Here is a 58,067-nt window from a genome sequence, read left to right as displayed (position 1 = left end):
GACTCACTGAAAGCTGGTCGTGACCCACGAGTTGACCACCCCTGAAGTATTGGGGCTGTTTGAAAAGCGTGCAGTCACTGTAGGTTAAAGTGCGCATGGTCGACGTGGAGCCGCTGAGTTGATGAGAGGAAGCTGCACTTTAGCCTCTGGCACACAATAAAACTTTATATCATCTTTAATGCATGCTTTTACACGACGTGTGACCTCTGTTACTCCCTGACCTTTATATCAAGGTGTGACGTGTTCCACAATCAGAGGATTATTTTTAATCGGAGCCACGAATGTGTTGGTGTTTGTCATGTGACTCGTTATACCTGCACCCGTGATAACCGTGAGCAATGGGATTGTAAATTCCTCTGAATGATAACGACAAACTGTGATAACTTTCCAGAATGAAGGTCTAACGGAGCGCTTCATCATCAGTGAGGTTTCAGTGGTGGACGGGCACAGGATGAAAGAAACGGAGGAATTAGTGAGCGTAAACATGGGCTGAGGATTTAGAGACTCTCCGGCACCAGACCACCGCTTAGAAAACAATCCCAGCTGCAGCGGCAGCTTGTCTAACATCTACACTGTTTACCTGCTAATAATAGACAAACAGCAGCACACTGCCAACAGCGCCCCTCCTCCGTGCTGCAGGAGGCGTGGCCAGCAGGTGGAGACGCCGCCTCTGCCCTTGATGTTGAACTTTGCTCAGTTACCAAAGCGGAGAGGAGCGCCTTCAGCTGAAGGTCGTTGACCTGCAGTAGTATTAATAATAATCTTCATCTTCTTCCTTATGTGCCTTGCATGGCAGCTCTGTCTGTAAAACCAATGACCAATCTCGTATTAACCAATCAAATCCATTTTCCGTTTGAAAATTTCCCCACTTCCTTTTCAGAGTTGACCTATTTCTACTCTGTTTTTGCTTCTCCGCTGTAATTGCACCGGAAAATCATGCCAATTTTTGCACAATATTTGACGACTGGCCTTTTGCAAAACTTCAAACCTCAGTTGCAATTGTGTACTATTGTCCCAAAACATGTGGGTGAGGGTTTATATAGATATTTTCATTTCGGAAAGTGAAGTCTGCTATCGGTGTCATTCCACGTCTTTTCATCAAATGGCCAGAGGTGGCAAAAGTACTACTCTTCAGTACTCAAGTAAAAGTATTTTACTTGAATAAAAATGACTGGTAAAAGTATTGAAGTTGCTCCCCTTACTTGAGTAGTACATACTACTAAATGTACTTAAGTAAAACACGTCCCTTCAATAACTAGACGGTTTTTAAACCAAAACAAATTCCATTTTTTTTTTTTTAAGAACTTGTAGAAAACTGGTGCATGGAAATAAATTAAATCTGTTACCTTTGATCACCTGGAGAATTTAGCACTCATTATAGATTAAATTTGCAAGTCAAATGTTTTAAGAAGAAAAAAAATGTAAATGCTCAATTAAAACCAGAGCAGCTTTGAGAAACCAACCTCAAACTACCAACATTTTTCATTTAGCTTCAAGAGAATCACGTTCTCCCGGTTTCTGGAATGAAGACGTGCCCTTTTTGGTCTGAAAATGAGTCGCAAGCAGCGTCGCGGTTGTTGGTTTGCGTCTTTTTACGTCATGAAGTCATCTTCGAAGGTCTTAAAAGTAACAAGCTAGTTTTTAAAATGTAGAGGAGTAGAAAGTGATATATATATTTTTTTTTTTTTAAGTAAGGAGTAAAAGTAAAAAGTTGCCAAAAAATAAATAAATACTCAAGTAAAGTATAGATACCAGAAAAACTACTTAAAGCCACACCATGGACTTAGTGACCTAAAGAGTTGATGCATTTGAGTTATTTTAAATGATTCCTCAGGCCAACATACGTGCTTGAAAGTATCAATGCTCTGAGCATTTGAACTACCGCCCATGTAAGTTTGGAGAAGATGGACCGTCGTTGGCCAGGTCATGTGACCTGGAGAATGCCTGGATAACATATCACTTTACGACAGTCACGTGACTACAGGCTCTGGTATACTCATGGAGTTAAAGCTTTTGCTACTATTTTTCACTAAGTGGTGCTTATTGGTCACTCCATCACTTTATGACCAGGGAACTGTGTGTTTGGGTGTGTGTGGGTGGAAGCGGTGACAGAGGAGGTCTGATCAATTCTTTTCCTTCTCCATCCAGCCATGCGTTTACAGCACTTATCATAGACAGTTTAAATGATCAACTTACGAGTTCACTCAGAATGTAGAAGTTAACCGCTTTCATTTTGCCCCGATAAATTGAGGATGTGTAGTACAGCCCTTCGCTGCAGCCGTCTGCACTGTAGCGGGAGGGAGCGGGAAGGAGCTGCCGCCGCCGCTCTACAGACAGTGAAGGACGGGAGAGTTGTCGCTTAAAAAGTTTAAATTTTTCAACTTTGAGCTACGAGGTCGCGCTTGACCTAGTCGCTCAAATCACACAAGTCACGTCGCTTAAGGTTGCGTCATTTACATTGATTTGAATGTAATCTAATCGCTTCAGTCACTTCAGTCACGTCCGATGTGAACGCACCTTCAAGCATTTCGCGCAAGCGGCAGATTCCTACTTACATAAAAACTTAAATTTTCTTTAATAGTGAGTCGATGATCTTTCTTCAACCAATAGGACAACTGCTATCTGCTGTCCCAACTGACTGTTTGTTGATTTTTGCGACAGTGCTGCGGTGCTTGTGGCCACTAGGGGCACTTGTCGTGAAAGTTACAGGTCTAGCGCCCCTAGTGGCCAAAAGTTACATGGTGTTGCTTTAAGTACAGTAACGAAGTATTTGTACTTCGCTACTTGTTACTCTGCAAATGGCCTACGCACTACGGTCTGAAAAAATGTTGCTTTTCCCAATTGTTCCTTGATTAATCAATAGGCACACTGTAAATGTTTTGTTTGATCGGATGTATACTTGATACGGCCACATAGGAAACTGAAATGTAGTACAGCTTCAGCTGCTCTCTGAGAATATACAAAAAAGATCTGCTATACCTTCTGGACATGCCAGCTCCTCAAAATTGGAAATAAAAGTTTCTGTGTTTGGGCCTTCAGTAAACAACTTAGCATACGCCTCAGCTCCCTGTATTTTGATCAGCTTTGAGCGATGTACATAGACTAATGATTAGCAATAATAATAATGCATTGGATTTTAAGGATTTCATAGACACTCTAAGTCAGGGGTCACCAACGCGGTGCCCGCGGGCACCAGGTCGCCCGTAAGGACCAGATGAGTCGCCCGCTGGCCTGTTCTAAAAATAGCTCAAATAGCAGCACTTACCAGTGAGCTTTTATATATATAGATTTATTTATTTAGCTATTCTTGTTTAAATCACACCTACATGTAACTTAGAAATGACAATACATATATATAAACACTTAAAATGTAAAGTGTTTTTTGTGTTTAATACATACTTGCCAACCCTCCCGATTTTCTCCTGATTTCTGCCCGACATTGTCCGGGCGGACCATCCTTCACTGAGCGTCGTTTCCAGCCGGACAATAATAACGATTACAGCGCATAAGAAGAGGAAGAAGACTCTTCTTCCTCTTCTTATGCGGTGTAATTATATTATTGTAATAATAATATTGTTGTAATAATAATAACGATTACACCGCATAAGAAGTGCGGGATTACGTCGAAAGCACTTAACAAATTTTGACAAAATTTTAACCAAAGATAGCCCTCAGATCCCATTAAATTTTGGTGGATAATACATTAATTGTGGTGAAATGGCCTAAAAGTTGAAGTCCAAAATAAAAATGAAGAAGTCGCATTAAGAAAATGGTTTCATATCCCAAAGAAGAGACTGTCACCCAAGAACCAATGAATATATTTGACCATATGGGCCGACCATGGCTCAGTGGTAGAGTGGGTTGTCCAATAACCGAAGGGTTGGGGGTTCGAATAGCTAAGTCACCGTTGAATAGCCGTCGTTCTGTCCTTGGGCCAGGCTCTTGGGCAATTGCCTAGTATGAATGTGGTGTGTTCTGTCAGTCTGCCCCAGTGCAGCTGTGGCTACACTTGTAGCTGACCACCACTGTGTGTGGAGTGAAAGATTAATGCCACGTAAAGCACTTAGAGCAGGGTGCTTTACGTGGGTGAAAATATGACCTCCTTGCTGGCGGTAACAAGTGAAAGCAAATAGAAACAAACACCGTTTCAGTTGTCCTTATAACTTCCGTTTTCTGTGGCACTGATTGGCCTCCATAGGAAGAAGGGGATTGGCCTGAAAACCTTGATGGTGCCCCCACTCTCCATTTTAGGCTGCCGGATTCAACAAATCAAGCTCAATGTTTCACTTCAAATAATCCAAAGTGTCGGCAGCCGGGTGTGTGTGTGTGTGTGTGTGTGTGTGTGTGTGTGTGTGTCGTGAGGGCGACGGTGAATAAAACGAGAGAATAAGGTTTGCTTTCTCTGCGTTCTGCGCCCTTAGCACATTGGTTTCTCTGTGCCCAAAGCAGAACGAAGCCTCAGCAGAGCACACATTTATTTTTACGATATTTAAACAAACAAATAACAAAAATAAATCAATGAAACCCCCAAACCTGACCGCACTGTGTTTGAGAGCCTCTCTGCCCTGACAGCAAGAGGGAGACCACCAATTTCTGCCGTCAATATTTGAGGAGCTAATTTGGAGAGTTTGTCCTCTCCTTTGGGGAGAGAGAGGGATTTAGTGAAAGCTGCCTGTTTTTCTACACATCAGCCATGTGTTCGAGTCGTGTCCCAGGACGGATCCACATCCTTATCCGTCACTCTACTCGTGGTCAGCTGTAATAATGCAGCTTTGATTAAGGGCTTAACATGACCCAACGTGTCCAAACAAGGACTGCAACCTTTTATTAATGTTCTGTTTCATTTTGCCTTTAAAACCATCATAAAGGTCACCATGGAAAAGATCTTCACATTGACACAATTGGCTAAACTTGCAAATTCATTGACACCAAATCTTTTTTTTTTTCTCCAAACTATTCCCTCGATTTGTTAATATTTTCACTGACATTTATTTGTTTGTTTATTTGACTGTTGGCAAGATTACAGACTTTATAGAATTTCAACCAAAAGATAGATCTTTGGCCATGGAATGGTCCATTCATTTTTGAAGGAGATCCTGATCAATATGCTGATTTTGAATCAGTTTGATTAATCAAATAATTCCTATCTCTCTTTTGCAAAATTTAAAAAAAAAACATATCTAGGTTCGTAATTGACCGATCTTCATGAAATATGACTCAGGTAACATGCTCATTCATGGTTAGGGTTAGAGTTGACAATATCTGGCAAAGAGGACATTTGGCTGCCTCAGTGTGTTGGTGCCAACTGCCAAGTTGCACTGTTTTAAACTGTACTTTGCGAAGAAAAAACATCCTGAAACCTACACCAGAAGGCTCTTGGTGTAGGTTTGCAATCTTTGAGTGCAAACATTTATCTTTTTGGATCTCCTTTAGCCGATATCGGATTGATACATTGACAGTAAATGTATCCGAAACAAATAATAAAACAATTCATCATGTAATCAAATATTCTAGTTTTGTAAAAACCTCATTATCACCTGATGATATGTCGTGGTCAGGTTTGAAAGGGACGTCCGCTTGAGTGGTACAACACATCCACAAGGTTTTTTATTCTATGGTGTTGGTCCTTACCCTGCAGGTTCTTCCTGTGCTGTGCACTGAACAGCAGAATGCTCTGGGCTTCGACGGCATCCTTCAGCATCTTTACGCCGCCATCATGACTGAGGGGAGTTCTCGAAAGCGCAAACTGTCCGAAGAACGCTGTGATGAAGTCCCAGCCAATGAAAAGACTAACTCCACTTTAGCTGCTGATTCTGGTAATGATGCACTTGTCCATTCTTGAGATCAAACTAAAAGGTTTTGTGCAGATGAAAGTTGAAAACTATTATAAATGATCCACTGTAACATGTTTCCTTTTACACACAAACAACTGCCTTTAAAAAGCCAGGGTGCACATCATACTGTAGGTAATATGTGGGTGAACTTAGCCTTTTTAAGGCCAGATGACAGGAGGGCGAGGATTTGGTGATGGGAGGAGGTTAAAGGTGAAGGTAAGTGGTCATAGGGTGATGGTTGGTTGGATTTTAAGGGTTTAAGGTGAATGTCAGAACAAAATGTTCATGGTAAAAAGAAAAGGGTCGAGGTAAAGGGTAAAAAATTAGGATGAAAGTGAAATCCATGATTGAAAGTATAGATGAAGTTTGGTACAATGGATTTATGTGGTTGAGGAATGAGATTGGAATGAATAAAGGTTTGGTATCCTGTTTATTGTCGCCGTTCTTTGAAGCGTGTTTTGATGTAGAAAAGTCAAGCAACGACTTTTGTTTGTGTTCCACGGCAATATTGCACACAGTGCAAAACATTTTGCCTCTACTTTCACGCAGGACATTTAGGAAACGGACTAAAATTAGTGTGTGTGGACACATAAGAAGCAAGTGTGTAGACTTACATGATGACGTACCAGGGCGGAAGGATCTGGGTTAATCAGATTGGTAAAAACATGTTGAAATGTTGCGGTGATTGCACATACATTGCCGTACAGAATTTGCAGGCATTGGCAGAGTTTGATTTGATTGATGGTTGCGATCGCAACATTGCAATTTCCTGGATAGACTGGATGATAATTATATTATTTCAGTCTTCAGAAACAACATACTTAATATTTCTGTGTGGATTAGATGCAAATCAAAAAGGACCAAAAACAGATTCCTGTGGAACACCAAAGCCAAGTCATTGATCTCCAGTCTTTTTTGACTCGTCACTGAATAATTTTTCAGTCTTTCCTGCCTAACGCACATTTGTTGCTTGCTCATTCTCTCTGAAAGATAGAACATTAAAGCAAATTTAAAAAAGAAGAAAATTAAAAAATGGCATCTCACCTCGTTGTCCAGCATACCGTTTTTGTCGCGATGCAGATGCAACACTTTTTCAGCAAGCTCTGTCTACTTACCACTTCCACTGCTGTGGTCAAATCAAGTACCATCCTGGTAACCAGACCTTGACAATCCATCAAGGACCCCATCATATGTTGAAAAGCTCTGATTTAGTGACCCCTAAACTACTTCCTTGAGTCTTTCTCCTGCAGGTGTAGTGTTGTAATACATGACTATGTATTAAAGTGTATTTGTTTGGGTTAATCTGCAGGGCCTGAGTCTGTCTGCAGGGAATCAGAGGACAAAAAACCGAATGACAACCATCAGTGTGACGATGCTCACAAGATTGACGACAAAACAGCACCGCAACAGGTAGAAGCAGATAAAGTAACTTTATTTCAGTGTTTCATAGACGAAATGCAAAGCTTGCACTCTAACAGCTGTTTAAGTTGTTTTTACCACTATAAGTGATGGACTTTTCTTCCTCTTCTACTGCAGGCTCGGCCTCTCAAGTCTGAGTGTGTAGAGCGACAGTCCTCCAAACCAAAGAAGAAGAAAGTTGGGCTTTTCCGATAAGGCCGAGCAGTAGGACAGGCACCCACTATGTACTGTCAAAATTGACTTTTTAATGGACTTTTTAACACTCAAACTGCTTTTAATGCTTTAGGTTTTAACTGAATCCAATTTTAAAAAGTGAATGAAATCAAAGGTTTTAGAAATATTTTATCCAACTCTGCATCTGCATGTAACTTTAACATTATTACCCCATTTGATTTTTTTAAAGCCCAGCTGTTTATCAGAGAAATAAAACGTGTTTTTAAGCAGTTGTTTTGCTCAGTTTTTCAGCACTACCATGTTTAATGGCCTCCATTGTGTTAAACATGTTATCCTGATGCACAGTAGCATAGACACTATTTTATTAAAGCAGAGATGGGCAACCTTTATCACAGCGAGGCCACAAAAATGTGATTGTGTTTGATCTGAGAGTCACATGATCAACATAAATGTCAGCATTTAAAATGCTTGCGTTCGCTGGCGGCTGACTGGAGTCGACTCAAAGTCGAAGCGTGTTCCGCGACAACTTGGGCTCAGAGGCTCACTTGCGGGGGCCTTCGGTGTCGGTGGGATTTCTTTGGTGGTCAGTAGGCTCGGCTGGTGGTCCGACGTGGACTGTGCACTTGCATGCCCGATTGGTTGCCCTGGGTCAGCCTTCCCTCGGGCGGTGTCCTGTGGGGCTGCGCTCTGCTCCCCTGGTTGTTGTATGCGCTGCACAATGGTGGGGTGTGGGAGATGTAGGTCGTGGGCGAGGCGAGGTGGGTTGGACATCTACGCTCTTTGGGCACTCTCGGTGGGGGCCTAGCTGGTATTCCTGTGTCCAGGTGGACACATGAGTCATTTTTGTTTTTTGGTTTTGTATGTTCTGTTTTATTTTGTGTATTTTCCTGTGATTTAGTGTATTTTTCTATTATTTGAATATTTATGTCTGTATTAATGGGATCAAACACTAAAGATTATTTCTGATCCTGGTTTGAGCTTTTTGGTCAAAGCCAGTTGCAAATTCACTCAGACATTAAATGATTTAATGTTTGTCTTTTGGTCCTACACATGAAGTAGCTGTGAGCTATCAGTCCATAAACAAATGTTGGTCATTTGGTCTTATCAACGTTTTAAATAATAATAATAAAAGAAATGATATGCTCTTTTTATTGTTTACTGGATTTCTGTCTGACTGTTGAGCAGTACCCTGCACAGTTAACCAACTGTGCAGGGTACTGCTCGGTGGTTCCCAGGGCATACAATGAGCTGGTGGCGGTCAATAAGGCGACTGCTTTGCTCCTTCAGGGCCGGGTGAGATGTTGACTTAAGGTGTTGCGGTATCTGGGGAATGCCATTGAAGTGTGAGCTGAGAAGCCGCTGTTTGCCTCCAACGCGTCTGTGAGACAAACGCCACTGAAAAGCGGCTTTGTGTTGATGCTCAGTGCAGCGTGTGTGTGTCCATATCTGGGAAGAGTCTGCATTAATACTCTGACGTTGATGTGAGACGCCCTCCAAACCTCATGCTGGTTGTGCGTCGGTCCCAGTTTGACCTCCAGTTATGGAAACGATGAGCTCGAGGTCATGTGACTGCTAACAGTGAGAAGAAGAGCCAAGCTTTCAGTTTCAAAGTTATAGAAATAGTGATGCAACTACACCAGACATGGTGCATGTGGCCTGTTGGCCACATGCAGCCCACGGTCTAATTTTGTGTAGCCCCCAAAGTAAACACACTATGACCCTCAACCTTCTGTGAAAACAGGTGCAAATCTGAGTGCACATTTGGTCATTCGACAGGACCAACATGTGATTTATGATACATTCATAATTGACCAATCCCAGCGTACAAATGATCAGGTGTTGATAAATGTGGCAGCTGAATTTGATCGTCACTAACATGTTACGCCCTCCTGTTTCGGAGGCCCCGCCCACTGAGGTCAAACATGAAAAGAAACCTTTCCAAGGTGAAAATCAGCATCTTCACGTCTGAGGTGGAGCAAAACAAAGATGTGATTTTTGAAAGTGTGAAAACTGGAATTAAAGAGGTGCATTCAAACGCTCTGTAGAAGAGAATCAGCTACTGAGCAGGTGACGTCTGCCCCCCTGTGTGCGCTGAGAACAACTTCACAACAGAGAAACTGGAGACACACACGTAAAATATGACATTTATATCGACCTCAGTTTGCACACTTTAGGCAATAAATATCACATTAAAAAATATATATATATACGTTTGAAACCCTTTAAAATAATCCTTAAAAATTACTGAATATTGTTATTGTTAATTATGCCTTCATCACATTACTGATTACTGCAGCACTTTTCATTAACTATTTACATTTTAAAGCATGAATGATTATGTCCTCCATGCAGCCCCCAGTGATGTGCTGTATGGAGGAAATAGGACCCCATTCTCCAAGAAAGAGCATAGCAGTTCTGCATCGCGTGCGTGTGCGCGTGTACTGGGTGAATCTACTGCTACTGTCCTGCCCGCACAGTAGCAGGGTTTACCAGCGGAGTTATACAGTTTTCCATGTAATAACATGGGCTTTTTTTCATTCATTTTATTTAGTTTAATTAGTTTTAATAATCCATTTTGATCTGTTCTGAATGCGTGTCTGCTTATGATTAAATGACTGTTGATATTTTATTTTGAGACTCGTCACATTTTGCTGCTACACACTCAGGTTTGCGTACACGAGATCTGATCGTAGCGTACGCTCACGTCAAAATTGATAAATACCGACGCTTGCGTGAATTTGGACGAACGCACGTCGTATGCTCAGATCTGAACTTACAGACGGTTGATGAATGAGGGCCAATATGACTCCAAAAACACACAAAGTGTCAAAACAGATACGCAAAAACTAAAGCAATTCCTAAACGCACAGAATGGCATGAATATAATACACAAAATGACTCAAAAACACTCACAATGACAAAAGCAAATAATGACAACAGAAACAAACAAACTGTTGTTTCCTGTGTTAATGCTCAGATTGGTCATTGTTATAAATGCTCACAGTGCAGTGTTTATATGTGACCTTCAGATCAGATACAATCACATGTTTGTGGCCCCACCATGATAAAAGTTGCAGCTTTTACAATATGTGCCTTTTCAGGTGACGGATAAGAAAACATGATGTTTCTCTTCTCCTGAGAATAGAAATGTTTTATTCCCAATTCTAAATCATTGTGATTCATTAACTATTTAACAGCTTTGCAAAGAACAATTCAACAAAGCCATGAGGACAGGGTTATAATAAGCAAACACATATTTTGATTTACTAAGTTATGCACAAAGGAAAAAGAAAAGTTGAAAAATAAAACCAACTTGGAGCTCAGTCCTTAGTATTGGAGGATTGTGGGAAAGGATTCCATGTTTCTTGCTTCCCTAAGCATTTGTGACGTCACTGTGCAGCACTCACCTGCCCCCGACACAAGCGTGCGGGTCCGAAGGGCAGAGCCCCCCCCCCCCCCCCCCCCCCCGTGCATGCAGGAAGCAGGACTCTCCCACAGGGACGCATTGAGCGCTTTTTCTCACAGCTCTGACACTGAGAGCCGCTTTGAACGAGTCTGCCAAGACAAACGCTCTGCGCCTATATTTATGCCTCTGCGCGCACCCGCACTGGAGCGTAAAGGCGCACGGCTCTCCGCTTTTACGCACGGAGAATGAAGCCTGTCAGGAGCCCCGGGATGAGTCCCGGTCCGTTATCTCCGCTCTAATCGTCACCGGGCACCAGGTCCGACCACACGATGCTCCTACGGACGCTGGTGACGTGCCTGGCCGGGTGCGCCCTCCTCCTGTGCCCGGTGTGTGAGGGCTGCGGACCGGGCAGAGGCTACGGGAAGCGGCGCCCACCGCGTAAACTCGCCCCGCTCGCTTACAAGCAGTTCAGCCCCAACGTGGCGGAGAAGACGCTGGGAGCCAGCGGGAGGTACGAGGGGAAAATTACCCGCAACTCCGAGCGCTTCAAGGAGCTCACACCCAACTACAACCCCGACATCATCTTCAAGGATGAGGAGAACACGGGAGCTGACCGCATGATGACACAGGTGAGCGCGTGCTCTGGAAAAACCATCCACTTATTGGGTTTGATAGAACCAAGTCTGGCAAACACAGTTAATGAATTTAACCTTTTCTTAAGAAAACATTAATGTGAAGGAACAATTTGAATTTAGTCTGATGTGATAGTTTTGATATTAGTGTAAATATGTTTGAGTTATCTCATGAATATAATTCATCTGTCAAGACTTTAATTGGCTTGAGTCGGTGGTTATTCTCTGAGCGTGTAGGTTTGACGCTCTCCTGAAATCCATCAAATCAGATGGAATCCCCCAAGGCTCAGTTGTAGGTCCGATACTTTTCTATGTCTCCATATGGGAACGTGCGTGGCATATACTCGATGATTAACGGGGATCAGATTAGATCAATATTATCGATCCCTTTGAGAAACTGTAGTGGAAATGTGTGAAGCTGAAAAAGAAATCTTTAAAAATGTCAACAATTCAGAAGTCCAAGTTAATTAACAGTTGCACCCCCAGGAATAAGGCCCATTTTATTCTGAAGCATGATCCCTGTGTCCAACATGGGTTGTGTGCTCCATCGACATATAGGATCTTTAATATGAAACTTCAACTTGTAGTTTTTCTTTTTATATTTCAGCTCCATGCATTTCCATCGCACGCATATTGAAGCTATATTATTTAAGTAGAGGCAGACTGAATCTCCTATCTGAGGTTCACTGTGGGCAGCTCATGCGTAAAAGAGGGCAACACCGTCTAAAAATGTCACGGAAAAGCGGTGGCTCCTAATTAAAACACTATGTCCTCTGTTTTGACATCGTGTTTTGGGTGGAAAAAAACTGCCAGATGTCCTCTTTGGTCGGAGCCCGGGTCAGGCCGTGTTTACCGGCTCCGCAGTGCACACTGAACAGTCGCCTTTTGGACTGTCCGAGCCTTTTACGACACGGGCACTGATGTGGCCCCGACGGAATTTATTTGACTCCCAATTTGCCCGGGAATAAAGTATTTATATCTGACTGCGGTGGCTGCGGCTTCCTCCGAGCGGCCGCCTTTACGCACACACACGCACACAAACACGTGGGAGCGGGAGCGCGCACTGTCACCTCTGCGCGCACTAAGGATTGGTTGTAGTTTTTTAAATGTCTATACCTCGTTTTAAAGAAAGGCATGGAAAGGTGTTTGAAAAATAAATAATAAAAAAAAAAAAAAAAAAACATCACAACCACAAATGATTCTAAGATAACTCAATAAAGAGTGTTAAAGTGGTTTTCTTTTCTTTCTTTTTTTTTTTTTTTTTTTTTTTGGTTTGTTTTTGGCAGGATAAGAAAAACATAAAAAAAAGTTGTTGTTTTTTTGGTTTTTTTACAACTTCTTTTCCTTTTCCCACCTGAGATCTGCAGAAAAGCCCCTGCGCCCCCAAAAACATGCACCCCTCGTGATGTGCGTCTGCATGGTTTAATTGGAAATATAAAATAACTATGCAAATTTAAATGAATATTCTGTGCATTTGGAGGTTTTGAACGGAATTCGACGCGTGAAACCTCCCCAAAGTCTGAATGTGCGTGAGGGGAGCGCGTGCACAGTGTTTCCGCGGATCCTTAAAAGTCTTAAATTCATGAATCTAAAAACAAGGCCTCAATTGTCATAAATCAATTTTTCATAAAGCTTAAATTTGAACACATAATACGTATTATTTTATTATTGTAATTAGGCTCACATTTCAAAATAAATGTTAACATTCGTTTTAACAAAAAAAAACCAAAAAAAAAAAAAACATGTATAAACATTTGACAAAAAATTTGCTTGTCCAACAAAGATTTTTCTTATTTGTTTTTATTTTATTCATTTATATATATATATATATATATATATATATATATATATATATATATAGTAGATTTCTGGCTATTTTTGGAGTCATCTCAAATTTTTGGAGTGTTTTTATTAATTTAGTCTGGGGTTTTGTGTGTGTGTGTGTGTATTTTACTGTCATTTTGTGTATTTTTGTGTGTTAAATTTGGGGGCCGCCAGTTGCACGTCTGCACAAAACACTAGAAAGAAATTCCCCTAACCCATATATAACGGATCAACATGGCAATTTTCCCCTCAATTATGTTTGGTCTTCAATTTTATTTCAAATGGAAATTTGAAAAAAAAAAAAAAAAAAAGTGAATTTGATTTGACTAAAGCTGTGGGAACCCTGGTGCACCTCTCCGTCCGCCCCTGGAGGAAAACAGGACTTCCAGTTGCTGCATGAGGGACGCTCTCTGCGGCGCACAGGTCCAATGTTTGTGCAGCCAAAACCGCTCCTGCAGTGAGCCGCCGTCCTTCTACACACCTTGAAAGAAAAAACAACAAAATCCATCGTCTGATTTATGGAGTCCAGCTCGGTGCTGCGACCACAGAGAAAACACCAAAGTGCCCACCGTGAAAAGGCATCGTTGAGCTATTCTTATCACAACCAACATGGAAAGAGACATTTATAGGGTTTAATCCCCGTTTGCAGCCCTAATAGACCCAGGTACATTCACTGAGAGACGCTTTCAGGCCCATGGATTGATTTCACAAACTGCACCAAGTTCAGTTTAGATTCCCACTAATATATCTGTCACTCACAAGAAATAAAACCAACAAAAGTCACATCTGTTAATAATTTATACCCATTAGTCCTGAGCAGCCTGCATGATGGTTTCAACCAGTTCATAGAAATCCCTGAAGTCATAACCCCAACGTGAAACTGGAAAAACTGTGTCCTAGTGAGTGACTGGTTTGAAAAAGTTCATTTTATTCATTTAATGTTTAATGTTTTTAATGGTGCTCTTGTTACGTTTACCGAAGTACACATACGTAGCGTCTTTGGGTTAGGTATAGGTTGTAAACCCTATATCGCAACAAGTTTCGGGTTAGGGTTAGGTTTACGATTAGATTTGTCACGTGACCTAACCTGGCCAATGAGAGGCGCTGCGTACGGATAGAATGTCAGTATATCGATGCGGCAACCGTACGTAGCCACTGCCTAGGAGTGATCCTTTACTGCTGCTTCCGTGTCACACACAAGTACGGAAGCGGATTAGGGCCAGTTTTGATGAAGAAAATCATTTTGGTCAAATCAAGAATAAAGGCGGAATGTCAAGAGCAAAGTCAAAAAACGAGATTAAAGTCAAATTTACAAAATAAACTCAAAATACAAGAAGTCGAAAGAAGGTTTGCTAATAAAGTCAAGTCTACGGAAGCTGACGAGGGCCAATTCACCATATGACAACAAACAGGAGATCGTGGTCCTGTATCGATGAATGTGTTCAACACAATAAATAAATTCTTTCTCTTTTAGCTCTCTTTTTACACAGCATTCTAATGTCTTTAAGGACTTTGAACACATATTGCCAAAAACTTGTTTTGTTCAGAAGGAGGAGCTACGGAAACAGATTGGGGCCAGTTTGGATGGAGATTGTCATATATGGTGAATTGGTCTTAGTCAGCTTCTGTAGATTTGACTTTAATAACAAACCTTCAACTTTTATCAAGATATTGTATTTTGAGTTTATTTTCAAAATTTCGACTTCATCTGAACATTTCGACTTTATTCTTGGTTTGTCCGAAATTATTTTCTCCATCAAAGTTGGCCCTAATCCTCTTCCGTATCACACAGGAAGTCATGTATATGTGTAATCATATTGGATTGAGGTAATGCTGGAAAATGTAAACATTTACGCATCCTAAATTGTACAAACAAGGCAAAATTATTTGAAGTACATTTTTGAACAGTTAGAATGTCAGGAGTCTTTGGGCTCACAAGCGGCCCTTTCTCTGCATGTATATATACAAATGCTATTTCTACTACATTAAAAATATTATATCAAATAGAAATCATGTATTTAAATATATTTGTATTTTATTCAGCTCTACGATCCACTTTGCTCATGACAGCAGGATTAAAAAAATGATATATTTGATATTTAAAAATGTTTTTCAAAAACAAGTTCATGCACTGATAGGAGTATGTTTTAAAGAACTGGCCTGAATTGTGACTTGTTTTGTGTTTTATTTGCAGAGTTTGCACTGAAAGAAAAAATAAAAAGCAGTCACATATTTACATGTGTAATATTAAAATATAGGCAGTGGCTATTTGTACGCTTCCCTAATGCTGCGTTCACACCGAATGCGTCTTCTGCGGCACCAGACGCATCTGCCATACGAAACGTACCGCAGGGTCCGCAGAATCAAAAAATGTCCCCATTCGCTTCATACGCACGTCTGAAATGAAGCCCCGCCCACCAGCGACACATCCAACTCAGTGAGTTTCACAGCTTGCTGAAGCGAGGAGCTGTTCCTTTTTCTCCTCTCATAAACTTAAACCACCAGTGAAAAAAGCCGGTGTGATTAGCGGCTAATGCTATCCTAGCTCAGTGCTACAAGATAACTTTTACCTGCTACTACCACCTCCTCGCAGATTCTCCTCCACGCCAAATCCTTCCTAGTCCGGTTCCGGTTAAAAAGGCCGTGTCATACCACTTCCAGGTGGTCACACGCAGCTTCTACTCCATGGTTGAATGAGTGAACAGACCGCTGTCTGTGTTTAACGGCCTTATGCTACGTTCACACCAAACGCGGTTTCTGCGGCACAAGCGAACAGATTACATGCAAAGTCAATGGTTTAGACGCGCTGGGAGGCGAATTATTCGCCAGTGGGGCGGCGCGAACTGTTTCGCGCGTTGAACGCGAATGCTGCGGCAAGCGCGCTCCCGATTTTCGCGTTGTTCGCCGTTCGCTTGAGTTGAAAATATTGAACTCCAGCGGCAGTTTCGCGTGACGCGCAGGCGCGAAAGCCAATCAGAGTCCTTGTTGGCAATGACGTCAGGCAGGCAACACGGAAACCAGTATTTTCACCCGTTCAACCATTGAGGAGAAGCTAATGGTAGCGGTGTGTGACCACCGGGAGCTGTATGACACGGCCTGTTATTTTAACCGGGACCAGGACAAGGAAGGATTTGGTGTGGAGGAGAATCAGCGAGGAGGTGGAGCAGCAGGTAAATGTTCTCTCTGTAGTTTTCATCTTTGAAAGTCGGCAGTGAGTGAGGATAGCATTAGCTAATGATAGCATTAGCCGCTAACACCAGCTATTTTCACTTATGGGTTATGAGAGGAAAAAAAAGTCAGGAGAACCGTAGTGGGTCATCTGCAGGAACATCCAAACTGTGGAAATACCCTGTGGTCATGTCCTTCATCGACCTCTTTGTTTCACCGCGAGAGACAAGCAGCAACATGGGGTAGAGGGTTGAGGAAGACAGGACCACAGAGTATGGTCAACCATCAGAGACTGGAGGTTTGTTTATCAGTGCAGACATATAGAAATATATACCAGGTTAATATTCAGGCCTTTATGCATCACAGGGCTTCTTCTAGTGGGGGATCTAAATCTAGTATAGTGATTTAAAATCTATAGTAATGTGTTTCATATATTGTGTTTGCTGTCACTCAGAGGTAAACAATCAGATGAGTGATGGAGAAGGACAGGTCGGGGGAACAGATAGTGCTCAGGGAGCAGGAGATGATGGTGATGATGGTGATAATGATCCTGCAGAAACAAGTGCAGCCAAACCATCTGATATGAACATGACAGAAGTTGTTTTGCATTCTGTTATAAATAAAATGTATCTATAAATGCTTGGTATATCAGTGATGACAATGTTGATCATTACCTCATTTAATGTTTAATTAAAATATATCTATGATCTTATTTAAGTAACAGTGACTTGATAAGCTATTATATATATATATATATATATATATATATATATATATATATATATATATATATATATAATGTTTGTTTATTTTTAAGGAAAAACAGCAAAGAAGAGGCCCAGCCAAGGCTCTCCAAGAGAGGTGGAGCAGCTTATCCTACAGACCTTCAGGAGACCACCTCCTCACCACCAGCTCTGACTGAGGATGAGATGTTTTTCAGAGACCTGCTTCCTATCCTGCAAAAAGTGCCACCAGAATTTAGGGAACGTTAAATTTCAAAGTTTTAAACTTCTTGATTATCATCCGGTAACACTAAATTTGGAATATTTTAATTAGGTTTTGGATTGGGCTGGATGGGCGGCACTCTTTGCATGGCAGGAACCACATTGTGAATAGTTGTTTATACTAGTTTGTTTATTATGTAAGTATTATAATATTGAAGTAAATAGTTTGTTTAAAATTGAGGTATTATGTTAATGTACATGGTGTTCTTTCAGAATTGTTGATTAAAAACACATTTTAAAGTGTACTTTTGCTTTCTTTTTAATTTCTATCAATGCATCTTAACAGCAATGTGTACACCACATCAAGGTTATATATTTTGTTCATACAAGAATATATAGTTTCCTCATATTGATTCTCTGTGAGACCTTTAATGCCGTTAATTAATTTCAGAGGTGAGGTTTCTTGGATTATTTCTTTCTGGTTAAAAATGAAGCTGACAGACGTTTCTCTCCCCATTCTTCCATATTTATTATACACATGTTAATACAATAGGAAGTTTGCTCTATAGAGGTAGGTGGTTGGCTCTTAAAATAGTCGTTTTGGGTGTACTGGTGCAATATGTCTAGCCATGGAACGGCTCCTGCAGAGAAGTACGATGTGAAGACCTCTCGTCCATAGCTGTTAGCTGTGGTCCTGAAGGAGTCACCTGTGGCCAGATACCTGCACAGTGAACAACATAGAAAAGCTCAGATCATTGATAATCAGAAATATATATAATGTGGGTGTGTCTACGTGTGCATAAAAGGTGGAGAGATTAGAGAGAACAGGCCTTATCTGCCAGATGACAATAATTAACAGTAGTAAATAAATAATTATTTATTAATAAGAGTTAAAAACAATAAATATTAATGAAACAAGCCTCATCTTCCAGAATAGGTCTCCAGAGGACAAAAAATAACAATAGTAAATAATTTATTATAATGATTAACTTTTATTTTAGTTGTAATATATTTATGATAAAAAAACAATAATAAAGCAGGGATTAATATAGTATCTATCTTTATTGTGTATTTGAGAGATGTGTCTGATGAATCATGGCATCTTCGGTTGCTTATGAAACTTACCGGAGACAGACACACAGTCGTTCGGCTGCAGAGATGGAGCTCCGGTAGTTGGTATCCTGCAGGGACATCCGTGGGCCAATCCGACCCAGCAGGTCGTCGAATCGGGCGCTGGTCATCCACAGGTACCGCTGGAAGCAGTCATCATCCAGCTGTAGCTTCTGAAGCGGTCAGTGAAGCTCACCGAGTTGGATGTGGCGCTGGTTAACCTGGTGAAGCCAGGAAAGCCGACGTTCCTTCCGAGGTTAGGAGCAGTGAATTAACGGAGGTCCTCCATAGTTGATGGTGGAAACAAACAGAGCCTGGTTGTCGCCGTTTGGGAGTCTGGTGGGCGGAGCTTCGCTTCAGACGCGAATGAAGCGAATAGGGAAACATTTTTTGATCCCGCGAATCCTGCGGAAGGTTTCGCGCGACAGACGCGAACAGTCCCGCAGAAAACGCGTTTGGTGTGAACGTAGCATTATGCTACGTTCACACCAAACGCGGCTTCTGCGGCACAAGCGAACACATTACATGCAAAGTCAATGGTTTAGACGCGCTGGGAGGCGAATTATTCGCCGGTGGGGCGGCGCGAACTGTTTCGCGCGTTGAACGCGAATGCTGCGGCAAGCGCGCTCCCGATTTTCGCGTTGTTCGCCGTTCGCTTGAGTTGAAAATATTGAACTCCAGCGGCAGTTTCGCGTGACGCGCAGGCGCGAAAGCCAATCAGAGTCCTTGTTGGCAATGACGTCAGGCAGGCAACACGGAAACCAGTATTTTCACCCGTTCAACCATTGAGGAGAAGCTAATCGTAGCGGTGTGTGACCACCGGGAGCCTGTTATTTTAACCGGGACCAGGAAGGATTTGGCGTGGAGGAGAATCAGCGAGGAGGTGGAGCAGCAGGTAAATGTTCTCTCTGTAGTTTTCATCTTTGAAAATCGGCAGTGAGTGAGGATAGCATTAGCTAATGATAACATTAGCCGCTAACACCAGCTATTTTCACTTATGGGTTATGAGAGGAAAAAAAAGTCAGTAGAACCGTGGTGGGTCAGCTGCAGGAACATCTAAACGGTGGAAATACCCTGTGGTCATGTCCTTCATAGACCCCTTTGTTTCACCGCGAGAGACAAGCAGCAACATGGGGCAGAGGGTTGAGGAAGACAGGACCACAGAGTATGGTCAACCATCAGAGACTGGAGGTTTGTTATCAGTGCAGACATATAGAAATATATACCAGGTTAATATTCAGGCCTTTATGTATCACAGGGCTTCTTCTAGTGGGGGATCTAAATCTAGTATAGTGATTTAAAATGTATAGTAATGTGTTTCATATATTGTTTGCTGTCACTCAGAGGTAAACAATCAGATGAGTGATGGAGAAGGACAGGGAGGGGGAACAGATAGTGCTCAGGGAGCAGGAGAAGATGATGATGATGATAATGATGCTGCAGCAGCATCTCCTGCAGAAACAAGTGCAGCCAAACCATCTGATATGAACATGACAGAAGTTGTTTTGCATTCTGTTATAAATAAAATGTATCTATAAATGCTTGGTATATCAGCGATGACAATGTTGATCATTACCTCATTTAATGTTTAATTAAAATATATCTATGATCTTATTTAAGTAACAGTGACTTGATAAGCTATTTTATATGTATATATATAATGTTTGTTTATTTTTAAGGAAAAAGAGCACAGAAGAGGTCCAGCCAAGGCTCTCCAAGAGAGGTGGAGCAGCTTATCCTACAGACCTTCAGGAGACCACCTCCTCACCACCAGCTCTGACTGAGGATGAGATGTTTTTCAGAGACCTGCTTCCTATCCTGCAAAAAGTGCCACCAGAATTTATGGAACGTTAAATTTCAAAGTTTTAAACTTCTTGATTATCATCCGGTAACACTAAATTTGGAATATTTTAATTAGGTTTTGGATTGGGCTGGATGGGCGGCACTCTTTGCATGGCAGGAACCACATTGTGAATAGTTTTTTTATACTAGTTTGTTTATTATGTAAGTTTTATAATATTGAAGTAAACAGTTTGTTTAAAATTGAGGTATTATGTTAATGTACATGGTGTTCTTTCAGAATTGTTGATTAAAAACACATTTTAAAGTGTACTTTTGCTTTCTTTTTAATTTCTATCAATGCATCTTAACAGCTATGTGTACACCACATCAAGGTTATATATTTTGTTCATACAAGAATATATAGTTTCCTCATATTGATTCTGTGTGAGACTTTTAATGCCTTAAATTAATTTCAGAGGTGAGGTTTCTTGGATTATTTCTATCTGGTTAAAAATGAAGCTGACAGACGTTTCTCTCCCCATTCTTCCATATTTATTATACACATGTTAATACAGTAGGAAGTTTGCTCTTATAGAAGTATGTGGTTGGCTCTTTAAATAGTCGTTTTGGGTGTTCTGGTGGAATATGTCTAGCCATGGAACGGCTCCTGCAGAGAAGTACGATGTGAAGACCTCTCGTCCATAGCTGTTAGCTGTGGTCCTGAAGGAGTCACCTGTGGTCAGGTACCTGCACAGTGAACAACATAGAAAAGCTCAGATCATTGATAATCAGATATACCTGTATATAATGTGGGTGTGTACGTGTGCATAAAAGGTGGAGAGATTAGAAAGAACAGGCCTTATCTGCCAGATGACAATAATTAACAGTAGTAAATAAATAATGATTTATTAATAAGAGTTAAAAACAATAAATATTATTAATGAAACAAGCCTCATCTTCCAGAATAGATCTCCAGAGGACAAAAAATAACAATAGTAAATAATTTATTATAATGATTAACTTTTATTTTAGTTGTAATATATTTATGATAAAAAACAATAAAGCAGGGATTAATATAGTATCTATCTTTATTGTGTATTTGAGAGATGTGTCTGATGAATCATGGCATCTTCGGTTGCTTATGAAACTTACCGGAGACAGACAGACAGTCGTTCGGCTGCAGAGATGGAACTCCGGTAGTTGGTGTCCTGCCGGGACATCCGTGGGCCAATCCGACCCAGCAGGTCGTCGAATCGGGCGCTGGTCATCCACGGGTACCGCTGGAAGCAGTCATCATCCAGCTGTAGCTTCTGAAGCGGTCAGTGAAGCTCACCGAGTTGGATGTGGCGCTGGTTAACCTGGTGAAGCCAGGAAAGCCGACGTTCCTTCCGAGGTTAGGAGCAGTGAATTAACGGAGGTCCTCCATAGTTGATGGTGGAAACAAACAGAGCCTGGTTGTCGCCGTTTGGGAGTCTGGTGGGCGGAGCTTCGCTTCAGACGCGAATGAAGCGAATAGGGAAACATTTTTTGATCCCGCGAATCCTGCGGAAGGTTTCGCGCGACAGACGCGAACGGTCCCGCAGAAAACGCGTTTGGTGTGAACGTAGCATAACATCATCGTCAACAACGACTCTGATAAGCTTTCGTCATGCAAAACGGTCACAGGAGTTCAATATTTTCAACTCTTGCTAATGTGCGGATATGCGTAAAATTGGGAGCGCACTTGCACGGCCGACGCACTTGACGTGTGGATCGGACTGTACCGTACTGGAAAGATTTTGCATCTGGGTCGCATCTATCCATTGACTTTGTATGTACTGTAATCTGGACGTACGGACATTTCGTGACACATCCGGTGTGAACGCAGCATAACCCGTGTACTTTGGTAAACGGGTTACTTTGGTAAATTTTAGACACGTTCTAAAATTTTTAACACAAGTCGTATGGTCAGTTCACATTCACGTCCCAATCATAAAGATTGCAAGTGAAGGAAGTGACGTTGTCTACGCACATGCATTGAAAGCAGTTGGCCAATTGAGTCGCACATCCGCACTGGCTGCCATCTTGTTTCAGTGGTGCACGTACTTTTTAAACAACTTGCTAAATTTTCTACCGATTTTCAAACGGTTTAGTTTGTTATAAAGGTCAGAGGTGTCGTTATAACACTGCATTTATGGATAATTATTTTACATTTCCGGTCAATAGTTTTGCATAGGGCTGTACCGGTATATATTTTCGTTATATGAATTTTTAATATGTGATTACACAACTTTCGGAACGCTACGCTGCACCGCATTTCAGATCGGACCTTTTTCAACGTTGCACTTCAAAATAGGAAGGTAAACGGTAGCGCTCTGGTGTTAGTTGCGGTGCAAATCATACTTAATGGATAAGAAGGACACAATTGAAAGCTCTGGAGCTGCATGTGAGCACTCACAGACACAGAGGCACGGTTAGCTTAGCATGTCGGCAGTAATACACAAAAAAAGAGAGCAAAGGATTGCAATTTGTAATTCCTATAATGCGGAAATATGTCCTGGTGGAGCTGCAAACAAAACGCTACCTTATTCACCATCAGAAACCACTGAGTATCATTTAAAGCTAGAAATCAAGCTAATGCTAAAGCTAAGCTAGCGTAGCAAAGAGCCATTGGGCTGCTGTTGTAAACTTGTAATTACTCATTCAACAATATTCACTCATCATGACAGTAAAATAGACCATCCTAAGTCTATCTACTGCAGTAATTCTCTCTCAACCAATAGAAAATGCTGTGAACACCTGATTATGCATGAAAAAAAAAATACCGTCATATACCATGAAACCATTACAATTTTTAAAATACCTTGATATACATTTTTGGTCATACTGCCCAGCCCTAGGTTTGGATGACCTACCTATCTGAAGTCCCTATTAGACTTCAGATAGGTACAATTGATACACACACACACACACACACAAGTGATTTATGTCAAATCAATATATGAGCTCAGCGTACAGAATGGCAACAGGAGACATATGTATACTTTTATTATAGGAATATTACTACTATGATCAAATAATTTTAATTATTACATGTTTAGTTTAAACAGTAATAATTCAAAATATTGCATTATATTAGTAATATTTTGTAAATGTGACATAGGTACAAAATTTCCCTTTACATCAAGAAACGTTGCATGTGTAAATCCCTCTACAGAGAACTAGACTACTGTGGATTCATACACATGGAGGACAGAGATAAGAAATGACCCAAAAACATTGTGAAATCAATAATAATAAATATTTATTACATGATAAGGATTATCAATAACTAAATAATAATATAAAGTAATGGGAGTGTTTTGTAATAAGTATAAGGGAACCAAAAGTGTGGTGCAAAGGTCAGTCCTGTAAACCAAACAAAAACCAAAACACTGAGTCACAAAAGCAGCCCCATGCACAAACTAGGGGGGCATATACTGTACATACATAGAAGTATATAGATAGATAGACCTGGCAGCCTGTGTGTTTGGCAAACAAGAGTCCATTTCTGAAGTGCTCAATGCAGGGCATTGTCCTGTCATGAGCAGAAAAACCCTTCCTTCTTAGCGCAAGTTCCCACTTCCTCCTCCAATTTTTAAGGTTTTGGGAAACAATGTTAAAAACAATGAGCAATGTACCCAGATAAAAATATATATATTAGGGATGCACCGAATATTTGGTAACCGAATATATTCGGCCGAATATTGCAAAAAAAGCAACATTCCGCATTCGGTTTAGTGAGTTAAAAGCAAGGTCGAATAGTAGCGTGTGACGCAATCAGACAACGTGCAGTGATTTTGAGTCTGAAAAGTGTGTGCGCGTTGATGCGGAGCCGCACACAAACACAACCAGACTCATCTACTGCTCTCCGTCGTCCGTCACCGCGTAAAAGTTAGAAGCCGTCCAATTCCACAACCGAGTTCGTTGTTAGCCACGAATCCGTAAACATCCCCATCGTTTCCTCCTTACACTACACCGGGTCTCGCTGGTGTAGCACGTAGTGCTAACAGCTGATATGTGTAAACAATGGCAGTGGCTCCAAGCAGTGACTCCCAACACGCACGGCAGCAGAAAAGTAGTGCAGTTTGCATTTACATATATGGCAATAAAGAATAATAAATATTCTATATTAAACCGCAGTGTTTGTTATAGTTGGAGGCGTGTTAGGTGACATCACCTACCAACATGGGCAAAATCCAACTCGCCCTTTTAGAGCAAACTTTGTTTTTACAAAATGTGGAATAACAAGGAAGGGGGGAAACTTCCAGGGGCAAGATGGCCGGTGATGCCCGGGCAGAATCCGCCGTAAGGATTGATGGATATCAATGATCAGGCCCGTGAAAGGACTGGGCGCTGACATTGCATATTGATGACATCATGTGTATTTCCGGTTTCATGTCGTGTTTTACAGCCCGAGGCCGTTGAGTCAGATGACTTTTATTTTGAAGCCTGTGGCCGCGTCATTTGACGCCGTTTGTTTTGAGAAGTGACGTTGTTTCATCTGACATGAGTCCGTTTGGTCTGATAATTGACAGCTTTTCTTGATACCTGTGTGTTTTTAAAATATGCTTACTGTAGCATTTTAGAGTCACACTGAGTGAAACAAAAAAGGTGACTTCAAAAGTAAAGTCTAAATTTATGAGAAAAAACTTGTGATATGAGAATAAAGTCCTGCTGCCACAAGAAAAAACTACAACGAAAAAGTTGTCATTTTACAAGAAAAAAATGTAATAATTTGAGAATAAAGGTGGGCTGCACAATTCATCGAAATTTAATCGTGATCATGATTTTGGTTGCTACGATTAAATTAACCTGATTGTTGACTATTTGATTTTGATTTTGATTGTTTTTCTAGAATTTTTATTTAAAGCTTCATTTTGCACTGTAAATTGTTCATATATTGTTTAAAAAAATTTTTTTTTTTAAAAAGTAGTGCAAAAGAAATACAGATTTTTCCTTGATTGTATTCGTGATTACAATATTGATCAAAATAATCGTGATTATCATTTTGACCACAATTGTGCAGCCCTAGAACAAAGTCATACATTTAAGAAAATAAAACTGTCCAAATCTACAGATGCGGATCCACAGATCAGTTCCTGCATTAAAAAAAAAAATGACATCTGTGGATACTTTGTGAAATTGTACTTCACGATAGGTTTTAAAAATAATAACACAGATATAAACCTTATTCTCGAAGTAAACAAAAACAAACAAAAAAATCCTCAATGTGGCCCTAAAACGCCGTTGTATAGAACTATTTCAAACCAAAATAAATCGCTTCACAGGAAGGATCATATAATAAGTATAGGAATAAACCCTATCAAACGCTGTTTGTGTTACAATTAATTTCTCTTTTTTATGGATATTAAAACATGTCTTCCTGGATGTGAGAATGCACTGTTTGCATCAAAGCTGCTATTAAAACATTTGTTGATTACGTGAGTTTACACATGTGGACAATACTAAACAAATCCTTAAAACTCGAATTTTAAGGCGCTCTACCCACCCTGGGCAGATGGTTCGTAGAAAGGATCTCAGACGTGTTTGTCTCCACTGCAGCGCTGCAAGGACAAGCTGAACTCTCTGGCCATCTCGGTGATGAACCTGTGGCCCGGGGTCCGTCTGAGGGTCACCGAGGGCTGGGACGAGGACGGACACCACTCGGAGGAGTCGCTGCACTACGAGGGCCGGGCGGTGGACATCACCACTTCGGACCGAGACAGAAACAAGTACGCCATGCTGGCTCGGCTGGCTGTGGAGGCCGGCTTCGACTGGGTTTACTACGGGACCAAAGCTCACATCCACTGCAGCGTCAAGTCAGGTGAGGACCCAGCTGTAGGTGCATGTTCTCACCCTTCTTCCTCTGCCTAGGCCTGACAAAGGTGAGTCCTCACTTGATTTGAGCTTTTCTCACCTGTTTCCACCTTTCCTGGATTCTTCTCAGAAATATCAACAAGTTGTAAGTCAGAACTTTACATTCAGATGGTTTGCTCTGTGTGATCTTCATCTTCCTCTTCATTGATCTCTGTAACACTACATGGAAACATATTTTACATTCAGTTTTGTCTCAACTCAAACCTTTGAATGATTTCTCATCAAAAATTTTGAATCCTGTGTGAGAAGACAGTGAAACCTCCATTTATTCTCCAACAGACATTAATCTTGCCCTCCTCTCTTGTCCAGTTAACAAGAAAAGCCCAAAACAAGCCAAACATGAAAAATAAAAAGGGGAGGAAAGTGTAAGTGTAAGTGCCAACACTTACAGATGTCATGTTTAACTAAATGTACTAAAAATACATAAAAACCAATCTGTGCACTTCATCTATGGCAATCATGGGCAACTCGTACACAAAATGACTCCAAAAATCTACAAAAGAACAACAGAAATGACTCCAAAAACTCAAAACGACAACCCAAGCGCACACACACAATAATGACTCCAAAAACCACAGAAAAACACACAAAACAATAGTGATCGTGGACATGGTACCACGATCATTCACACTTTAGCGCCACCATGTGGAGCCCATTGAATCGGTTCATTGTGATTTTATCACTGACCATAATTAATCGATTCTTGAACATTTTTCAAATTGTAATAAAACCCAGATGATTCCTGCTAATTTGCTGTGATGTGTTACTCAAAAGTCAAATAATTCAACAGCTTAATGTAATGTCAATAATCAAAAATCGAAATTCTCATTTTGGGTTTTCATTTTTGACCGAGAATTAAAACCAGCAAGTTGTTGGTTTCATTCTCAGCTGCTTTCTGCGACGTCTGCAATCCACCACTTTTAGTCTCTGGCTGCACATCAAAGTGCTACAAGTGTGTGAGCATAAGACGTACTAATAACATATTAGTCATGAAACATTGAAACTAAAAGCAATTCACATTACTAAACAAGTATGGAAGCAGATTAGGGCCAATTTTGATGGAGAAAATAATTTTGTGCAAATCAAGAATAAAATCAAAATTTCAAAAATAAACTCAAAATACAATATCATGATAAAAGTTAAATCTACAGAAGCTGACTAGGGCCAATTCACCATATACAGTCTTCAAACTGGCCCTAAACTGTTTCCGTAGCTCCTCATTAGCCACAGACGGACTGAATGCTCCACCTCTTACAGTATAAACTTCACTGGTTTTTCCTTCTGAACAGATTACATTTTTGTCAATATCCCTTCCTAAGTCCTAACGTTGTGAAAGAATCTCTGTTATTAAACCCAACTTTGAAGTCTAGTTGAACGCATTCATCGATACACGGCCACGACCTGCTGTTTGTTGTCGTTTGGTGAATTGGCCCTCGTCAGCTTCTGTAGATTTGACTTCATTTTCAAACCTTTGACTTCATCATGACATTGTATTTTGAGTTCCTTTCCAAAATATCTCGTCATTATGCTTCAACTTTATTCCCGAAATATTGACTTTATTGTTGATTTGCCCAAAATTATTTTCTCCATCAAAATTCCTCTTCCATCAAACAAAATAAATGAATTTTTTCAAAAGAGTAAAACTTAGACCAAGTTGTAATTTGCTGTTGAAATTTAGTCTTTTGCCAAATATTGTTATTGTGTTTTAACGCATTTGTAGCGCCTCCGTAAACGCTGCGGATTCAGGAGCCTGAAAACGGTTAAATCTCAAAAAGCTTAAAATGTGCTTAAAGTCAGTCACACATGTTGGGCATTAGAGGTCGCACTGTATGACGGTAAATATGTGGCAAAATAGGGGCGCGTGAAGAATGCGATGTGAGAAATTGAAGGAAAATAATGCGAACGTGTATGTAAAAGGTAGTGGTTATTCGTACGGTTGACCTATCAACATACCAATTCTATCCGTATGCAGCGCCCCTCATTGGCCAGTTTAGGTCACGTGACTAAGACTAAACTTAACCGTAACCGTAAACCTAACCCTAACCCTAAAAATTAGGGATGTAACGATTCACTCAACTCCCGATACGATTCTCTCTTGATTTATTTTACAAAATGGGATTGTAGACAAAATTTTTTTGGGGGAAAAAAACTGTACTATTTTCCTTTTATTTTTCATTGTCAAAAGAATTCCTTGATAAACTATTCAAAACAATGCAATTTAACTAAAAATAAATCTTGAATGAAATAAATAAAGGAATAATACAAATGAAAATGAAGCCTATTAATTTAAATTCTGGTTCTATAATAAACAATGCAAAACTGCATAATAGTTAATTTTTCTTTTTAAAAGTGCAACTGAAAATGTATTTTGTGCCTTAACAATTGGACTTTAAAAAAAAAAAAAACCGTCATTGGTTTAAATCACAAATATGATTTACATCATATTTGTTTGGACCAGCAGAGGGCGCTGGTAACCCAGTGGTCGGTTGGCATGCTATGCTAGCAGACAGAGCTAATAGAAAAACGTGACTTTTACAGATATTCAAGTAATATTACAGATATTCTTTCGGTGCTAAAGGGGTAATGAATCATTTATTAACATATTTAAGAGTAGAAGGCAGCCAGAAAGAAAGTATTAGCAGACTCCGCCCGCCGCCTACACTTGTGGATAGCGCCCTCTGCTGGTTAAAAAAAGTACTGCGAATATCAACCGTGATACCTATGAATCGATTTTTAACTGCCTTACGATTAATCGCTACATCCCTACTAAAAATTGTTGCAATATAAAACGTACGTGTACGTGTACTACCAATAGCACCGGGGACAGTTTGTACGGCGAACTTGAAGGAAAAAAAGATGAAAGGCAGTGGGCTATCCGTACGGTTGCCGTATCAATATACCGACATTCTATCCTTACGTCAGTTTAGGTTTTTTGACTTGACTAAGACTAAACCTAACCGTAAATTTTTTTGCGAAATAACCCTAAGACGCTACATACGTATACTTCATTAATATATACCAATAGCACCGGGGGTTGTCCGTACAGCAACTGTACAAATAGACACTTTCTTTGTAAAAATGTTGTCCTGTGTAAAAAATCCACACACAGGAGGGCAGCATTTTCTTGCAAAATGTTTTGATTTACACGAGAAATTTAGTTTGTGCATCTGTGGCGTCAGATTGGAAGAGTTGTATCAACAGCGTTTTGGTTGTACACGATAATTGGCACGAGTAATAAGAAAAAACACCTGAGTAAATGTTGGATTACGAGTTTGCAGCTGTCATTTTATTTGTGTAAATATCAGTCTACACATTTGTGACTATTTTTTCCTGTGACTTGACAGTCAGATCACGCATGTGTGAATATTTTCTTTGGGTTTAAATTTGAAATCTACATCTTTTCCCATCATTTGTGATATGGAATTAATTCCACACGAGTGTGGATTTTTTTTTTATATACAAGTAAACATTTTTACATACAAGTTCTCACGTCAAGCTCTCCTATTTTACAACATATTTACCTTCATAGCGCTGACGTGCTGAAAGTAACACAGCCCTGCAGAAATACACACACACACACTGAGTGGGCGGTAACTGAGATTTCCTTTTTCTCTCTCCCCTTTCTTTCCTACTTCCTCTCCTTCCTCCTCCTCTTTTCTTCCTCCCAGATCGGGTAGCGAGAGCCCAGTCCTTGACTTGATCAGAAGGGCAACCAATCAAGTTGGTATCATTTAAATTGTTTTGTTTCCTCTTTTCTCTCTGTGGAACAACATGAAAGCAAACAGTTTGATCAAACTTCTAATGAACAAGGATCTATAGAGCCATTAAAACCACTCCATAATACACGCACCAGTGCATCAGCCACGTGGGAAGTCCATTTTAGAACCAATCCAAAATCTGTCATTTTTAACTGCTATGGCTAAAAATAGCAGTTACAGTTTTATGTCTTTGTTACAGACATAAAAGGAATAGATCTGGCCAAACTTGATCCAAATCCTCCACAAAGGGCACAAGCAGCTGTTTAACTGGAAAGATGAGAAACGTCGCTAAACTTCATTTAGTGTGTTTTAGTTGTTGTTCTCTGAATGTTTGGAGTCATATTGGCCCTCATTTATCAATCGTCCATACATGCAGATTTTAGCGTACGGCGTGCGTTTGGTATTTATCAATTTTGACGTGAGCGTACTCTACGATCAGATCTCACGTCAGGTCTGAGCTTGTGTACGCAAACCTGAGTGGGTTAAAACACAGCAAGCGTGAGTGAGACTGGAAATAATTCTTAAACAAACCTAAGCTGTCATTTAGACACACATTCAGAACAGATCAAAACAGATTATTAAAACTAAATAAAGCCCAAGTACTGAAAGTACTTTTTTGGTTTTCCTTTCACGGCAGAATACCGTATACTGTAACCCTGCAGCAGGAACACACACACACACACACACACACACATACGGGATGCAGCGCTGCTATGTTCTTGTCTTTCCTCCATACAGCACATCACTGGGGGCTGTACGGAGGAAATAGGACCCCATTCATGCTTTTAAATTGTTCCTTAAACTTTTACAAATGTGCTGCAGTATTTACAGCTGAATCAACTGAACATGCTTAACTGAACAACGTTAACATGCTTCTGCAGAGCTTGATGACAACACATTGGTTTCAACAAGGTGTGTTGGAGCAGAGATACATCTAAAAGTCTCAGGAATCCGGCCCTCAAGGATTCCTGAGACTTGAGGGCTAGCTCAGGCACCCCTGAGCTAGCACCTCAATGCTAAACATATAGCAGATAGCACCTCAATGCTAAACATGTAGCAGCTAGCACCTCAATGCTAAACATGTAGCAGCTAGCACCTCAATGCTAAACATGTAGCATTGACAGCTAGCTTAGACAGTGCTAGCTGCTACATGCTGCGAGCACGCAGTGTCTCCAATCCACACTGGATAAGATGACAGGGTTCAGAACCAAAATGAATGAGTCCTTCAGATAATAATAATACATATTATTATCTGAAGGAGAGAAAAAACAAGTTTGGTGTATAATAATTGTATTGGTCAGAAAAGTGTTCTTCTGTTTATGATGTGCTAACTTTATAGCACTACATCTGGACCTGATGTTTTATTTCATCTGTATTTCCTATTATTTGGAGATTGACTAAAGTACACATCAATAGTCTAAACTAAAGGTATCAGCAGCTCTTTATAGTCTCACATACGTATGTTAAGTCTGTTAAAAACAATAAATGACTTTGACACCTTGTATATCAATCTTTTTATCTACCGTGTCTATCATTTAAATGAAAATACCTCAAGTTGAGGGCATTTCTCAGCAAGTGTTAGGTGAGATTAAAAAGAGATTAATTAGATGAATTACAAAGGCATATTTAGTTAATCAATCTTTTTTTATCTCTTGACAGCACTATGCACACGTCATTATGGGTTGTTGTGTAGCATTAGGTTTAAGTTGGTCTATCTTTTTATTGTTTATCTCTTCCCGTCCACAGATCACTCCGTGGCAGCAAAGTCCGGAGGTTGTTTCCCGGGCGGAGCCTCCGTCATGGTGGAGGGCGGAGGACGAAAGCCCATCGTCGCCCTACGCCCCGGAGAGCGCGTCCTGGCTTGGTCGGATGGTGAGCCGGTGTTCAGTGAGGTCATGGCTTTCCTCGACCGAAACCCCCAGACCCTCAGACTCTTCCACACCCTGCACACAGACTCCGGAGCCCGGCTCTCCCTCACCGCAGCCCACCTCGTCTTTGTGGCAGAGAGGAACTGTTCTGAAGGGTCTGAGCCGGGTGACCTACGCGCAGTGTTTGCCAGTGACGCCCGGCCGGGTCAGTGCGTGCTGGTCACTGAGGGCGGCAAGGGGCAGTTGTCCCGCATCAGCAGGGTGAGCGTGGAGCCCAGCAGGGGGGTGTTTGCCCCGCTGACCTGGCAGGGCACGCTGGTGGTGGACGGTGTGCTGTCGTCCTGCTACGCCGTGTTGGACCAGCACAGCCTGGCTCACCGCGCCTTTGCCCCGCTAAGGCTGCTCCACAGGTGGGTCGGAGCAGTTGGCGGGGGGCACGGGAATGGGGTGCACTGGTACGCCCGGCTTTTACACTGGGTGGGCTCAAAGCTGCTGGACTCGGGGCGCTTCCACCCGCTGGACTTGGACTGGGACGTCAGGTGAGGAAAGGACTCCAAGACCGTAAAAACTCTTTAAGATCCTCATATTTCAAAGTTTAGGCCTACATCAGATGTTCTCAACTTTGTGGGAATTTTACTCAGGCTTAAAAAAACTTTAGATTTTAAAAGTGCAGTCCTACTTTCACTTTAAATATCAGAGCTCCATGAGTTGACATCATATCGTTCAGTAAAACCTACTAAAAGGGGGTTTTGGAAGTAAATTTTGTTACAGATGTAACAAATAGCTCTGTCACATCTGTATGTACACACCCACTCCCTCTTTTCACACTTACCTTTATAGAGTCTCTGGTAAGAGGGGAAAAGAGTCATTTTTAAGCTTTAATATGAATGAACTCCTGATTGAACATTTAAATTTGAACATTTTCCCTCATTTGTCCTGAAGCCAGAGAAGTTTTGAACCAAAGTGTTGCTGAGTTTGTAGTATTTATATGTAATTATTTGAATGATTTTGTGCAAAACATAGGTATTGAAAAGCCTAAAAATTCTTCTTTCTGAAGGTTTTTTTTTCTCAATGAATGTTTGGAAAGTCATTTTCAGGCATTTGTTTTTACACAAATGAAGTCAAAACAACAAATTCGGGTTAAAAGAACTTTGAAAAATCTATTTTTTAAAGGAAATACAACAAATGTTGGATAAAAGATGTTAAAATGATGTGATTGTAAAGGTGTGAGAAACAAACTGATCGCTGCATTTTCCAGACATTAGAAGAGATATAAGATTGTATTTAAGTATTATTTGTTTACAGGGGAAAAATGATAATATGTGAGAATTTTTCATGTGTGAAAAAACTTTAAAGAATTATTTTTGAAATTAAATTATGTGGAAATCAGTGGAGTGTCAGTGTTTTACTTTGGTGTTTATATTCAGTAAAGGTTATCAGTTGCACAATGAGTCACTTTTTAGAATTAAGTTGTGTTCAATTCTAGCATTATTGTATCGCTTTTTATTTAAAATGGATGAAAGTAAACTGCATTACGTCAACCGTAATTTTTGTTGTTATTCTTAAAAATATTTGTCAGTTTTTGAAAGTGTTTTCGCACTGTGACATGAGGCCATTTGCACTTTAAAGGAAGAATCCGGTAATCCAGTGTTCTATGGTTATTTCGTTTCAAAACCAAATAAAAAAAAACAAAAAAAAAAAACAGATTGTTATTTTGTTTTATTAATTTAAAACCAGAAACAGGAAAATGGAAATAAAAAAAACAAATACTAAAAAAAAAATTCATTCTTTGGTTATTCATTCACCTACAAGAAACTCACCTTGACAAACTAAATAAAATGGGATTCAAACATGTATATTTTTCCTCGTATAGAACAGGGAGGCGACATTGATACAGACGCAAAAAAAAACAGTAAAATACTTAACACGTTGATAAATGAATTGGGTATTGTGGACGTACAGAGAGAAAGAAATCCAACCAACTGGAACTAAACACATTACTCTCAGATAGAATATTTTTAAAAAGATTAAATAGGTCCTGCCACTAAATTGTACTAAATGGTACACAATGATAACAGGGAGGTGGCACCATTAAAAGTTTGGGATGCATTGAAGGCGGTAATAAGGGGTAAAATAATATCAATTGCTTAATAAAGAAACGCAGACATTAAACCCTTAAAAACCTTGAAGATTAAATGAAAAGACTCCAAAAAGAACATTCAGCAACCCTAAAAGTAAAATGCAAATGCAAAATTACGAGAACAAGAGACAAACTGGACTAAAAAAATGAGCTTGACATCATGGCGGACTGTTAAAGGCAACAAACACAGAGCTGTATTTTGTTTTGAGCTAAAGCAGGAATCATGTGTAGAGAGGCTGGTTTCCCATGCTTTTCACTGGGGGAGAGCTTTGAGGATGGCGTTCACCTCCTCGGCCACGGCCGTCAGTGCAAACTCAAACTGGTCCTGGAAACTCCAAAGAAGCACAACAAGGTGTGACCATCCTTCATCACCACATCATAGTAATATGGTTTTTTATTAGAGAACACTCAAGTGGTTTTGTGCAGCACCCAAAGTAAACACAAAAAAATGACTCCAAACAATACACAAAACAACAAAAACACACAAAATATACAAAAACAAACCCGATCATACAAATCCAATTTTTTTGGGGCGGTAAAAGGAGCAATTCCGACACCTTAGTTATTTGCACAGGTTATTGTATTTATTTGTTTATTTTTACATAAATTGGGCTTCCAGCTCATAAAACTCATGAAAACAGGAATTCAAAAATTTAGAATACTGTGAAGAAATCACCATTTACTTCTCAATTTTTGCATAAAAAAGTGAGAGCATTGCAACCCAAATCATGACTGACTGTGGATATTTCACACTGGACCTCAAGCAGCTTGGGTTCTAATCCTCAGCCGTCTTCCTCCAAACCCTTGGACCTTGATTCCAGAATGAATCACTTTCATCAGAAAAGAGTCCTTCTTCTCCTCTTTTTTTCTGCAAAAACTGAGAAGTAAATGGTGATTTCTTCATAGTATTCTAATTTTTTTAATTTCTGTTTTCGTGGGTTTTATGAGCTGGAAGCCCAAATTATGTAAAAACAAACAAATAAATACTTGAAATCATTTAAATTGTGGGCCCTGAATCTATAATCTATGAAAGTTTAACTTTTTGAATGGAATTATGGAAATTAATCAACTTTTCCATAATATTCTAATTTTTTGGAAAAGGTCTGTATATATGTGTTTGAACCTACACCATTTTGGCTGATTAGTTGGACAATTGAGTGTGGTTTGTTGTCATGTGCCTGTGTTAACATCGTGTCAGGATGGCCAGCGGAAGGAAAAAATTTTTTCCTTCCGCTGGTGTGGGTTTGAGTCCGGTGTGGTGTCGAATCCCACTTCTAACATTTTTTTTTTTTTTTACATATTAAACACAGCATATTCCACCTTTAAAAATACATAAACAAAAAAAAAAGAAACATTTTAGGTTATTTCCTAGGTTAATGTTAGGGATAGGGCTAAAGTTTCATTTATTCAGACTGACAGTTGGCAGTCCAAACATGTCGGGAAATCAAAGTAAATTGACTGAATAAATTAAACCTAAACATATTATTTAAAAGAAAAAAAAGGCAAAATTAAGTTGCTGGAGTTAAATCTAAATGCACCGTGTGGGACAATGATACATTGATAATATCTATAATAGATCCAACCTTGACAAACTGCACGTCGGTGAGAGCTCGAACATAGAAGTCAGGTGTGTACTGCTGAACGGGGATGAAGTTGTTGATCTGGCATCAATAGGCATCATTTTGCCGGATAAAATTGGTCAAAAGTTTGTTTTTAATCCTTTATGTACTCTCAGACAAGACGAGAAAGCTCCTTAATAATTTGTTAGCATAGCTCGATAGCTTCGTGCCTTTAAAAACACACTGAGTGAGAAGCCAAAAAGACAGCAGAAAAACTTACTCTAAAGATCGGATTCCTCCAAGATTCCATCAAGATGATCAATCCCAACACTTTGTAGAAAGGATCCCCCTCCCCCTCGTTGTTCAGCTTTTGGACAATAGCCAAAAGCTGAACAACGCTGCGTGGGAAGAACATAAGATGGAGCCACTTCCCTCCACAATGGAAAAGGCCTGGGAATCCTCAATCACCATATCCACCAACACCTCAGTCAAGTCAACCGTCTCAGCTGAATGAAAATGCATATGTTATAGTTAGACATTTTAATGGACAATTAAATTCAAATAACCATATAAAGTGTAATTGTAGGACAATCATCATCAATTATTATCATGAAATAAAATGGCCTACCCGAGACAGGTTCACCCTGGTTGGAATCCACACTGCCATGCAAGGCTCGGTAGTGCCTTAACATAGCTGAGGTGTTATTATTATAACCCAGTTGTTTAGAGCACAACAGACACTTTCACCTACAATTAAAAAAACAATTATTCAAACCTATTTAGAAAAGACAAATGTGAGCAAGAGAAATTATATGTTGTCATATTTGTGTAATCTATTATTACATAATTATTGCTATGCCTTACCTTATTAGGTGAGATCTGTTCAAAGTGCTCCCAAACTGGAGAAAATCTTCTCTTTCTTGCTGGTTCCATCGCAAAAGAAGAAGCTCGAATAGGATGCCAAAAGAAGCGCAATAACCCAGAAACACAAAAAGTGAAGGGGAATCCATTGCGTCGACTCATCTGTTTTATTTTGAATCGCGCTCCAAACCAGCGAATCATTTCCGGATTCAGTCCGGCCGCTTCGCGAGGCTTCGAACGTCACCACATACGTCACCAACACGCGCCTCGACCCACGCTTCAAAAATATCTCCCTTAGATTACTCGGTACACGCTTTGAAGACTCGGCACGCTCAGCACATCACTAGTTGAGACTGACTACTCCGGCTGTTTCACTTCTATGGCGCCAAGATCATCATCTTCTTCCTCGCTTGAATACAGCTCGGCGAAGGTGATGATTTCCGAGCTGTTAGGGAACAGGTGGAGCCCGTAGAACCTGACGAGGATGGGGCTTCCCTCGGTCCCTTCACGGTGGTCTCCGCGGGTTTTTCGCTCTTCTCCAGCCTCATGCCGAGTATTTGAGTGACATTTCTAGTGTCTGAAACCGCCGCTTCGGTCCGTATGCCCGCAAAAATACAAGAAAACACGATTAAAGTTAGCGTGAACCCTGCTCCACTCCAGTCTATCGCCATGTTTGTGTCGCTTTCTGCCAACAGGTGAACTGACGTTATTAACGGCTTTTCATGAGCACACCCCTCGTTTAAATGCAGAGTTTTGACCAATGGGAAGCTTTGGCGTCACCTTCAAGCGCCTCTACTGGTAATATTTAAGGTCGACCAGCTGTTTCTCTTTTAAGATGGACTGAAAAGATGATGATTTCGCGTTATTCGCCGTTCGCTTGAGTTGAAAATATTGAACTCCAGCGGCAGTTTCGCGTGACGCGCAGGCGCGAACGCCAATCAGAGTCCTTGTTGGCAAACAAGGACTCTGATTGGCGTTCGCGGAAACCAGTCCACCCACCTATTCAAACATGGATGACAAGCTAATCGTAGCGGTGTGTGACCACCCTGAGCTGTACAACACAGCCAGTTATTGGTACCGGGACCGGACCAAGAAGGACCTGGCGTGGAGGACGATCGGCGAAGCGGTGGGACTAGCAGGTAAATCTTCTTTCTCTGTAGTTTTCATCTTTGAAAGTCGGCAATGAGCTAGGATTTGCAGCTAATGGCCGCTGTGTCATTTTACCGCCGTTTTATAGTCTTCATAAACAAGTACAGAACAAACAACACCCAGTAGTTCAGTTCTTCAGCCGAAAGGGTATAGGTTGAAGCAAAGCTTATTTCAACCATCACAACATAAAAAACCAGGTTATCTACATAATATCACACACAAAAAATATTTAACTTATATTACTATTTTTACAATACACACTCAATATAAATTCTGCACAATTTTTATATATACAGTCTGTACATGTATATTACATAATATTGATACACTATTTCATATTTATAAAACAAACGTCATCAATTAAATTTAGAGTGGCAATATATAAATTAATAAAAACATTTTATTTTATTTAGTAAGGATTGATATATGTTATACCGTTGTATACATATTATTGTTTATTTTTCTGCTGTTTATAACAGCGGATCTCTGCCGTAAAAGGTGGAAGGGCCTCAGAGACACGTATTTAAAGGAAAAAAGAAAGTGTCTGGAGAAAAGGAGTGGGTCAGCTGCAGGGCCATCAAAATGGTGGAAATACTCTGGAAATACCTCGACCCCTTCATTTCACCGAGAGACACCAGCAGCAGCATGGTGCAGGGGGTTGAGGAAGACAGGGCTGCAGAATATGGTCATCCATCAGAGACTGGAGGTTTGTTTATCAGTGCAGACATATATACATATAGAAAAATGTATCTGCTTCATAATCAGACCTTTATGCACAATAGGACTTCTTCTAGTGTGGGTGGGGGGGGGATAAAAATCTAGTATCATGATTTAAAATGTATAGTAATATTTCATATCTCATGTTTGTTGTCACTCAGAGGTAAACAATGAGGGAGAGGAAGCAGAAGGTGAGGGCGAAGGAGAGGATGCTGGTGGTGCTGATGTGGAGGCTGGTGGTGCTCATGTGGAGGCTGGAGGTGCTGATGGGGGTGCTGCTGCTGTTGCAAGGGTTCCTGCTAATGCTGCAGCAGCATCTCCTGCAGGATCAAGTGCAGCCAAACCATCTGGTATGATCATAACAGAAGTTGTTTTGCATTCTGTTATAAATACAATGTATCTTTAAATGCTTGGTATATCAGTGATGACAATGTTGATCATTACCTCGATTAATTAAAATATATCTATGATCGTGACTTGATAAGCTATTAATATATGTTAATATGTTTCTTTAAAGGAAGGAGGGCAAAGAAGAGACCCAGCCAAGGCCCAAGTGAGATGGACCTGGTCATCATGGAGGCCCTCAGAAGACCTCCTCCTTCTCCACCACCACCTATGTCGGCAGATGAAATGTTTTTAAAAAGCCTGCTTCCTACCCTGCAAAGAGTGCCCCCAGAAAACAGGGAGTTTGTAAAATTACAATTGTACAAAGTACTTGTTGACAATCTTCCGGTGACTCTAAATTTAGAAAATTTTGAATAGGTTTTAGATTTGGCTGGGTGGGGTGGGGTGGGGGCACTCTTTGCATGGTAGGAATCACATTGTAAATAGTTTATTTCGAAGTTTTATAAAGTTCATGTGAATAGTTTGTTTAAAATTGAGGTATTATAAAGTTAATATAATAGTTTGTTTAAAATCGAGGTATTATAAAGCTCATGTAAATAATGTTCTTTAAGGATTGTTGAGTAAAATCACATTTTCAAGTTGACATTCGCTTTCTTTGTATTTTTTACCAATGCATCTAAACATCTATATGTGTACTCCACATCAAGGTTATATATAATGTTCATATAAGAATTTAGAGTTTCCTTATGTCTCTGTGAGACCTTTAATGCCTTAACTGAATTTCTGAGGTGAGGTTTCATGGATTGTTTATGTCTGGTTAAAAATGAAGATGGCAAATGTCTCTCCCCCAATTATCCATATTTATTATACACATGTTAATGCAGTAGGAAGTATGCTCTATGTATGTGGTTGGCTCTTAAAAGAGCCGTTTTGTGTGCGCTGGTGCACTATGACAGCCTGCTGTCTTGCCACGGAACAGCTCCCTCTGCAGAGAAGTATGACGTGAAGACCTCTCGCACCCTGATGGCCTCCCGTCCAGAGTAGTTGGCGGCAACTCTTCCCAGTCCTGGCAGTGGCTCCACCTCAGCAGTTGGATTGTTCACTCTGGCTGTGGTAGATGTGTGTCGCAGGAAGTTGTGCAGAACACAGGTTGCCTTCACACATTTCTCTGCAACATCTACCCTCACCTCCATGGCACGCCTGTACATTCTCCACTGAGAGGAGAGGATGCCAAAGGCGTCTTCCACCACCATACGAGCCCGGGACAGACGGTAATTGAAAATTTTCCGCTCTCTTGGGATGTTGCGCCCAGGAAATGGCCTCATGAGGTTTTTCCTGAGTGGAAAAGCCTCATCGGCAACAAACGCGTGTGGCTGTGGCCCACGGTGGTCTGCCCCTGGCAGTGTCTGGTCTGCAGGCAAGGGGAGGGTGCCGGCCCGGAGAGCCTGACCAAACGTGGAGTTGGCGAGGATCCCTCCATCACTTGTTCTCCCATAGCCCCCGACATCAATCACCCGGAAACAATAATTTGCGTCTACAACTGCAAGGAGAACTAAAGAATATGTTCCCTTGTAGTCCTGACTCGGGGGGGGCTTTAAGGACAACATGTTTGCCATCAAGTGCTCCACAGCAGAGAGGGAAATTCCACTTTGCCTCAAAGGTCTCAGCAATGGACTTCCACTCCTCTGCGGTGGGAACAGCCATGAACTCCTCCACTAGGCAGTCCCAGATAGCAGCTGCAACCTCAGGCACAATGTGGAGACCCCAACGCGGAAGCTGTTTGCTATGGTCCTGAAGGAGTCACCTGTGGCCAGGTACCTGCACGGTGAACGACACAGAAAAGATTAGATCGATTGATGATCAAATATACATAATGTGGGTGTGTGCATAAAAGAGGAAGAAATGAGAGAGAGAGAACACGCCTTATCTCCCACAATGTGTCTCCAGAGGACAATAATTATTAGTACATAATGATTTATGATTACTTCATATTAAATAAATTATAAACAATACATATTATTAATGAGAGAAAATAATTACCAATAGTAAATAAATAATGATTTGTGAATTATTACTTAAATAATATATTAATTATCAACAATAAATAATTTTAATGAAGCACGCCAAATCTCACCAGAATAGGTTTCTCCAGAGGACAATAATTAACAATAGTAAATAAATAATGATTTATGAATTATTACTTAAATATTACATGAATTATAAATAATATTAATGAAGCAGGCCTAATCTCCCAGAATAGGTGTAGCCAGAGGACAATAATTATTAGTACATAATGATTTATGATTGCTTCAAATTAAAGACACTATAGAAAATACATAATAGTATTAATGAAGCAGGTCTAATCTCCCAGAATAGGTTTCTTCAGAGGAAAATAATTACCAATAGTAAATAAATTATTTGTGAATTATTACTTAAATAATATATTAATTATCAACAATAAATAATATTAATGAGGCAGGCCTTATTTCCCAGAATAGGCATCTAAAAAGGAAAAACATTTTAATGAAGTATCTATCTTTATTGTGTATTTGAGCGATATGTCTGATGAATCATGGCAATGGCATCTTCGGTTAATGAAACTTACCGGAGACAGATGGACAGCCGTTCGGATGCAGAGATGGAACGCCGGTAGTTGGTGTCCTGCCGGGAGATCCGTGGGCCAATCCGACCCAGCAGGTCGTCGAATTGGGCAACGGTCAGTCGCAGGTACCGCTGGAAACGGTCATCATCCAGGCGAAGCTCCTGGAGCAGGCAGTGAAACTCACCAAGTTGGTTACGTTGCTGGTTCACCTGGTGAATCCAGGAACGCCGGCGTCGTGCGTTTTGACGGCTGTTCCTCTTCAAAAAGAGGTAAAGTGCAGCGATTTTCCTGGGGTCCTCCATTTTGGGTGTGGAAACAAACAGAGCCTGGTTGTCGCCGTTTGGGAGTCTGGTGGGCGGAGCTTCGCTTCAGACGCGAATGAAGCGAATAGGGAAACATTTTTTGATCCTGCGGAAGGTTTCGCGCGACAGACGCGAACGGTCCCGCAGAAACCGCGTTTGGTGTGAACGTAGTCTGTAAACCCTGCAGCAGGAACACACACACACACACACACACACACATACACACACATACGGGATGCAGCGCCGCTATGTTCTTGTCTTTCCTCCATACAGCACATCACTGGGGGCTGTACGGAGGAAATAGGACCCCATTCATGCTTTTAAATTGTTCCTTAAACTTTTACAAATGTGCTGCAGTATTCAGTTGATTCAGCTGTAAAGCTGAATCAACTGAATGGCTCGTTAACATTGGTTTCAACAAGGTGTGTTGGAGCAGAGATACATCTAAAAGTCTCAGGAATCCGGCCCTCAAGGACTGGAGTCCGGCACCCCTGAGCTAGCACCTCAATGCTAAACATATAGCAGATAGCACCTTAATGCTAAACATGTAGCAGCTCGCACCTCAATGCTAAACATGTAGCAGCTAGCACCTACAATGCTAAACATGTAACGGCTAGGACCTCAATGCTAAACATGTAGCATTGACAGCTACCTTAGACAGTGCTAGTATTTTCATTTAAATGAAAATACCTCAAGTTGAGGGCATTTCCCAGCAAGTGTTAGGTGAGATTAATTAGATGAATTACAAAGGCATATTTAGTTAATCAATCTTTTTTTATCTCTTGACAGCACTATGCACACGTCATTATGGGTTGTTGTGTAGCATTAGGTTTAAGTTGGTCTATCTTTTTATTGTTTATCTCTTCCCGTCCACAGATCACTCCGTGGCAGCAAAGTCCGGAGGTTGTTTCCCGGGCGGGGCCTCCGTCATGGTGGAGGGCGGAGGACGAAAGCGCATCGTCGCCCTACGCCCCAGAGAGCGCGTCCTGGCTTGGTCGGATGGTGAGCCGGTGTTCAGTGAGGTCATGGCTTTCCTCGACCGAAACCCCCAGACCCTCAGACTCTTCCACACCCTGCACACAGACTCCGGAGCCCGGCTCTCCCTCACCGCAGCCCACCTCGTCTTTGTGGCAGAGAGGAACTGTTCTGAAGGGTGACCTCCGCGCAGTGTTTGCCAGTGACGCCCGGCCGGTCAGTGCGTGCTGGTCACTGAGGGCGGCAAGGGGCGTTTGTCCCGCATCAGCAGGGTGAGCGTGGAGCCCAGCAGGGGGGTGTTTGCCCCGCTGACCTGGCAGGGCACGCTGGTGGTGGACGGTGTGCTGTCGTCCTGCTACGCCGTGTTGGACCAGCACAGCCTGGCTCACCGTGCCTTTGCCCCGCTAAGGCTGCTCCACAGGTGGGTCGGAGCAGTTGGCGGGGGGCACGGGAATGGGGTGGGCTCAAAGCTGCTGGACTCGGGGCGCTTAGACTTGGACTGGGACGTCAGGTGAGGAAAGGACTCCAAGACCGTAAAAACTCTTTAAGATCCTCATATTTCAAAGTTTAGGCCTACATCAGATGTTCTCAACTCTGTGGGAATTTTACTCAGGCTTAAAAAAACTTTAGATTTTAAAAGTGCAGTCCTACTTTCACTTTAAATATCAGAGCTCCGTGAGTTGACATCATATCGTTCAGTAAAACCTACTAAAAGGGGGTTTTGGAAGTAAATTTTGTAAATTTGTAAATCTTTTCACACTTACCTTTATAGAGTCTCTGGTAAGAGGGGAAAAGAGTCATTTTTAAGCTTTAATATGAATGAACTTCTGATTGAACATTTAAATTTGAACATTTTCCCTCATTTGTCCTGAAGCCAGAGAAGTTTTGAACCAAAGTGTTGCTGAGTTTGTAGTATTTATATGTAATTATTTGAATGATATTGTGCAAACATTGGTATTGAAAAGCCTAAAAATTCTTCTTTCTGAAGGTTTTTTTTTCTCAATGAATGTTTGGAAAGTCATTTTCAGGCATTTGTTTTTACACAAATGAAGTCAAAACAACAAATTCGGGTTAAAAGAACTTTGAAAAATCTATTTTTTAAAGGAAATACAACAAATGTTGGATAAAAGATTAACATCTTTTATCCAACATTATCCAACATATCCAAAATGATGTGATTGTAAAGGTGTGAGAAACAAACTGATCGCTGCATTTTCCAGACATTAGAAGAGATATAAGATTGTATTTAAGTATTATTTGTTTACAGGGGAAAAATGATAATATGTGAGAATTTTTCATGTGTGAAAAAACTTTAAAGAATTATTTTTGAAATTAAATTATGTGGAAATCAGTGGAGTGTCAGTGTTTTACTTTGGTGTTTATATTCAGTAAAGGTTATCAGTTGCACAATGAGTCACTTTTTAGAATTAAGTTGTGTTCAATTCTAGCATTATTGTATCGCTTTTTATTTAAAATGGATGAAAGTAAACTGCATTACGTCAACCGTAATTTTTGTTGTTATTCTTAAAAATATTTGTCAGTTTTTGAAAGTGTTTTCGCACTCATAACATGTTTGTGACATGAGGCCATTTGCACTTTAAAGGAAGAATCCGGTAATCCAGTGTTCTTTGGTTATTTCGTTTCAAAACCAAATTTAAAAATTTTAAAAAAAACCAGATTGTTCTTTTGTTTTATTAATTTAAAATCAGAAACAGGAAAATGGAAATAAAAAAAACAAATACTAAAAAAAAATTCATTCTTTGGTTATTCATTCACCTACAAGAAACTCACCTTGACAAACTAAATAAAATGGGATTTAAACATGTATATTTTTCCTCGTATAGAACAGGGAGGCGACATTGATACAGACGCAAAAAAAACAGTAAAATACTTAACACGTTGATAAATGAATTGGGTATTGTGGACGTACAGAGAGAAAGAAATCCAACCAACTCTCAGATAGAATATTTGTTTACATTTTTAAAAAAAAAGATTAAATAGGTCCTGCCACTAAATTGTACTAAATGGTACACAATAACAGGGAGGTGGCACCATTAAAAGTTTGGGATGCATTGAAGGCGGTAATAAGGGGTAAAATAATATCAATTGCTTAATAAAGAAACGCAGACATTAAACCCTTAAAAACCTTGAAGATTAAATGAAAAGACCCTAAAAGTAAAATGCAAATGCAAAATTACGAGAACAAGAGACAAACTGGACTAAAAAAATATGCAGGAAATCCAGAGAAAGCTGCTGTTTATAAAACAACGGTACTATGAAATGGGATCAAAATCACTGAAGGTTCTATTGTACAAGCTGAAAGCGTTCCTTATACAAAATAAGGAACCCAGAAACAAACGAGATACAGAGCAGCCAAGACCAAATTCTATCCAGCTTTGAAAATTATTATAAAAAAACCACCATATACTCCCAATCACAAATTGACACCTTTTTATCCTCATACATCAGCAAAAATAACCATGCATATATTTTATTTTCAAGTTCAGGCTGAAATTGAACATACTGGTCAAAATGAAAGTGGGTACCTTTCATTTTGAAAAAACTGAGAAGTAAATGGTGATTTCTTCATAGTATTCTAATTTTTTAAATTTCTGTTTTCGTGGGTTTTATGAGCTGGAAGCCCAAATTATGTAAAAACAAACAAATAAATACTTGAAATCATTTAAATTGTGGGCCCTGGATATATAATCTATGAAAGTTTAACTTTTTGAATGGAATTATGGAAATTAATCAACTTTTCCATAATATTCTAATTTTTTGGAAAAGGTCTGTATATATGTGTTTGAACCTACACCATTTTGGCTGATTAGTTGGACAATTGAGTGTGGTTTGTTGTCATGTGCCTGTGTTAACATCGTGTCAGGATGGCCGAGTGGTCTAAGGTCAGACTCAAAGATTTTTCCTTCCGCTGGTGTGGGTTTGAGTCCGGTGTGGTGTCGAATCCCACTTCTGACATTTTTTTTTTTTACATATTAAACACAGCAAATTCCACCTTTAAAAATACATAAACAAAAAAAAAGAAACATTTTAGGTTATTTCCTAGGTTAATGTTAGGGATAGGGTTAAAGTTTCATTTATTCAGACTGACAGTTGGCAGTCCAAACATGTCGGGAAATCAAAGTAAATTGACTGAATAAATTAAACCTAAACATATTATTTAAAAGAAAAAAAAGGCAAAATTAAGTTGCTGGAGTCTAAATCTAAATGCACCGTGTGGGACAATGATACATTGATAATATCTATAATAGATCCAACCTTGACAAACTGCACGTCGGTGAGAGCTCGAACATAGAAGTCAGGTGTGTACTGCTGAACGGGGATGAAGTTGTTGATCTGGCATCAATAGGCATCATTTTGCAAAAGAGGCAATTATAAAGACAGAGTCAGATAAAATTGGTCAAAAGTTTGTTTTTAATCCTTTATGTACTCTCAGACAAGACGAGAAAGCTCCTTAATAATTTGTTAGCATAGCTCGATAGCTTCGTGCCTTTAAAAACACACTGAGTGAGAAGCCAAAAAGACAGCAGAAAAACTTACTCTAAAGATCGGATTCCTCCAAGATCTCCGACTTGATAATATTCTCAATAACATCCATCAAGGTGATCAATCCCAACACTTTGTAGAAAGGATCCCCCTCCCCCTCGTTGTTCAGCTTTTGGACAATAGCCAAAAGCTGAACAACGCCGCGTGGGAAGAACATAAGATGGAGCCAAAGCTTTTACAAGCTTTCGGAAGCCACTTCCCTCCACAATGGAAAAGGCCTGGGAATCCTCAATCACCATATCCACCAACACCTCAGTCAAGTCAATCATCTCAGCTGAATGAAAATGCATATGTTATAGTTAGACATTTTAATGGACAATTAAATTCAAATAACCATATAAAGTGTAATTGTAGGACAATCATCATCAATTATTATCATGAAATAAAATGGCCTACCCGAGACAGGTTCACCCTGGTTGGAATCCACACTGCCATGCAAGGCTCGGTAGTGCCTTAACATAGCTGAGGTGTTATTATTATAACCCAGTTGTTTAGAGCACAACAGACACTTTCACCTACAATTAAAAAAACAATTATTCAAACCTATTTAGAAAAGACAAATGTGAGCAAGAGACATTATATGTTGTCATATTTGTGTAATCTATTATTACATAATTATTGCTATGCCTTACCTTATTAGGTGAGATCTGTTCAAAGTGCTCCCAAACTGGAGAAAATCTTCTCTTTCTTGCTGGTTCCATCGCAAAAGAAGAAGCTCGAATAGGATGCCAAAAGAAGCGCAATAACCCAGAAACACAAAAAGTGAAGGGGAATCCATTGCGTCGACTCATCTGTTTTATTTTGAATCGCGCTCCAAACCAGCGAATCATTTCCGGATTCAGTCACGTGGTACGGCCGCTTCGCGAGGCTTCGAACGTCACCACATACGTCACCAACACGCGCCTCGACCCACGCTTCAAAAATATCTCCCTTAGATTACTCGGTACACGCTTTGAAGACTCGGCACGCTCAGCACATCACTAGTTGAGACTGACTACTCCGGCTGTTTCACTTCTATGGCGCCAAGATCATCATCTTCTTCCTCGCTTGAATACAGCTCGGCGAAGGTGATGATTTCCGAGCTGTTAGGGAACAGGTGGAGCCCGTAGAACCTGACGAGGATGGGGCTTCCCTCGGTCCCTTCACGGTGGTCTCCGCGGGTTTTTCGCTCTTCTCCAGCCTCATGCCGAGTATTTGAGTGACATTTCTAGTGTCTGAAACCGCCGCTTCGGTCCGTATGCCCGCAAAAATACAAGAAAACACGATTAAAGTTAGCGTGAACCCTGCTCCACTCCAGTCTATCGCCATGTTTGTGTCGCTTTCTGCCAACAGGTGAACTGACGTTATTAACGGCTTTTCATGAGCACACCCCTCGTTTAAATGCAGAGTTTTGACCAATGGGAAGCTTTGGCGTCACCTTCAAGCGCCTCTACTGGTAATATTTAAGGTCGACCAGCTGTTTCTCTTTTAAGATGGACTGAAAAGATGATGATTTCGCGTTATTCGCCGTTCGCTTGAGTTGAAAATATTGAACTCCAGCGGCAGTTTCGCGTGACGCGCAGGCGCGAACGCCAATCAGAGTCCTTGTTGGCAAACAAGGACTCTGATTGGCGTTCGCGGAAACCAGTCCACCCACCTATTCAAACATGGATGACAAGCTAATCGTAGCGGTGTGTGACCACCCTGAGCTGTACAACACAGCCAGTTATTGGTACCGGGACCGGACCAAGAAGGACCTGGCGTGGAGGACGATCGGCGAAGCGGTGGGACTAGCAGGTAAATCTTCTTTCTCTGTAGTTTTCATCTTTGAAAGTCGGCAATGAGCTAGGATTTGCAGCTAATGGCCGCTGTGTCATTTTACCGCCGTTTTATAGTCTTCATAAACAAGTACAGAACAAACAACACCCAGTAGTTCAGTTCTTCAGCCGAAAGGGTATAGGTTGAAGCAAAGCTTATTTCAACCATCACAACATAAAAAACCAGGTTATCTACATAATATCACACACAAAAAATATTTAACTTATATTACTATTTTTACAATACACACTCAATATAAATTCTGCACAATTTTTATATATACAGTCTGTACATGTATATTACATAATATTGATACACTATTTCATATTTATAAAACAAACGTCATCAATTAAATTTAGAGTGGCAATATATAAATTAATAAAAACATTTTATTTTATTTAGTAAGGATTGATATATGTTATACCGTTGTATACATATTATTGTTTATTTTTCTGCTGTTTATAACAGCGGATCTCTGCCGTAAAAGATGGAAGGGCCTGAGAGACACGTATTTAAAGGAAAAAAGAAAGTGTCTGGAGAAAAGGAGTGGGTCAGCTGCAGGGCCATCAAAAAGGTGGAAATACTCTGGAAATACCTCGACCCCTTCATTTCACCGAGAGACACCAGCAGCAACATGGTGCAGGGGGTTGAGGAAGACAGGGCTGCAGAATATGGTCATCCATCAGAGACTGGAGGTTTGTTTATCAGTGCAGACATATATACATATAGAAAAATGTATCTGCTTCATAATCAGACCTTTATGCACAATAGGACTTCTTCTAGTGTGGGTGGGGGGGGATAAAAATCTAGTATCATGATTTAAAATGTATAGTAATATTTCATATCTCATGTTTGTTGTCACTCAGAGGTAAACAATGAGGGAGAGGAAGCAGAAGGTGAGGGCGAAGGAGAGGATGCTGGTGGTGCTGATGTGGAGGCTGGTGGTGCTCATGTGGAGGCTGGAGGTGCTGATGGGGGTGCTGCTGCTGTTGCAAGGGTTCCTGCTAATGCTGCAGCAGCATCTCCTGCAGGATCAAGTGCAGCCAAACCATCTGGTATGATCATAACAGAAGTTGTTTTGCATTCTGTTATAAATACAATGTATCTTTAAATGCTTGGTATATCAGTGATGACAATGTTGATCATTACCTCGATTAATTAAAATATATCTATGATCGTATTTAAGTAACAGTGACTTGATAAGCTATTAATATATGTTAATATGTTTCTTTAAAGGAAGGAGGGCAAAGAAGAGACCCAGTCAAGGCCCAAGTGAGATGGACCTGGTCATCATGGAGGCCCTCAGAAGACCTCCTCCTTCTCCACCACCACCTATGTCGGCAGATGAAATGTTTTTAAAAAGCCTGCTTCCTACCCTGCAAAGAGTGCCCCCAGAAAACAGGGAGTTTGTAAAATTACAAATGTACAAAGTACTTGTTGACAATCTTCCGGTGACTCTAAATTTAGAAAATTTTGAATAGGTTTTAGATTTGGCTGGGTGGGGTGGGGTGGGGGCACTCTTTGCATGGTAGGAATCACATTGTAAATAGTTTATTTCGAAGTTTTATAAAGTTAATGTAAATAGTTTGTTTAAAATTGAGGTATTATAAATAATGATTTGTGAATTATTACTTAAATAATATATTAATTATCAACAATAAATAATTTTAATGAAGCACGCCAAATCTCACCAGAATAGGTTTCTCCAGAGGACAATAATTAACAATAGTAAATAAATAATGATTTATGAATTATTACTTAAATATTACATGAATTATAAATAATATTAATGAAGCAGGCCTAATCTCCCAGAATAGGTGTAGCCAGAGGACAATAATTATTAGTACATAATGATTTATGATTGCTTCATATTAAAGAAATTATAGAAAATACATAATAGTATTAATGAAGCAGGTCTAATCTCCCAGAATAGGTTTCTTCAGAGGAAAATAATTACCAATAGTAAATAAATTATTTGTGAATTATTACTTAAATAATATATTAATTATCAACAATAAATAATATTAATGAGGCAGGCCTTATTTCCCAGAATAGGCATCTAAAAAGGAAAAACATTTTAATGAAGTATCTATCTTTATTGTGTATTTGAGCGATATGTCTGATGAATCATGGCAATGGCATCTTCGGTTAATGAAACTTACCGGAGACAGATGGACAGCCGTTCGGATGCAGAGATGGAACGCCGGTAGTTGGTGTCCTGCCGGGAGATCCGTGGGCCAATCCGACCCAGCAGGTCGTCGAATTGGGCAACGGTCAGTCGCAGGTACCGCTGGAAGCGGTCATCATCCAGGCGAAGCTCCTGGAGCAGGCAGTGAAACTCACCAAGTTGGTTACGTTGCTGGTTCACCTGGTGAATCCAGGAACGCCGGCGTCGTGCGTTTTGACGGCTGTTCCTCTTCAAAAAGAGGTAAAGTGCAGCGATTTTCCTGGGGTCCTCCATTTTGGGTGTGGAAACAAACAGAGCCTGGTTGTCGCCGTTTGGGAGTCTGGTGGGCGGAGCTTCGCTTCAGACGCGAATGAAGCGAATAGGGAAACATTTTTTGATCCCGCGAATCCTGCGGAAGGTTTCGCGCGACAGACGCGAACGGTCCCGCAGAAACCGCGTTTGGTGTGAACGTAGTCTGTAACCCTGCAGCAGGAACACACACACACACACACACATACGGGATGCAGCGCTGCTATGTTCTTGTCTTTCCTCCATACAGCACATCACTGGGGGCTGTACGGAAGAAATAGGACCCCATTCATGCTTTTAAATTGTTCCTTAAACTTTTACAAATGTGCTGCAGTATTTACAGCTGAATCAACTGAATGGCTCGTTAACATTGGTTTCAACAAGGTGTGTTGGAGCAGAGATACATCTAAAAGTCTCAGGAATCCGGCCCTCAAGGACTGGAGTCCGGCACCCCTGAGCTAGCACCTCAATGCTAAACATATAGCAGATAGCACCTTAATGCTAAACATGTAGCAGCTAGCACCTCAATGCTAAACATGTAGCAGCTAGCACCTCAATGCTAAACATGTAGCAGCTAGCACCTCAATGCTAAACATGTAGCAGCTAGCACCTCAATGCTGAACATGTAACGACTAGGACCTCAATGCTAAACATGTAGCATTGACAGCTAGCTTAGACGGTGCTAGCTGCTACATGCACACTGGATAAGATGACAGGGTTCAGAACCAAAATGAATGAGTCCTTGAGTGACAATACATATTATTATCTGAAGGAGAGAAAAAACAAGTTTGGTTGATAAATGAATTAGGTATTGTGGACGTACAGAGAGAAAGAAATCCAACCACATTACTCTCAGATAGAATATTTGTTTACATTTTTTTTTAAAAAAAAGATTAAATAGGTCCTGCCACTAAATTGTACTAAATGATAACAGGGAGGTGGCACCATTAAAAGTTTGGGATGCATTGAAGGCGGTAATAAGGGGTAAAATAATATCAATTGCTTAATAAAGAAACGCAGACATTAAACCCTTAAAAACCTTGAAGATTAAATGAAAAGACTCCAAAAAGAACATTCAGCAACCCTAAAAGTAAAATGCAAATGCAAAATTACGAGAACAAGAGACAAACTGGACTAAAAAAATATGCAGGAAATCCAGAGAAAGCTGCTGTTTATAAAACAACGGTACTATGAAATGGGATCAAAATCACTGAAGGTTCTATTGTACAAGCTGAAAGCGTTCCTTATACAAAATAAGGAACCCAGAAACAAACGAGATACAGAGCAGCCAAGACCAAATTCTATCCAGCTTTGAAAATTATTATAAAAAAAAACACCATATACTCCCAATCACAAATTGACGACTTTTTATCCTCCATACATCAGCAAAAATAACCATGCATATATTTTATTTTCAAGTTCAGGCTGAAATTGAACATACTGGTCAAAATGGAAGTGGGTACCTGGAAATATGAGTCACAAAAACTGTAGAGTGCAGTAGGGGACATTAATAAAGTCAATTTATTCAACTAGCCTATTGTGTAATATTTGAGTATTTCATTTTTAAACATTATTATTTTATTTCTTTCACTCACTACATATGAAAGACAAATATTGTTCTTTTTACATCACTACATTTCTGTAGATATTCTCATCGCTACGCACTATTATTTTTAGTTTTCTTGTTATTCATATATGTAACCAGAAGAAGTCACACGTGTGGCACCTGCAGCAGTTGAACACAAATAGATTTATTGAAGATCTCACATATACAAAATAGCATTTGAACAACAGAGTTAGAATATATATATATATCATTTTTTTTTTTTTTTAGCTATAGTTTTCATTTGCTTGAGGTAAACAACACAATCAGCGAGGTCACGTGATCTGAATGGCACACAAAGAGGACCACGCTGGTTTTTTTTCTGCAACAGGAAACACATTTTCCACAGCTGGAGCCACACAAATGGAGATTGAATGGTTTCACTTGGAACAGAGTGAAGCGTCAGTCACAGTCCATGAGAATCAGCTCATTTAGTTCTGTTTTTGGAGTCTGTTTTGTCGTCAATTTGTGAATTTTTTTTGTTGTCGTTTGGGGGATTTTTCTCTCATTTTGTGAGTTTACTTCGGGGGCCACACAGAATTAGACCGAGGGCCAGATATGGTCCGCGGGCCGCCCTTTGCCCATGTCTGCTTTAACTTATTTTCTCTATCACACTGATATTATTATTATTTTGTGATACATATCCTGCTGAGATTGAACGGACATATTGTAAACGTCAGAGTAAATTTAGAAAAAACAAAAGCCTTTTTATGAATGTGAACTTTAATGAACATATTATTTAAGATTATATTTAGCGATTTATTTGTTGAAGGAACTGTCCAACAACATAGATGCAAAAAATACCCAAAATTAGAGAAAAATACACAAAATGACAGCAAAAATGAACTAAATGATGAAAAAAAAACCACAACCATCTACAGGAGCTTAAATTTAGAATCTAGAATTTCTAGAATTTAGAACCTTTTTATGAATCTGAACTTTAATGAACATATTATTTAAGATGATATTTATTGATTTATTTGTTGAAGTTGTTGCGTTGTCTGCTGACGAAGACAAATACAAACATTTGATAAGTGAGTTTTTTTTTTTTCAGCTTCCAAAGGCAGAAATTTAAAGGAAACCTGGTTCTCAGGAAGATAAGTAATGAAATATTTCCTTTGAGCTTGACATCATGGCGGACTGTTAAAGGCAACAAACACTGTATTTTGTTTTGAGCTAAAGCAGGAATCATGTGTAGAGAGGCTGGTTTCCCATGCTTTTCACTGGGGGAGAGCTTTGAGGATGGCGTTCACCTCCTCGGCCACGGCCGTCAGTGCAAACTCAAACTGGTCCTGGAAACGCCAAAGAAGCACAACAAGGTGTGACCATCCTTCCTCTGCAATCATCACATCATAGTAATATGGTTTTTTATTAGAGAACACTCAAGTGGTTTTGTGCAGCACCCAAAGTAAACACAAAAAAATGACTCCAAACAATACACAAAACAACAGAAACACAAAATATACAAAAACAAACCCGATCATACAAATCCAATTTTTTTGGGGCGGTAAAAGGAGCAATTCCGACACCTTAGTTATTTGCACAGGTTATTGTATTTATTTGTTTATTTTTACATAAATTGGGCTTCCAGCTCATAAAACTCATGAAAACAGGAATTCAAAAATTTTGAATACTGTGAAGAAATCACCATTTACTTCTCAATTTTTGCATAAAAAAGTGAGAGCATTGCAACCCAAATCATGACTGACTGTGGATATTTCACACTGGACCTCAAGCAGCTTGGGTTTTAATCCTCAGCCGTCTTCCTCCAAACCCTTGGACCTTGATTCCAGAATGAAAGACACGCTTCACTTTCATCAGAAAAGAGGACCATAGACCACTGGCCAACAGTCCAGTCCTTCTTCTTCTCTTTTTTTCTGCAAAAACTGAGAAGTAAATGGTGATTTCTTCATAGTATTCTAATTTTTTTAATTTCTGTTTTCGTGGGTTTTATGAGCTGGAAGCCCAAATTATGTAAAAACAAACAAATAAATACTTGAAATCATTTAAATTGTGGGCCCTGAATCTATAATCTATGAAAGTTTAACTTTTTGAATGGAATTATGGAAATTAATCAACTTTTCCATAATATTCTAATTTTTTGGAAAAAGTCTGTATATATGTGTTTGAACCTACACCATTTTGGCTGATTAGTTGGACAATTGAGTGTGGTTTGTTGTCATGTGCCTGTGTTAACATCGTGTCAGGATGGCCGAGTGGTCTAAGGTCATAGACTCAAAGATTTTTCCTTCCGCTGGTGTGGGTTTGAGTCCGGTGTGGTGTCGAATCCCACTTCTGACATTTATTTTTTTTTTACATATTAAACACAGCAAATTCCACCTTTAAAAATACATAAACAAAAAAAAAGAAACATTTTAGGTTAATGTTAGGGATAGGGCTAAAGTTTCATTTATTCAGACTGACAGTTGGCAGTCCAAACATGTCGGGAAATCAAAGTAAATTGACTGAATAAATTAAACCTAAACATATTATTTAAAAGAAAAAAAAGGCAAAATTAAGTTGCTGGAGTTAAATCTAAATGCACCGTGTGGGACAATGATACATTGATAATATCTATAATAGATCCAACCTTGACAAACTGCACGTCGGTGAGAGCTCGAACATAGGAGTCAGGTGTGTACTGCTGAACGGGGATGAAGTTGTTGATCTGGCATCAATAGGCATCATTTTGCAAAAGAGGCAATTATAAAGACAGAGTCAGATAAAATTGGTCAAAAGTTTGTTTTTAATCCTTTATGTACTCTCAGACAAGACGAGAAAGCTCCTTAATAATTTGTTAGCATAGCTCGATAGCTTCGTGCCTTTAAAAACACACTGAGTGAGAAGCCAAAAAGACAGCAGAAAAACTTACTCTAAAGATCGGATTCCTCCAAGATCTCCGACTTGATAATATTCTCAATAACATCCATCAAGGTGATCAATCCCAACACTTTGTAGAAAGGATCCCCCTCCCCCTCGTTGTTCAGCTTTTGGACAATAGCCAAAAGCTGAACAACGCCGCGTGGGAAGAACATAAGATGGAGCCAAAGCTTTTACAAGCTTTCAGAAGCCACTTCCCTCCACAATGGAAAAGGGCTGGGAATCCTCAATCACCATATCCACCAACACCTCAGTCAAGTCAACCGTCTCAGCTGAATGAAAATGCATATGTTATAGTTAGACATTTTAATGGACAATTAAATTCAAATAACCATATAAAGTGTAATTGTAGGACAATCATCATCAATTATTATCATGAAATAAAATGGCCTACCCGAGACAGGTTCACCCTGGTTGGAATCCACACTGCCATGCAAGGCTCGGTAGTGCCTTAACATAGCTGAGGTGTTATTATTATAACCCAGTTGTTTAGAGCACAACAGACACTTTCACCTACAATTAAAAAAACAATTATTCAAACCTATTTAGAAAAGACAAATGTGAGCAAGAGAAATTATATGTTGTCATATTTGTGTTATCTATTATTACATAATTATTGCTATGCCTTACCTTATTAGGTGAGATCTGTTCAAAGTGCTCCCAAACTGGAGAAAATCTTCTCTTTCTTGCTGGTTCCATCGCAAAAGAAGAAGCTCGAATAGGATGCCAAAAGAAGCGCAATAACCCAGAAACACAAAAAGTGAAGGGGAATCCATTGCGTCGACTCATCTGTTTTATTTTGAATCGCGCTCCAAACCAGCGAATCATTTCCGGATTCAGTCCAGCCGCTTCGCGAGGCTTCGAACGTCACCACATACGTCACCAACACGCGCCTCGACCCACGCTTCAAAAATATCTCCCTTAGATTACTCGGTACACGCTTTGAAGACTCGGCACGCTCAGCACATCACTAGTTGAGACTGACTACTCCGGCTGTTTCACTTCTATGGCGCCAAGATCATCATCTTCTTCCTCGCTTGAATACAGCTCGGCGAAGGTGATGATTTCCGAGCTGTTAGGGAACAGGTGGAGCCCGTAGAACCTGACGAGGATGGGGCTTCCCTCGGTCCCTTCACGGTGGTCTCCGCGGGTTTTTCGCTCTTCTCCAGCCTCATGCCGAGTATTTGAGTGTCTGAAACCGCCGCTTCGGTCCGTATGCCCGCAAAAATACAAGAAAACACGATTAAAGTTAGCGTGAACCCTGCTCCACTCCAGTCTATCGCCATGTTTGTGTCGCTTTCTGCCAACAGGTAACTGACGTTATTAACGGCTTTTCATGAGCACACCCCTCGTTTAAATGCAGAGTTTTGACCAATGGGAAGCTTTGGCGTCACCTTCAAAGAGGGATCAAGCGCCTCTACTGGTAATATTTAAGGTCGACCAGCTGTTTCTCTTTTAAGATGGACTGAAAAGATGATGATTTCGCGTTATTCGCCGTTCGCTTGAGTTGAAAATATTGAACTCCAGCGGCAGTTTCGCGTGACGCGCAGGCGCGAACGCCAATCAGAGTCCGTCAACGCGGAAACCAGTCCACCCACCTATTCAAACATGGATGACAAGCTAATCGTAGCGGTGTGTGACCACCCTGAGCTGTACAACACAGCCAGTTATTGGTACCGGGACCGGACCAAGAAGGACCTGGCGTGGAGGACGATCGGCGAAGCGGTGGGACTAGCAGGTAAATCTTCTTTCTCTGTAGTTTTCATCTTTGAAAGTCGGCAATGAGCTAGGATTTGCAGCTAATGGCCGCTGTGTCATTTTACCGCCGTTTTATAGTCTTCATAAACAAGTACAGAACAAACAACACCCAGTAGTTCAATTCTTCAGCCGAAAGGGTATAGGTTGAAGCAAAGCTTATTTCACCATCACAACATAAAAAACCAGGTTATCACACACAAAAAATATTTAACTTATATTACTATTTTTACAATACACACTCAATATAAATTCTGCACAATTTTTATATATACAGTCTGTACATGTATATTACATAATATTGATACACTATTTCATATTTATAAAACAAACGTCATCAATTAAATTTAGAGTGGCAATATATAAATTAATAAAAACATTTTATTTTATTTAGTAAGGATTGATATATGTTATACCGTTGTATACATATTATTGTTTATTTTTCTGCTGTTTATAACAGCGGATCTCTGCCGTAAAAGGTGGAAGGGCCTCAGAGACACGTATTTAAAGGAAAAAAGAAAGTGTCTGGAGAAAAGGAGTGGGTCAGCTGCAGGGCCATCAAAATGGTGGAAATACTCTGGAAATACCTCGACCCCTTCATTTCACCGAGAGACACCAGCAGCAACATGGTGCAGGGGGTTGAGGAAGACAGGGCTGCAGAATATGGTCATCCATCAGAGACTGGAGGTTTGTTTATCAGTGCAGACATATATACATATAGAAAAATGTATCTGCTTCATAATCAGACCTTTATGCACAATAGGACTTCTTCTAGTGTGGGTGGGGGGGGGGATAAAAATCGAGTATCATGATTTAAAATGTATAGTAATATTTCATATCTCATGTTTGTTGTCACTCAGAGGTAAACAATGAGGGAGAGGAAGCAGAAGGTGAGGGCGAAGGAGAGGATGCTGGTGGTGCTCATGTGGAGGCTGGAGGTGCTGATGGGGGTGCTGCTGCTGTTGCAAGGGTTCCTGCTAATGCTGCAGCAGCATCTCCTGCAGGATCAAGTGCAGCCAAACCATCTGGTATGATCATAACAGAAGTTGTTTTGCATTCTGTTATAAATACAATGTATCTTTACCTCGATTAATTAAAATATATCTATGATCGTATTTAAGTAACAGTGACTTGATAAGCTATTAATATATGTTAATATGTTTCTTTAAAGGAAAGAGAGCAAAGAAGAGACCCAGCCAAGGCCCAAGTGAGATGGACCTGGTCATCATGGAGGCCCTCAGAAGACCTCCTCCTTCTCCACCACCACCTATGTCGGCAGATGAAATGTTTTTAAAAAGCCTGCTTCCTACCCTGCAAAGAGTGCCCCCAGAAAACAGGGAGTTTGTAAAATTACAAATGTACAAAGTACTTGTTGACAATCTTCCGGTGACTCTAAATTTAGAAAATTTTGAATAGGTTTTAGATTTGGCTGGGTGGGGTGGGGTGGGGGCACTCTTTGCATGGTAGGAATCACATTGTAAATAGTTTATTTCGAAGTTTTATAAAGTTAATGTAAATAGTTTGT

The 58,067-nt window shown here is 40.3% G+C and overlaps 3 protein-coding genes and 1 long non-coding RNA gene across 5 annotated transcripts in view; 3 read left to right on the top strand and 1 right to left on the bottom strand.

The window, feature by feature from the left end:
- nhej1 (nonhomologous end-joining factor 1) overlaps positions 1-7,696 on the top strand; it is a 28,916-nt gene extending 21,220 nt beyond the window's left edge. Inside the window, exons 6-8 of the mRNA XM_028467955.1 lie at positions 5,639-5,816; positions 7,144-7,244; positions 7,371-7,696. Coding sequence (XP_028323756.1) covers positions 5,639-5,816; positions 7,144-7,244; positions 7,371-7,448 — 357 coding nt within the window. The 3' untranslated portion in view covers positions 7,449-7,696. The remainder of the gene's footprint in view (positions 1-5,638; positions 5,817-7,143; positions 7,245-7,370) is intronic.
- Positions 7,697-10,924: 3,228 nt separating this feature from the next.
- ihha (Indian hedgehog signaling molecule a) lies at positions 10,925-33,413 on the top strand. The gene is made up of 3 exons (XM_028468136.1): positions 10,925-11,462; positions 25,877-26,138; positions 31,696-33,413. Exons 1-3 carry the CDS (start codon positions 11,163-11,165, stop codon positions 32,358-32,360), a joined length of 1,227 nt encoding a protein of 408 aa, XP_028323937.1. The 5' UTR covers positions 10,925-11,162; the 3' UTR covers positions 32,361-33,413.
- Positions 33,414-35,920: 2,507 nt separating this feature from the next.
- Positions 35,921-36,582, bottom strand: LOC114476539 (uncharacterized). The gene is made up of 3 exons (XR_003675606.1): positions 36,381-36,582; positions 36,145-36,263; positions 35,921-36,022 (listed from the first exon to the last, which is right to left on the bottom strand). It is a non-coding gene; the product is annotated as an uncharacterized LOC114476539 (long non-coding RNA).
- A 10,849-nt stretch (positions 36,583-47,431) lies between these two features.
- On the top strand, positions 47,432-49,323 carry LOC114477813 (uncharacterized). 2 transcript variants are annotated; one of them, XM_028470434.1, is made up of 4 exons: positions 47,432-47,807; positions 48,297-48,523; positions 48,695-48,883; positions 49,065-49,323. In XM_028470434.1, exons 2-4 carry the CDS (start codon positions 48,316-48,318, stop codon positions 49,307-49,309), a joined length of 642 nt encoding a protein of 213 aa, XP_028326235.1. In that variant the 5' UTR covers positions 47,432-47,807; positions 48,297-48,315; the 3' UTR covers positions 49,310-49,323. The 2 variants fall into 2 exon arrangements, with proteins under 2 accessions (XP_028326235.1, XP_028326243.1); XM_028470442.1 differs by lacking the exon at positions 48,297-48,523.
- The last annotated feature ends 8,744 nt before the right edge of the window (positions 49,324-58,067 follow it).

The sequence above is a fragment of the Gouania willdenowi genome, chromosome 2 (assembly GCF_900634775.1).
Source record: "Gouania willdenowi chromosome 2, fGouWil2.1, whole genome shotgun sequence".
In the NCBI taxonomy this organism is placed as follows: Eukaryota; Metazoa; Chordata; class Actinopteri; order Blenniiformes; family Gobiesocidae; genus Gouania; species Gouania willdenowi.
This window is presented reverse-complemented; position numbering and strand designations above follow the sequence as displayed.

Bases quoted from the DNA above. Each gene is read 5' to 3' on its own strand.
- ihha (XM_028468136.1), top strand. From the start codon at position 11,163: ATGCTCCTACGGACGCTGGTGACGTGCCTGGCCGGGTGCGCCCTCCTC. The intron at 11,463-25,876 runs GTGAGCGCGTGC...TCTCCACTGCAG, and splicing joins CTGACCGCATGATGACACAG to CGCTGCAAGGACAAGCTGAA. The intron at 26,139-31,695 runs GTGAGGACCCAG...TCCCGTCCACAG, and splicing joins CCACTGCAGCGTCAAGTCAG to ATCACTCCGTGGCAGCAAAG.
- LOC114477813 (XM_028470434.1), top strand. From the start codon at position 48,316: ATGGAAGGGCCTGAGAGACACGTATTTAAAGGAAAAAAGAAAGTGTCT. The intron at 48,524-48,694 runs GTTTGTTTATCA...GTTGTCACTCAG, and splicing joins TCATCCATCAGAGACTGGAG to AGGTAAACAATGAGGGAGAG. The intron at 48,884-49,064 runs GTATGATCATAA...GTTTCTTTAAAG, and splicing joins AAGTGCAGCCAAACCATCTG to GAAGGAGGGCAAAGAAGAGA.